Genomic DNA, 71108 nt, shown 5'->3' on the forward strand with positions numbered 1-71108 from the left:
TCTGTTATAGATTTGTAGTCTTTCGACCCAAGCTGAGGTGACATCACTAAGGTTGATTATTCCCCCAAACATTGTAAGTGTTTTTACAGGTTGAGTATTACTTCCATGAGGAGTAAACTGATCTTAATTTGTTCAATTAGTGGAATGTATCTTTCTCCATTATGGTCTAGTTTTTTATTTTTTTTTTACTGTAAGACGTTTCGGGGCCTCTTTGGAAATCAAAATGACTTTTTCTGGTAATTTGTTTTCATCCTGCCTGTCAATAATATGAAATTTCAATAATCAGTGTAAAGGAATTAAGCCTGTTTCTACTTCTCCAGAGGGGTCAGGGACTGGAGCTGATCAACACCGAAAGCTGGTAGACACTTGCTGCGTTGGGCTTCTAAATCACATGCTTTTTATTTGTACTATTGGTCTGTACTGCAGCTGGCTTTACAAAGTATTGTTCTTGCAGGCAGTATTGATCAGAATAACCAGAAAAGTATGCTGACTTGCATCCTGCAAAATGCGACCGGATTCAGTTGGACATCCTGGTATTTCGACTGTATCAGGACATCTTACATTTTTTAAATGTTTCTGGAATACTTCATATCATAGAAATGTAACACTTAAGTGTCATTCAATTTTATGTAAACTTGATTTTGCCTTGGCTCACTACTGCTGTCACTCCCAGCTTTTTTCACACCTTTAATACATAAGACTTGCTACCTTCTGTTCTCTAGCATTCGACAGACATTGGGTCAAATTATCATACGGAGGTTACCTGTTTCAATTAATATGTCTATACTTTCCCCCACCATTTCAATAGACGGTATAACTGTAATGTTATCATGCTTTGATTGGCTGTTCCTATTCCCATCTTTTGGTTTCTTCCCTTTAGGAGTCTTGCCATTTTGTTTTTATCCAGGTTCAGATTTCTACACATATTGGTCTAGGGTTATCTGGCCTTCCTGGAAATGGATTGATTCTGTTAAATGCTTTAATTCTTCATTTAATAACACAACTTTGGTTTAAACTTGTAGATTTGTTAATTTCTTACCCTCAATAAATAGTTTGGTAGTATGGTTATAGAAAAAATTGTCAAAACAATGCATTAGAATCTCAAAATAATCACAAATTTGTCTTTGTCTAAATCAGTTCTTTGAGAAAGGTTTTTCATCAATCTTTTTCTATATTCTTATGCAGTAATTAGCTTCCTTAATACAACTCTCACTATAAATATCTGGAGATAATTTGAATCAAATGAAAAAATGTTTCCTTCTCACACAATATAACATCTACATCAAATCAGTGATGAATTACACAGTGTATATACATCGTTTGATAAACTGTAATTAATGAACTGGTGCCAGACGACGAGACACAAAAGCTCACATCTTATTCGCTGCACTCTATCTCGAACGTGACTCAAGTGTTTCCAGCAGCGCTCGGGTGCACCATTTAAGTGTTCATTATCATCAAGCCCTATGTCAGTGGAATAACAGAGCAGGAGCGTTTATTTTTTCAACTCGCCTCCATTCATCAATCCCCTGTATCCCTGCTACTGCATGTACCCCCACGTCACATGTGTTTAACTGCACGTCCTGTGTGTTTCCTCCGTGTGGAGTAATCAAAGCAGTTGATCCAGACGCTTCAGACAGTGTTTGGGGTCCTAATCAGACTGCAGGAACTCCCGCTTTTCATGTGGGTAGACGCATAATAATCCCATGTCACTCAGATATGTCTGTGCAAACACTCATGTGATTTCATAAGCCCCCCCTCTGCTTTCCACCATACATAAACAATCTTGCTTTGATTTCCTCTCTTCTTTTTTGTCTGCCAACTCTGTCTATGTTGGCGTACAGTGCAAACACTCTCGCACATACGGGAGCAGAGGCGTGAACCTATTTCCACCTTTTCCTCATTACTGTAATTGGCCAGTGAGGCTGAGGAAATGTCTGACAGCTGAATCTGGGCTAGTAAAACTGACCCTGGTGAAAAACGAGTGGAAAAACTAGGAGAGCACCTAAATGAGAGAAGTCACAGTGGCATTAGGAGTCAGGGTTTGCTCCCTTTGTGTGTGTGCAAGACCGGTGAAGTTTCGTCTGTCTTTCTGGTGTGAATCAGTTCATTCTTTTACGCTCTCGGTAGCACACACACCACACACACACACACACACACACACACACACACACACACACACACACACACACACACACACACACACACACACACACACACACACACACACACCCACACACACCACACACACACACTACACACAACACACACACCACACACACACACACACACACACACACACACACACACAACACACACACACACACACACACACACACACACACACACACACACACACACACACACACACACACACACACACACACACACACACACCCACACACACACACACACACACACACACACACACACACACACACACACACACACACACACACCCACACACCCACACACACACACACACACACACACACACACACAGAAAGAAATGTAACAGATCCCCAGAGCCTGACTAACTCACGGTGATGCCAAGTGTGAGGCTGGATAAATGGAGCTCAGAGGTGGTGAGTCAAGAAAATATCTCAAGCCAGACAGAATCAATCACACTCCAAGAGCTGGTACCGTTGAAGCCTTTCCAATGATGCCCTTTCACCACAATAAAAACGGTTTCATTTGGTTGTACCAAACATCAATGGAGCTGGGAAAGAGTGGAAGTAGTTATTCAACCACACATAAGGAGACCTACAAGCTAGGAAATGGAAGTAGCTATGACATCTGTGAGGAAGAGATGAATGGTTGTACCAAATGGTATGGCAATCAGTTCAACCATGGTTTAAACATTAAACTCAAAATTACAAAACCTCATGGTTGCACATGAGGAAAAGTCAGAGGAATACCAAAGTGGTTATTATTATTTGTCTGTTCAATTGTCTGTAGTATTTATGGCAATCAATACAACAGTTTGTGAGATGTTTCAGTTTCGAAGTAGTGGTCCAAGATACCCATTGACATGGCCAACACTAGAGCAAACTAGAGAATGCAATTCCTGAAGAAATTGCTAGTGGGAATGCTTTATGCTGAAAAGCTGACGCTGAATTGCTATGCTGAAATGTAATGTGTAAGAAGAAAGTGAAGAATTTAGATTGAAATGATACATGAACACTGGCGGCTTGAATGTGTGATGAGAGAAGACAAGTAAGTAAAAAGGCTTGGAAAAGCAGCAGAATATTTGAACTGCAAACTTTTGAACTAACTTGATGGCGAATGATCTGTCGCCATGCCAGCGGCATTTGATGACACCCCATAATACGCTTAGATGCATTGATGGCTGCATCGTTACCAAACCTGTGAAGTTTTGGGCCGTTTGGAACATTTTCACTGAAGCCTACTCCACCTACGGTACCAGAACATGCAGTAGGTAGTTATCATCTATTAACATAGTTGATCTCAGATACAAATACAATAATACGCCAACCCAAAGTGACTGTAGGCCTAGTAGTTAAAAAGGAAAGGTTGATGCCAAACCATAAAGAGCAACAAAGACCGCTGAACATTTTAGAAAAACCAAATTGTTGCACATTGACTTGTGACAATGTTATTTTTTTAACGCCAAACCAATATTTTCCTTAACCCCACTAAGCAGAATGGATTCCTAATCCTTAAACAAGCGCTTTTGTTTTAATTCCCAACGTTAACAGTCTTGGTTTTTCACACGTTAAATTTCCCTTTAGCAATATCTGGGTAAGTGCAGTTTGCCCTTTTGAATAATAGTGATAACAACCAATAAAAGCCATCCAACAACTGCTAAAACTTGAAATAGATGTGAACATTTTTTATTTTTACATCTCCTCAGCAATACATTTTGTGAACAGAACTGATACTGAAATGCCCAAGTTTTACAAGACATCCTATATTATTCTAGATCTTGTCGGTACGGTATTATGTCTCATTGGGCTTGTAGCAGCTTATACTTAATACAAACGTATTACTGCTGATAGACTGGTGACTCACAAAGGCAGACTTTGTACAAGCACTCAGACATTAATAGCTCAAACATAATATTTAGTGGTGACGAAGTGTGAATCAGATTCTTCAAGTGTTTTCTCCGCCTGGGAGGATCAAACCACAGAGATGGAAGATAAGGGAGGCTTCCCTCCAGCAGGATGACAGAGTGGACCTGCAGCCTGGCTGTGTTCCCCGGGTGTCTGGGATGGATTCGTCTGTCTGGCCGGCCTGTGCAGGGTCACCTGGGGGTTGTGTAAATACACACTCACTCTGGGTGGGAAGGAAGCTCAAAGGGATTTTCCATGACTCCCCCCGGTGAATGGAGCGTGCCTAGCCAGGCGCATGCATCATCCTCCTTCCCGATCGCAGCCGTTGAGGTAGCATCACCTGAGAGTTGGGAGTATTCCCCTGAGATTTATCTTTGTTGCTTCTGGGAACCCTGGATTTCTGTCAACACACTGACAGCATTGGGTTTCCATATGATGTGGTTGTTTGTTGTGATGGAGATTCTTATACTGATGTCATCTGGAAGAGGGCCAGGTGGAGCGATTTAGTATCTCTGTTTTTGGAATAAATGTCGAAATATAGCATCAAACTTGCCAGAAGCACTTCCTAATCACATTATCATACACGGGATATCTGTGGTTAGAAATGTAAACTACTGACTCTTATGTAATATCATAGCCATTGTTGAGCAGTAATGCCAGGGTATACCCTTAATTAAATAAATAAAGCGCTGTCCTCTGACTTTATGATCAGTGCGTTTAATAAAATAGGTTTTCTGATTCCTCTCAGTTACGCAATGCATCAACTTCTGAAGATTCATCTGCAACACTTGCTGTCAAAGTGAATTGCTTATTTTGACAAAACCCGCACTTCATCTTGCCTTCTGTCACAGTGGGTCCAAAGACAATGTTTCTTTGAATGTCTCTCAGCAGGAGATTAATCTTATAAATAACCCTCTGCTTTACTTTGTTTACCCCATCCGTATCTCCTTAGTGACAGGCCTGTTGCCAAATTGTTCCTCTCATAGCCACACTGATGTGAGTGAATATTAATAGTGTCATTAGAGTTAATGGACCTTATTTATGGGTTAAGATCTCAACCCAACCCTGAGCTCCAGAAACGTCTGCAGAAGTCGAGATGTGGTTCCTGTAAAAGCTTTACTTTGGAAGATGTTACATTTTGTTCTTCTTCATGTCATGTTGCTTTTTATGACTGGATGAGAAAGTGGTGAAAGATAGACGCTCTTAAAATATATAAATCTATTTTGCTCCCTCCCGTCCAGCTTTTTCCTAAGAAATGCTTCCTTCAACTAATCTTCGCCTCTTAATACTTTCCCCCTGCACTAAGCTAAGCTCTCCAGTTAAGGCCACCACATAGGTAGTTACCTTCTGACATGGTAAATACATGACATCATGACCAGCATATGCTCCTGATTGATGTCTGTTTTGGTAGCCTGACACACAAAAAGGCCTTGGTTAGTAAGGGTTATTCTTCGTGACCTTATGTGTGTGGTAGTTTCCCGCATGGACTAATATTTACACCGGAGCCATGGTCAATTAAATAAAACAACACAATTAAACACACGCAATAAAGTTATCAGCGCATTCAAGAAGCAACTGCACCTTTCTTAATTAATCCAACATTATCATCATGTTGTATTTAGTAGTTACGTCAGAGTTATCATGAAAACTCAGACATGTTAAGTGTGCAGGCCAAAAGTATTTCCTGTTTGTGATAGTATCAGTTTATAAGGCTTAAGAACTCACCTAAGCTTTGAAACTGCAGCCATTATGATAGCAAGCCTGCCATCTAGTGTGAGAGTCTGGCACTGCAACTTCTCAGGGTTTGAAAACAAAGCACTAGTAAAATGACAACAGACACTAAAGCAGTAAGCATATGTGTTGAAACTGTAGAGAATTGCTTTATTTTTGCTTTACGGTATCTATGGAGTCTTTATCTTCCTCTTTTTCTGAAATGGTTTAAACCCCTGTGAGGTCTTAGTGTGTAAAGCAACACACTTATATAAGATCCTGTTTTATACGAGCAGCATGTGGGCTCAGTGGGGACTAGCATGGAGAAAAGGCAAAAGTGGTTTTAATAGTCTTTGCTGTATGGTTTGTTTTCATGTCACAGGTCTGTGGTCAATTAACTTTACTGTTCCCATCATTATTAAAGTAGGGATTAGGCAAGGAATTGTTTTGCGGATGATTTTTTCACATGTTGGAATCAATTATTACATTTAAGTAAAGTCAAAAGTCAAGACTTTAAATCTGTTTGTTTGTTTTGAGTGCATGCTTGCTTTTTATGTTACAACTCAACATTTTGCTAATGAATAATAAAAGCTTGAAAAAGCCCCTTGAGGGAAATGTCTTTACCCAACAAACCCTGTAAAACATCTTTCACATAAAACAGATGCATTGCAATTAAAACAGGAGCATGTTTGTTTATTTTTTAAGGGAAAATAAAAAGGTTCAGAGGTCAAAGGTGATTAGAGGAGACCCTAATATCGCTTTACTTCAAAAGTTACAACTTGTCACAGAAACATTTATTAATAATCAGTAAATAAGTTGTCACACAAAATGAAATATCTCGGACGGACCACAGTAGGATGAGATTTTAGGAATAACGTTCATATTTCATGAAATGTCAGCGACGTCCAACCTGATTACTCTCTGGTGATGACTTGCATGTGTGAGTTCCCTCTGCAGGTCAGCCTGCATTCCTCTGGCTCAGAGTTTCGTGACGTGGCAGAGGAGTAAAATAGTCTTTATATCTCTCCTTATGTTTAACACGCTTTTTGTTCTTGGTACCAAACTCAAGTTGCAGTGTTAAATAAGGTCAAAATTAAATGGTCTTGAAAAATAAGTACATTAAGGCTTCAGAATAAATCTTATTCCAGCCTTTATGTCTTCAAACAGCTTAAAATGTTACATTTCTGGTACTGAGGAATAACTTATGTGTTCTGCTGCTAACTGAACATGAATTATCAATAAAAAAAATGATTCAAGTCAACACATGGAAAATGACGTTAGTAGAGAATTCATTCATAAACAGTAGAAGGCACTTGGGCTTAGCCAAAGAGGCCTCTACATATTACAATCCCTTGTCAAGGTATAATTATATTTGCATGAAACATTTTTTTTTGGAAATTGCATCCAGTGCATGTACGTGCTAAAATGACATCATTATCTCTTAATTGTAATCTATTTAGACTCTAATAAAAAAAGCGGTGACACCAAGGAAAAGGCAAGGAATGCTGTAGTCGTTCCTGCTGTTGGAGCTGGATAACAGCGGGGAGGACATGGTGATGGTGATTCCCGGCCTACAGCGATCACAGTTTTCTCCACAGAAGAAGCAGGCTTTCATGTTGTGCAGAGCATCTGAGTTGTATGTTCGTGATGCTGTTCTCGCTGTGATACGGAGGAAATTATAATAATATTCAGATAATCAGTATCTGTGTTCATCATGTGTTTTTTATTTAACTGAAACTGTACTCACTTGGTTCAGAGTAGTCGTAAACCTTCACCATAGCATCCTGCACGCGGGCCACTTTGTATTTTCTGATGAGTGGAAGCATGATGCAAACCTCTGACTTGTTAAGCTGCAAATGGGAAGAGAAACATGACTGATGTATGGTAAAACACTATACAACATTTACTTATTTTATTCTTGTTATATCTTGTGAATATGTACAAGTATCTGACATAGGACATCTTTATACCTTTTTAACTAAAGAAGCTTATGGTGGCAGAAAAGTCAGTTAAAACTGCGTGTAAAAACGCCACCTCACACAAGCAAATATTATTAAGCCCAGCTCGGCATAGCTTAGCTTTACCCACTATAGCCATTTTGCTCCTGTGTTGACGATATCACATAATAGTACTGATATCCTGTAGCTAGACTTCCCTTTTTTGTTGAAATCAGGGTACTACAGTATCCCTCATGCAGTGGCGTTTTTATATGTACAAAAGTGGTGGGGCACAAAAAACTTAGATGTCTATAAGCTTCTGCAGTGAGGTTCATGGCTGGTGAGGCACTGGCACTGACTCTTCAGGTTTACAAATATAATATTTTGACCTAAATCAAAATATAATATTATTTTCAAAAGCTTTTTTTTTCTGATGCTTAAATTAATTTTAAACAGACAGTTCAACAGAAGGATACCCAAAAAATGTAATTTTATCATTTAAATATTGAATTGTTCTCTCTTAGTAAGATCCCATTTTCAATAAAATTGCAGTCTTACCTTGACTTGAAGAATAAGTCCATTTGCCTATCCCTCTGGACAAAAATCTCTATTACTTTTTTGTAAAAGTCCTCCTTATGTTCTTGTAGTTTCAAAAGTCTATCATAAATCTAATCTAATCAATAGATTTATGATTCGAAAATGATAAAAGTAGGGTAGACATGTGGATATTATCCGGCTGAACAAAACGTGCATTTATCTAACAGCTACGTTTCCCACAGATCTTATTTGGAGCTATTTTCTAAAATCCTATGGAGAAATATCATTGCTTTTTTGTCGAGGGAAGCCATGCGCAGCTTACTTCCGGGTTTTAGGACGCGTCACTGCAGCTCTCTCGTCTCCTCTTCACACACCACACTTTTCGCGGCACACGTACTTACAGCCAATCAGCTCTGAATTATGTGAGATGACGTATGGTGGGGATGGCAGCACTATCATTATTTTTTTGCCACACACATTAAATAGGAAAATACTCTGAGCATGCGCAGTGTAGTTTTTACAGTCACCATTGACTTAGACAGGGGGCATGATCGGGAGGGGCATGATCGGGTTTTGTCCCACATGGCTCTAAACAGCTCAATAGGCACACACTGTAGACACTAATTAGAAGAACACAGACTAAAACAGCAATGTACAGACGAATCAGATGATTAAACATGATCTTAAAATATTTTTTTTAATTTATTTTTTGCATTTTTTTGTAATCATTATTTGTAATACTTTCTGCTGACACTAGGTGGGGCTGTGCCCCACCTGCCCCTAATGACCAGTCACCATTGCCCTCATGTGAGTTTTCCTTAAGAAAATGTTCAACATTTCCTAACACCTTCAATTGTACTTAACAAGAAAACAATGGTCCTTTGCTGACCATTGGGGTTCCCTTATCATCTTGTCGCTAAGAGTGCACAAATTACAAGTATTCCGATAAGTATTCCATTAATTAAGAAAATTTAAGAAAAATAAAGCGCTTTAAGACACCATAAAACATCATGTTGGAAGAAAAAGAATAATGAGAAAAAAAGAAAGGGAAGAGGATCAATTTATTGATTTATTATTAATAAAGGTTTATATAAAAAAAAACGATTTGGGTTATTCAAACTAATTTCAATAATACTAAAAAATATTTATCGTTTATTTTGTATTTTTACAAAAATGGTGGAGGTAAAATTGTTGAAGTTCGGGTTTGACAAAATAAAACTACAATGTGGCCCAACTAAACTTTTGGAGTCAGAAATGACAACTTACTGAATCTAGATAGAGGCTGACTTTCTCGGGCAGGATGTCCATCTTTCTGATGAGCTCTGTTGGGGCAGCAGCTCCAGGAGAGGGACTGAAACCACTGAGCATGCCCACGTCCAAAATCACCATGCCAGTATGAGATATCCCCACATTGTTCTTTAATCTGCAGAAGACCAAAGCAAAGGCAGGGCTGATGATTATTTTGCAGAACATTTGACATGGTTTACAACATAACCTAAAACATATTAGAGAAATACAGGCATATTTAGCAACAAAAAAGGAATAATTTTGATATATATGTCTATCTTACCCCGTACATATGGATAACATCACATGATTGTGGTCTTTTTCCTCAGAAACATCAACATCTAATGTGAAAGCCTCCTCCTCTTTGGCAAGCTGGAGGATCTGTGAAAAAGCTTTGCTCTCCAGGTTGTAAAATATGTTCATCTGGAAGGATTCAGGGAGATGTTACAAATATTTAGATTTAGTTGCACAGAGCTGAAGTTTGCAATACTGCCTGATGCTCCAGTGTGATATTATATAAATCTGTAATGTAGATGTTTAAGTTGAAATGCCTCAAGGTCAAAAAACAGTATCTGTTATAGAAATCTGCACATTCCGTGAAGCAGAAATGAAATAAAGATTGAATCTGTTTGTTTTGAAGTACTGAATCAAGGAAGGTTCTAAACAGGATATGTGGACGTATGGAAAAGATGACAACAGGTTGTACTGTTATATAAAACAGAGAAAACATTAACCTTTCACCAACGTCTTCCTGTGTCTGATACTATCTGGAGTCACTAAACGCAGACAGGACTTCCAGCTACAGTATGTGTTCCAGATGTTACATTTGCATGTGGCTGTTTTGGTTTAAGCATTTACAATGCAGCATATTGTGCTGAGTGAAGCTGAATCGTGCACAGCTGCTGTGTTCAATTTATTCTGGTCATGCTTCATTTTCTATGTTGAATAGGTTTGAGGTATGAAAACAAACCTGCAATGTGGGGGGTTGTTTGGTGGTGATAACTGTTACATAAGCATGATGGTAGGAAACATTATTACATAAAAGCTGCAAACTCACAATCTGTAGGATACTATTCATAAGAATGAGTAAGATTTTTAAACTGTACCTGAAATATTGCAAATCCTCTTCCTTCCATGTATATATTTAGGTTTATATCTGTATCAGTATTCATCTAGAGTAAAAGCAAGCAAACAAAGAACGAAGTGGAGTTAATACAACATCATATAAAACATCCAATCAATCATATCATGTATAAATTAGACAGAAAACATGGTATTACACAGAGCTGTTACCTCTCGCCTCTGATAGGCCAGATAGGTGGAGGAGTTGATGCTGAATAGTGACGCAAACTGGGACTCTGGGGCGGTTATGTTGAGCCTGAGGTCGATGGCGTTGGCTCCACTGAAGGCAGCGTAACACGCCAGAGCCTGGAGGGCGACTACTGTGTCCTGAGGAAGAGTAACAGGTTAAAAACGACATGAATATGGATTACGTCAAATTATGTTTTGTTTAGTGCAGAATAAAGGGATATTGTTTGAAAAACTCCACCACTTTGATACATTGCTTCTCGACAGTTAATTCACAAATTCTATCTGTTTGTTAATGTAAGTAAGAATCTCCTCAAGTTTAACTCCAGATACAATTACACTTAAACAAATAGGAATACAACTAGACAGTCCCCAAAAACTCAAGGCAGATCAGACCAAACTATCCGTCTCCAATTGGGGCTGGGCAATATTATTAACAAAATATCCGATTTCAATATTGCGACCATTTTGTCAAGTTGACCATCAGTGCTTTCATAATTATAATTTTGGATAAATAATCATCAGTAGTGGGGAACTACTGACTAAGTGGGTGAAGGCAAATGAAAAAAAAGAAATGAACATCACTTAATTTAATTAACCTTTAATTCAGCTTTTAAAACCAGGAAACTGGACACCAACGTCATTTTACGATATCGAAAATGTTAAACAATAGCTAGTCTGATATCACAATATTGATATGATCTTTATATATTGACCAGCGCTAGATCCAATCAGTCTCCATTCTATCTGCCCAAACTCAACAGCAAGCTAAACATCACTTGTAGCAGCTCAACTAATAATAAGTTTAGTTTGTAACAGGTATATGATGTTGCAACATGTTAACACTTAGACATAAAGTTGTAAAAACTGTCTTTGTACCTGTGTTGTCCTGTAGCCTCCTATGTGGTTTATCTGCTTAGTTAACCATATCAAGAGTTGAATGGCCTCCACGAAGCTGCCGCGCTTATAAAGAGCCAGCAGCACATAAGAAGCCATCTCGATCTGTGCTGAGCTCGGCTCCAAGTCATGTGACTCCAGGCTAGCTGAGGAGGTCCATAGCATGACTCCATCTTTGCAACAAAATGACAATCTTCAGAGTCAGCACAATTTAAGAAATATCCTGGAAATATTTTTGTTGTTGTTGCTCCTGTTCTTCTGCAAGAATAATCTAGATTTGAGGAACTTTAAGAACCACACATATTTGAGTGAAATCTCACCCAATCCAAACTAATTATATCACTTAACAACATCGCATCAGTCAAGAAAGATGCAGTAAATATGTATAACTATCAACTTTTTTCTGTTGACTGTATATGCTATAGATGAATTTCCAAGAAGAAAACACAACGTTTATATTAATGTATTGATGTACTGCTAGGTAAATGTATTAGTTTATGGCCTTTTTGTGGCCGAATTTGTTTCTTACATTTTTTGTGTTGTGATTGTATTAGTCTTGTTTGTCATTGTATTGTGAAGTGATTGTGTTTTGTTTGTTCTGCTTTGTCTTTGTTTTCTTGTAACCAGTGTTGGGCAAGTTACTTTTAAAAAGTAACTAGTAATAGTTATAGTTACTGCTATCAAAAGAGTAACTAGTTACTTTATTAGTTACTAAATTATTAAAGTAACTTGTAACAAGTTACTTTACTTTAAAATAATAACAATAAAATTGAAAATGACATTATATTTTTGCTGACTAGTTCTCTGAAGGCAACAGACTCGACCGTTGCGATGGGCAGCATGTCCTCAACAACATACCTGGCAATCAATCTGTTTAGTTGACTCTGGGTGACATGTGGCGATTTAAAAAAATGTTTTTTTGCTGTTTAGATGGTGTTGCTCCATCTGGGTCACTGCCGGTGGTTGACGAGACGGTGGGGTCTTTGGCGACTAGTTTTATAGCCCCATGTACATTACTTAGGTGCTTCAGGAGATTGGCATTGCTGTTGTTCGATGTGGACAATGCTTTCTGTCCTGCACACAGTTTACATTTTACCATAATATTTTTTGCGTCCTTTATCCCCACAAATTGAAAATAGTGGTTATTTCCAAGTTGCAAATGCGCAGCTGCTCTCGCTGATACTTGCATCTGCCATTGTGTGTGTGTGTGTGTGCTGGTGGTGAGTTGTCGATTCTTGTTCTGTTTTCTGTGACTATCTTCCTCACCCTCTCAGACTTTCAGTTGCGCGCGCTACTAAAGAGACGTGCTACAGTGGAAACCAACCAAACAATGGTGTAGCTGTATTAAAGTCAGAGTGGAAACAGTCCTGAGTAAATTTTGTCAGAAATCGAGAGAAATATGACCCGGGGAGGAAACCGGGAGAGGGCAATGAAATCGGGAGTCTCCCGCGAAAATCGGGAGGGTTGGCAAGTATGGTTAAGTACCTTTATAGTCAGCTCTACTGGTGAGCTCCTCCAGGGCAGGGCCGGCTTCAGGACTATTGGCCAGAGCTAAAGCATAGGCTGTCAGACACAGGCTGTAATTACTGACCCCCCCGCTGGCCACTTTGTTCTCCAGGTAGCTCTGGGCCAAGGACAGATTCCCAGGGTCCTTCAAACACAGGAACCAGACAAAACATCATTGCTGTCAATTGACTTGTTTCCCTTAATATAGATCTTTACATCTCCTATTGTAGCTTCCTCTAATGAAATTCCTCTCACCGCGTAGCTCTCGTCCTCCAGCAGTGCCATCAGGACAAAGGCAGTGAGTCCCACCTGACCACTATCCAGTGCTTCCTGCATCTCAGTGTGGATTAACTTGCCCACCTCTCTGAACTCTCCCTGGGGCCCCTGGTGTTTCAAGAGCCAAGTCACGGCCCTGGTCAGGACACTCTGTTCTATCTGCATGAAGGGCTTAGCCTGGAGGAAGCACTTCAGCACGAAGGCCGTCAACCTGGGACCACAGACAGGAGATTGTGTTGATTGTGTATATATATAGGATATACATATTTTATACATATTTTTATATATATTTGTATTTTTGTATTCGGGATTGTGGGAAACGGTATTTCGATCTCTCTGTCTGTACACACAAACTGAAAGATTGACAATAAAGTTGACTTTGACTTGAGAGGGGACATTAAAGGCTGAGAAATTAAAGCATGTTCCACCTTCTAAACCAACACGAATGATCTTTGACTGAAATAAACTGATTTAAATGTATCCTGTGTACCCGTTTGATCCGCCAATTTTCACAAAAAATATACAATTCATAAATGCTTCATAGTTGCTGAGTGTCATGAAAAGGCAGCATTCGGGCAGTGAAGAACTTTAACATATGCCATCTGCAATTTGGTCCAGGGTAAAATACCTCATGTGGGAAGAAATTAAAAAGACTACCAGTGGTACAGACACTGTGCCTCTGCCAAAAGAACAGCTGACTGAGATTATTCTGAGCAGGATACAAGACAATAAATTATACAATTATAGATGTTTGTGCAATTGCTGCTCTCATCAACAATCAGCAACCTGTATCGCCAGAAAAATTGTAATTGGGTCTCTCTTATTGTTGACCTACCATATGCTACCGGAGGTGTCGCTGGATCCGAAAGGACTGAATGAACCATCTTCTCGTTGGTAGGACAGTTGTTTCTGATATACTACAGCAAGAGAAAAAAATAAGGACGTTTGCAACTTAATCTAATAAAGCATAATTGAAAAATGCCTTCTTGGATTTAAGGAGAAAATGTCATTACTTTACCCATAGATCGTACTGTATACATTACATGAAATCCTTCAGAGACCAGTGTAAAGGTTACCTTCCAACATGTGACCCAGAGCCCTGCCCCTTATCTCTTCCTCGTCCGGGGTTGTTCCTGATTTGTTCAGGTACTGGAGAACATAGATATTTGGAGCAAAGTGGATCAGGTTCTGCTCCCCACTATCAAGAGGCATCTGAAGCAGAGAGTCCAAGTTCCTGATAGAAAAGCCCAAGATATCTCCTGTGTAAAGCAATGCAGGAGGGAAAGAGATGTTAACTGTTTCACATCATGTTGATTAATGGGGAGAAGCCTGAGAGCTACATGTAGTTCAGGCAGTCAACTCGAGCACCAATGATTTAAGACACTAAATCTGCCGGATCTGCCTGCTTCTGCATCGCTAATGCTGCTACTGCTACTTCCACTTTGCTGCTCCTAGCCGGCCCCAGCATCCACCCGTAGGCTTGGGGGATAGTTATTTTGTCATCACCACACCACTCAATGTTCTATATAAATCTGGAGTGATGAGGCCCGAGCATAGACGCCAAACTCAAACTATATGCTGCCTCAATAAACAAAGAAACACGTGAGTTTACAAATTCACTTAACAGAGTTGGGTAGAGAGTTGGGTAGAGAAGCAACAAAGGTCCCTAGTCCGAAAGCACACCTTGGACCAAATTACCCTCATACAATCATTTATGACATATTACCCCCTGCAGTGCAGGATCAGTTAAGGCGACACAACTACTTGGTAAAGTTAAGCAAAATATCTTGATTTAGTTTTAAATAACTATGGAAATAGCTTTACTTCAGGTGTATTTGTTATAAATAAGTAAAAATGTACTTCTAGTTTCACACGGGATACAGACAGTGGTTTCCTGCCTATTAAAATGTTACATGCCCTGGCTCGTGGGTGTGTCGATTATATACAAATTATAGAGCATTACTGTTTGTGTTTAAATATGAACAGTGTATGGAAACAAACTGAACATAATAATAATAACCCTAACCCTACTACTATTAGGAAATATTAAAGTTACACATAATGAAAGAATAGAGACGAAACACCATCACAGGCAGAAAGCTACAGTAAGGACAAAAACTTCGTCCTGCACCATGGCTCGTTGTTTAGTGAAGCTCACTATCACAACAAGAACAGAAATCCACACATTTGGCTCCAACTGAGGAAAATACTGAGGCTCGCCTTTCTACCATGACAAATGCCCAACATCCCTCAACCTGAATGGAGCCAAGCCAAACAGCCTGACAGATGTTCAGGATCTGCCCGCCATAAACATTCTTGTTAGATGTCCATTTTCCGACATTTAGTACCTAAATGTTTTCATGACATAAACCCCAACTCATCATCTAAACGCAAAGGGCACATATTACACATGGCTAATGACTGAAAGTAAATATAAAGAGCTTTCAGATGGAACTGCCACTGGCAGAGCAGGGAGGAAGAAAATCGTAGACGTACCAACCAATGCCACGTGGGCCCTCTGGCTGCCCTGTACCACATCTGGTGGAAAGGAGAAGGAGATGGATGTTGAGCTGTTCAACTTCAACGGTTCCACCTCCAGGAACAGAGTCTCTGAGAGGGACTGTTTAACTCCCTCAGGCTGCGGGAACATGAACAAAATCCACTCTTATCATAGGATTAGCAGTAGGCCAAGTCGCATTTTTGATATTACTGCAAAATCACATTCATATGGCTGTTACCCGATGTTTCCATCATACCGCACCTTCACATTCACTATCCAAACAAGGCTGTCTGAGGCCTCAGCAGATACGGCGTCCACAGATATTTCTATCTCGCCTAGAGCCACGGGCCTTATAGGGAACAGCGCTGAAGCAGACACATGACTCCGTAAGGTGAGTTTCTGGGCATTTACCCCCGACACATCCCCTTTGTATGCCAAAACAAACTTGTAGACTTCACTGGTTAGGAGCAGCAGAATGACCTGTAGAGAAAAATGGGACAAAGCAATCATTTAAAACAAAGAATGTAACATTTACTGTGTGCCTTAAATAAAAGAGACATTATGCTTTAGGGAGTTTGTTGGAATTTTATCTAAAGAGTTAGGTAATACTTTACAGGTGATATGATTGATCCATCTTATTGAAGCCAGAATAATTCTCAAATTCCATACCTCTATGTCATGCTCTAAGTGGTTGATGATGTTCACCTCCAGCACAATTTCCTCTCCCCTGATGAGGTATGACGGGACGTCCAGAGACAAGGAGAAATCCTTGGACACGGTCAACTGTGAATAAAAAAACATCAATCAAATCCAAGGTAAATTCAGCTACAGCTGCAGTGTATACGGTTACAGCCAGGCATGGGACCATATGAACAATTCATTTCACTGGCCAGAATAATTGCAATATTATCTGTATAATCATCAAAATATGCTTAAAACTCTTAAAATGGCATTTAAACATACTGGAATCACTTAACCTTATATCTAGTTAGTTCTTGTATGAAAAACAATGCAACCATTTTGAATAAGCTAAATCAGGCTCTATTTTAAGGGAACAAGTTCCTTTTCTGTACAGACAAAGAGGCTCAACATCCTTTTTAAAGAGGAAATAAACAGATTTGTGGTTAATACAAACCCCAAATTAGAGAAACATCACTGCTACGGCCAGAAGGACCCCACAGTTAGCATGTAGTCACCTTTTGTGGCAGAGGAGTAAAGCCCAAACCCAGGTTGTCTGACATCACCAGAGCAGCAGCTCGCAAAGACGTGACACCATCTGGCACAGTTATTTTCTCACTTTTCATTGGTTGATCACTGAAAAGGTATTACAAAATAAATATTAAAGTGTGCCTCATATATTTGACAATACTGATGACTAATTGTAATCAACAGCAAATGAACCGTTCTGCACTCACCTGATGCTAGTGTCAAACCAAAGCAGGGATTCAGTGGCATCCATCCAGCGGCTCCAAAACCTCTCTACCATTTGGGCATCTCCTGAAAATAAGATGGAGGAGAGATCAGAGAAACTGTACAAAAACATAAAACATGAAGATTAAAAGCAGTGGAAGAAATCAAGGGAGTCATCCAATAATCTAAATGGCCACCAGAGGGAATCTAAAAGAAATGACATGATACATTCAAAGGAATCTCACTGTGTAATTTGATCATACCATAATCCGGTCCATCAGGCTGCTTTTTCTTATAAAGTCTGGCATTGGTTAGCATCTTAATATTACAATCCTGCGGTGAAAAGACAAGATATTTCAAATATTATTTTCATTCTCGCCGAAGAAGACAAAAAACACATTCATGTTCACAGATATTAAACAGGTTAACCGTTATATTAAATATAAAGGACTGTTTTTTCTTTTTTTGTCGTAATGTCAAAACAAAATAAGAGATGTCAAAATCTTCAATTTAAGTAAATAAATAATGTAATTAAACAGAAATCGACAAAGATAAAATAAATATGTATACACCATTAAAAAGGCATTCAACATAAATTTAAGAATGGGAATACAGATATTCCCCATCTTCCGAAACATCACCTGTTTCCCTGTCAAATACACCAAAATATGACATAGGTGAACGTGTTTTTGTAACTAATAGAAAAACAGCTATAATGGATTTTTGGATGTAATCCTGCATGAAAGTCTGCTTTGAGAGGTTTACTAACAGACAATATATCATAAGTTTAACAGCCAGTGAAATATAGGTCAGGTTGTGTAAGCTGTAAACAGCCCTCTCTGATGATGCCCGAGGAGACCTCGCCTAAAACTGGCCTAATCTATCCAGACATGATACACTGTGCTTTGGAAATGTGTAAAGGTCATGTTAAGAGGGCCCACTTTGGAGAAGCTTTGATTTTCTCCATCTTGCAACTATCAATAATGCTCAGGTACTGCAGCCAAAACACTAAAGTTACCTCAGTCACCTCATAACAAAGCACACGGATGGGTGCATCCAGACCAACCGGTTCAGGGTTCTCACACTGAATGATCATACAGTATCTAACTGGGGAAGTTTGTCTGGGGAAGTGACAGGGATGACTGGTGCTTTGTAATAAAAGTGTGAAATGGACACAAGAGAAATAAAGCAAATCTGACAGCATCTAAACAGCTGACTCTCTAAAAGTGGTTCGCAGGAGTTTAAGTTTCAGAGATGATATTCGGCTCCTTAAATACACAAACATGGCAAAATGTACCAAGAGGCAGTAACCCATTGGGCTTATTTGAAGAATTTACCTAGATTGTGTCACAATGTATAGAGAACCTTTCTTTTTTTTAAAACCACAAAAGATTGTCATACCTTCTCCATGTTGAAGTCCAGGTCATCCTGCGGACCGTCGTCATGCTCCCCTATCACAACGATTCCTACCTGGGATCCCGGTTGAAGAGCATTCACCGTGAGCCATACCTGCTCTCCTGGCTGGGCTTTATTGAGGTTCCAGCTAACAGAGACCTGAGGGAAACAGACACAAAAACAATCACAGGCACATCTGGAAATGTTAAACAGCTATTAGAAAAAATGAGATAGAAAACATTAAGTACATAGTTGTTTTTGTTGACGGGTATGTGCGCTGTGTCGCTGGTGACCTCTCCATCAGACAGGACGCAGTAGACAGTGACGCAGGCCTCTGGAGACCAGGACAATGTCGGGGTCAGAGAAAAAGAGGAGGAATTCTTTGTCCCAGCGGCCACCACCTGACCTCTAGAGCTCACCTGGAAGTACAACAATTAAAGCATTACTTCTTTGCATTCAAGTCATTAAAATATATGTACATGTGATTTTTTTGTGGAATATTTAAGCATAGTGATACCAAAGGAAAACATTCTTCTGCCTAATCGGTGATTGATTGAATGAAAAAAACGAATTCAAACACATCTACGAATTCAAGCAGATGAAGTGAATTTGGTTGGAAGAATTGCATACATTTGTATTCACTGTCAAATAAAAAATAATCAGCTCTATACTCAACAGCAGTTTTTGAGGTTGTGTGGATATTGTGTCTTGGGTTGATAAGGGAAAAAGTAGTATTCAGAAGCCACCTGTTTCTCTGTAAAAAATCTACTGGTGTCTAACAATACAGCAATAATAAAAAACGGGTATAATATAATAATAATAATAATAATAATAATAATAATAATAATAATAATAATGGAGCTGTTAAATGGATGTATACAGTTTATAATTGGAGAATGGGATACATGAATCACCTTCACTGCAAACAACACTGACACTAAGGGTATATTACTTCTAAAGCATTGTGTCTGTTATAATATTCTTCACTCAGACATGCAATGTCTTAATGCAGAAAATAAAAAGCCAGGTTATGTTTATTTATTCACAGATGTATTGTATATATTTGTCCAAACAAACCACAAAGTGGAGCGCAGTTGGTTGGAAGGTGCTCTTCACTTCGAGCTGAAGAGGCAATCCAATCTGGAGATTAAACATGTTGTGTGGATTATGTCTTGGTTTCATAATTACAGTAAAACATAATTTAGGCATGTTTTGCGGCATTTTGCTAAATATATGTTAAGAGTTACCTGTGCAGGCGAGGTGTTGACCGGTGAGATCTGAATATATGAGCCACTAGGAGAGGGCTGGTTGTTGTAGACAGTCAGAGTATACTCACTGGATTGGAATGTTGCCTTGATATAAACACGAAATACAGAATATATTAAAGAAAATATAAATGTGGCCTACATTAAAGATATGTTTCTGGGTTTCTGATGGATCTTTAGGTTGAGTAAGTAAATCTGTTTTAGAATCTTCGGATGTTCTAATACTCTTCTTATGGTTACAGGTCATGTGGTCATTTTAGATGGCAAGCATGTGTAATCCTTCTGTACTGAAACTACTCATCTTACATAACAACGAAACTGCAGAACACTGCTTCTCCCGGAGGACAAACATTCCAGGTTCTGTTAAACAAAATACTCACCTGAATAAAAAGCATCTCTACTTGATCATGTAATTCAAACTGAATGTGGATGTTCCCATCCTGAGGGACTGGCAGAGTCAGAGTTGTAGGTACAGAGTTCCTCGTGTTTGTGCTCTGAGTGACTTCAATAATAACGGAGGGCTTTAGATCCTGTGAGCTGAGCGGATTTCTGTCATATCTGGAGATCTGTAGCTGTGGGGTACAAGCATAGGAAATAGTTGGCAACAGTTTAAAAATAGATGTCAAATCAACAGAATAATAATAAGTCACTAACTTTTGTAGAGAAGTGTAGAGATGGCTTTAGTGTAGATGGAAAGTCATGGAATGTTAACTGGAACGTCTTCATCATGATGTCAACTTCAACTGTTTTGTTCACTTTAAATCCTTGGGTTACAAGAAGTGATATAAGAGAAATATTTGTAGATGCTAATGAGATGTTTACATCAATATAGTTTGAAATATATCTCACCTGTAGGGATGTCAGTAACAAAGGCCTCAACTCGGACACGACCTCTAATGCCTTGAAGCTGATCTTTGCTAAAGACAAACCGTGTTGACCCATAAAGCTGAAAAACACATTTGAAAGTGAATCAATGCTGTTTAAGATGCAGGTATGTTCACTGTAAATGCTAGCTAAAAGCACAGAGAGTCTACATCTAGTCTCATTTTATGAATGAGCTAGAGAGCCAGTAAAACCTCACCAATTTAGTCACAGTGACTGTAGATGCTGCATTGTGCACATCAGACGCCACAGTGACTGAGATAGTCAGTGTCCCCCGTACAGGCTGTCCACTGGGGTAACTGGAGGACAACAATGAAAGTACAATATGCTTAACATATGTCTACTGTTATATTACTGCTTTGCCTGAGAAAATAGAACGCACAGTGCTCTCACTGATCCTGAGATGTCATCTCCAATGAGGACCTGTGAAGGTGTCTTGAAGAGCATTTCAAAGTGAGGGCGCTCTGCAACAACAGGAAGGAAAGTCATTGGAGTGGCAATGGGATGATATGTAGAGGATATTTCATTTCATTTTTATTTCTCCCGCTCATGGTACGCAAAACCAAATGTACAATAATTGCCACAAAACATGACTCTACCATTGAGCGAAAAGGAGCAGGGAGAAGAATAACATCTTATGTGACCTGCCCCTTTCTAAAAAAAACAAATAAATACAAATAGATGGTCTGCCCTTCATAATAATAATTTTTTTTTTTCTTTCACAGCCAAACATAACAGTATCTTAGGATACTAAGAGAAACACACACAAAAAAACACTTATTTCCCACTTGACGGTTAACGGAAAGAAACAAAAACAACACCAAAACATCACATGTATAAGTAAAAGAAAAGTGCAACACCCTCATTCACATTCACCCAGTTTGTGAGAGTAGTTGTAGCTTTTTTGAGACGTTTAAACTTGAATTACCGCTGAGTGTGTGTGTGTGCGTGTGCGTGTGCGTGTGTGTGGGGGGGGGGGGGCGGCCCTTCCAACAGGAGTCATTTGGGGGGGCTCTTGGGAAAAAAGGTTGGGAACCACTGGTCTATTTGACTACAAAAGCAACCAACATTTACAAAAAGAACCTCATGTTGTATTGAAGAAGGCTTGAAAAAAGAGATTGGGACCATTACAATACATTACATTACATTGCATTTAGCTGACGCTTTTATCCAAAGCGACTTACAATAAGTACATTCGACCAGGAAGACACAACCTTGAAGAAAACAGAATCATATAAGTACATCAGGTTTCATAGAGCCAAACATTTCAAGTGCTACTCAACTGGCTTTAGATAAGCCAGTCCTTTATTAGTATAAAAGTGCTTCGTTAATAGTTCTATCGCTCGAAGTGGAGTCGAAAGAGATGAGTTTTCAGTTTGTGCCGGAAGATGTGCAAGCTATCTGCCGTCCTGATGTCAATGGGGAGCTCATTCCACCATCCTGGAGCCAGGATAGCAAACCCACGTGTTTTCGCCGATGGGAACTTGGGTCCCCCTCGCAGCGAGGGTGCAGCGAGTCGATTGGCTGATGCAGAGCGTAGTGCACGCGCTGGGGTGTACGGTTTAACCATGTCCTGGATGTACGAAGGGCCAGATCCATTCGCAGCATGGTAAGCAAGTACCAGTGTCTTGAAGTGGATTCTAGCAGTTACCGGAAGCCAGTGAAGGGAGCGGAGGAGCGGAGTGGTGTGGGAGAATTTAGGAAGGTTGAAGACCAGACGAGCCGCTGCATTCTGGATGAGCTGCAGAGGTCGGATGGCACATGCAGGTAGACCAGCCAGGAGGGAGTTGCAGTAGTCTAGGCGTGAGATGACGAGAGCCTGGACCAGAACCTGAGTCGCTTTCTGTGTCAACTGGGGACGTATCTTCCTGATGTTGTAAAGCGTGTATCTGCAGCAACGGGTTGTAGCAGCGATGTTTGCAGTGAAGGACAGGTTGTTATCTAGGGTCACACCCAGATTCCTTGCAGTCTGAGTCGGGGAAACAACTGAGGTGCCGATGTTGATTGTTAGGTCAAGAGTGGGATAATCTTTTCCCGGGAGGAAGAGCAGCTCAGTCTTGTCAAGGTTGAGCTTGAGGTGATGAGCAGACATCCACTGAGAGATGTCAGCTAGACAAGCAGAGATGCGTGCGACGACCTGGGTCTCTGAGCGGGGAAAGGACAGAATTAATTGGGTGTCGTCAGCGTAGCAGTGGTAAGAAAAACCATGCGGGCTAATGACTGATCCGAACGAGTTTGTGTACAGGGAGAAGAGGAGGGGACCAAGAACAGAGCCCTGAGGGACCCCTGTCGTTAATTGACAAGGGTCGGACTCAGACCCTCTCCAAGTCACCCTGTAGGTACGGTCTTTCAGGTATGAGGTGAGGAGGGAAAGTGCAGAGCCTGAAACTCCAAGTTTTTGGAGAGTGCGAAGGAGGATCTGATGATTCACCGTGTCGAATGCAGCAGACAGGTCCAACAGGATGATGACAGAGGAGAGGGATGCAGTTTTGGCAGTGTGCAGTTCCTCCGTGACAGCAATGAGAGCAGTTTCTGTGGAGTGACCTGCCTTGAAACCAGACTGGTGCGGATCCAGAAGGTTGTTCTGATTGAGATAACAGGAGAGTTGTTTAAAGACAGCGCGTTAAAGTGTTTTAGACAGGAACGGGAGTAGAGAGACAGGCCTGTAGTTTATAACATCAGACGGGTTGAGAGTGGGTTTATTTAGGAGAGGGTTTACTCTTGCCTCCTTGAGACTGTTTGGAAAGTGACCAGAAGTTAGAGAAGTGTTGATGAAATGGGTGAGAAACGGTAGAATATCAGGAGCGATAGTCTGAAGGAGGTTTGAAGGGATAGGGTCCAGAGGACAGGTGGTAGGGCGGGCAGAGGTAATGAGGGTGAGAACCTCACTTGGAGAGAGAGGGGAAAAGGAGGTAAGTGTGTGGGTGGAAGGAGGGTCTGGTGACCCAGCGGTGAGTAAAGGTGAGTCACAAAAAGAAGAGCGAATATCATCAACCTTTTTTTCAAAGTGGGTAACAAAGTCGCTTGACAGAAGTGAGGAGGGGGGAGGGGCTTTTGGAGGGTCCAAGAGGGTGGAGAAGATGGAAAATAGTTTTTTAGGATTGGAATAGGAAGATTGGATCTTATCTTGAAAGAAAGTGCTTTTTGCCTGAGAGATCGAAGCAGAGAAAGAGGAGAGGAGAGCTTGATAGGTTAGGAGGTCGTCACGGTGTTTGGATTTCCACCGTTTCCGCTCTGCTGCCCTAAGGACGGTTCTATTAGCACGCAGTGCATCATTTAGCCAGGGAGCAGGAGGGGACTGACGAGCCTGCCGAGATGTGAGAGGACAGAGAGAGTCCAGAGTGGATGAGAGAGTAGAGAGGAGAGTTTCTGCAGCAGAGTTTGGAGGCAGGAGTTGGAACGAGTCAGAGGAAGGGAGGGCTGAGAGCACCGATGAGGCAAAGGTAGAGGGGGAGAGGGAGCGAAGGTTACGGCGGACAAGTGCAGGATGAGAAGAGATTAGTTTGTTATGTTTGGAAAGGGATAGAGAATGAAATGAAGAAGTGATCGGATGTGTGGAGCGGGTTTACAGAGAGGTTAGAAGTAGCGCAGTTCCTTGAGAATATGAGATCAAGGACATTGCCAGCTTTATGAGTCGGTGGGGACGGAGACAGTGAGAAAGCAAAGGCGGTTAACAGAGATGTTAGTTCGTCTATCTTCCCTGTCTGGAGGTTGAAGTCTCCGAGAAGTACAGCGGGAGGGCCAGTTTCAGGGATGTGTGAGAGGAGATTATCTAATTCCTCCAAGAAGTCCCCCACGGCGCCTGGTGGACGGTAGAGAACAACAATGGTTAACTGTATAGGATGGGTTACTGTGACGGCATGGAATTCAAAGGTGGAAGGAGTGAAGTTAGGTAGTTTGAAGAGTGAAAAGCTCCATTTGGGAGAGAGCAGGAGACCAGTGCCACCTCCTCTGCCAGTTGGTCTGGGTGTATGGGAGAAGGAATATGCAGTGGAGAGAGCTGCTGGGGTGGATGTGTTGGATGGAGTAATCCAGGTCTCAGTGAGAGCAAGGAAATCCAGAGACTGCAGGGAGGTGTAGCCAGAGATGAAGTCAGCCTTAGGAACAGCTGACTGGCAATTCCACAGGCCACCTGAAACTAGATGTTGGATCTCAGTGGAGCATGTGGGATAGACGAGAGCAGGCCGGTTATATCGATTACGAGATACACGGGGCCAGTGATAATTGCGAGAAGACACATGAACAGGAATGGAGAAAATACACATGATTATAGCATGAGGGGCTAAACAACCAAATAAAATAAAACACCAGCGATACTTAGCTCAATCAAAGTAGGATTTGCCTCCTCTTTGCCTCCCTCGTGACTCCCGCAGGACTCTAATGTCTTTGCCAGTCTTAGAGACTCCCGCAGGACTCTAATGTCTTTGCCAGTCTTAGAGACTCCCGCAGGACTCTAATGTCTTTGCCAGTCTTAGAGACTCCCGCAGGACTCTAATGTCTTTGCCAGTCTTAGCCTGTCTGACGCTGAAGCTGACGCTCCAGGAAAGTGCTACCTAAAATGGACACCTGATTGCTGAGTTCTCACAGCTGTGGGGCAACGTCCCTTTAATTAGTTAACTCTGCAGCTGGTGGCCCTCAAAAGGAAATCTAGACTGGCTTCCTCCTGATATGTTATTGTCTTTTAAGTCAATTACATTAAACCCTAAGTTATAAAGTTATGAGTTTAACCCTTAATACAGTTACACCTACTCAATAAAGCTCTTAGTATTCTACAAATGTTTAAATCAAAGTTAACCCTAGCAGTCAGTTAGTTCACTTTTAAGGTTTCAGTCAAATGACTTGTCCCAAGTTTCTGCCTGACAGATACTGTAGCGGTTTTGAGATTTTGAAATCACAATTCCAGTCAGATCAACTACAGAGCATTGATACAGAGTACACACACTGAAACAGAGAAGTCTAAAAACACAATGTTACTCACACAATTCTAGAAGTCTCCATTAGCTTTCTTGTCAAAATCGAGTTGCACACACCATAAACTCATTAAAAAAACGTTTACTGAGGTATTAAATAGAATGAGTCGAATCATTTTCTTGTAGACTTCTATACAATATGACTTCATTTTGCAAACAGTGTACTTGCCAAATGCTGGCCATTAAAATGAATGCAGGTTTTAATAACTTGGCATTGGCTTCGTCCTCTCCTTTTATACTTTTTAAGTAAAGTCATGAACAAAAGTATTAGATAAATACAAATTCTTACCTGATAGTAGCATTAGAGGAAAAGTCAGCAGATCAAAGTATTCAGAATGTATTACATATGGTCCTTGAATATCTATGTTAAATGTCATTGAAATCCATCTAGTTATTTCAGTATCAATGTACAATGTTCACCTCCATTGGTCCAAAGGAAAGTCATGGGATAAACTAAATCAGGAGGATTCATCCTCTGGGGACAAAGAAAGTCTCCAGCAACATTTCATGACGACCCATTCATATTTGTTGAGATATGTTAGTCATGACCAAAGTGGTGGAACAACCAACCAACCAACCACAAACATGGCAATCAAATAATAATGAAAAGAAACTGATAGATATATTACCATAATGCTCCACAATGAATGCTTTCTCATCAACCAAGCCCTGTCGGAAAGAGAATGGTAGTTTATTTTTGTGAATCAAATCTGACAGCAGTCTATTAAACTGCATTCTGCACAAAGGTAAAGAGATGTGCTACGTTTCAATCCTACATTCACTGCAGCTGTGATTGTCCAATGTCCATGAGGAGACGTTGGGGATAAACTGAATTCCCGCAACACAATCCCCAGATTCCCTGTGGACTCCGACCAGTAGACAGCATTCTTACTGGGATCCTGCATGTGACAAAAGAAGGTCAGTCAAACTTCCCACCAAAACACAATACCCGGCAAAAAGTCCATTCAACTCCTCTGGCTTTGTTCTTTCACACAGAAGCCTACCTGTATCGAGATTTCCACTCTGCCTTTATACGGACGGTTATTCAACTGTACAGACACAACTCTGACTTTGATGGTGTCGCCTGGTTGGTAGCATGATCTGTCGGTTTGAATAACGGTGGAGACATTCCTCGGGCTGAATGTGAGGGTGGTGGTGTTGGCAAAAATGAGATTGTCCTCTCTGTATCCCCTCACCGTCAAGTTTAAGAGGGAATTTGGGGTATATTCAAGAATCTGGAGAGATTGTACAAGCATTTTTAGACACATACACATGGTTAAAACATTTAATAAAAAATAACTAAGAACAGGAAAGTCATACTCACTGGAGGGAGTGTAAGGACTCTGGTCAAACCTTAAAAACAGAATGATAGTTAAACTTTCTTCAAAAACGTTATTATGCAAATCAACTATAGAAATCTCAGTTTCACCTCCTTGGAAGGCCTTTGTTTGGGTGAATACTGTTTTGCCATGTTTCACCTCAGCCATCACCCTGACAGGGAAGTCAGCAAGGACGGTGACAGCCAGCGGTGTTGGGGTCCCAGCATGCAACACCTCTGGAACCGAGATCAGAAACAATGTCCTAGTAGAAAGAGGAAAAATGGCTGTTATTGATTGGTGAAAACAGTTGGACTATAAAAGTAAGTAAGTAAGTAAATCTTTATTTATATAGCACCCTTCTCAACACGAATGTACAAAGTGCTTTACAGTACAGTACAACTATAACATGTAGAATAAAAGGCATAAAACAACAGCAGGTAATACATAGGATAAAACATAGGATAAAACATAGGATAAAACACCAATGAAAGACAGCTACTAACTCACCTCCTCCGGCGACCCAAAGGCCTGTCGGAAAAGATGGGTCTTTAACTGCCCCTTAAAAATCTCTATTGAGGCAGATTGTGATTTGACCCTAACCATATCTCTCACCTGGGTGATTCCTGAGTTGAACCAGGAACAGGAAAAAACACAACTCCCACACACACAACCAGAGTCCAGATGGCATCCATGCTTCTGGTCCCCGCTTGGCAAGTTTGCTTCAGACACCTTACTGACAGCGACCACTTTGTGAAGACACTGTTTAGAAAACCACACCTCCTGTCCGTCCACCAACGCCCCATGGCATCGCAGTCTCTAGCTCATACACACCGGGTGCATATATTCTTTATTACACACAAAGGAGGAAGGGGATCTCAGATACTCTTTACGCCTCTGCCCAGGGGGATGCGTCTCATCTGCTATTCAGGGTATGATAATTCCCAGTGTTACTGTGAAGAAAATACGTCTCGAATGACACCCCTGCGAGAAATATGTAACACATACCTACCTGAGAGTTTATTACTTGGCATTTTATCTTACATTTTTTGTGTGAACATTTTACTACTTTGCAGCATCCTAAAAAATAAATCCACATTATTGCAGTCCAGCTATGGTCTGATGTTTTAATTAATTTGTGATAGCAGAAAGTGGTTGTTTTTGAGGCTTTGTCTTCGGGAAAAGGTGGTGATTAGTCACACAAATTATAATCTTTTGTTGTTTTAAAGTGTCATATTTTGAACTAAGCAGTAATTATAATTTTCACAGAGGAACATGATGACACAGGCAGAATGAAAAAGCATGCATTTCCTCTTCCTGACCAGCAGGTGGTAGGAGAGTCAAGGCCATCTCTTACTACCCATAAAAGAACAAAGCAATATTGACTATGCCAAAAGCCCAATAATACTCCGCCTCAGTCTTTTTATTGCAAGTGTTCCATGTCAAAGTTTTGTTTTTAAGTCACTTGTTTACACAATACCCACACACTGTTTGTTGCTTCACATTAACATTTTATTTCTTTGGTGTAATTATTCACACTAGTTATAAACATGTTTTACAATGCTCCATTTCCACAACAAAAGGAGTATTCTTTCCAATATTTTAGACACGTACAACTTTGGCAATAATAACTCGGCTTTGAACTTGTCAAAACAGCACCTGCTCTTCAGTTTCTTAGCCCCGGTGTAGTACGAGTGTGCGTTTGTGCATCTGTGAGGCTTCAGGTGTGACACGAGGTGATGTTGCAACCCAATGCGTAAGCCTGTGTAGGCTTGTATTTGTTTATGCTCTATTTAGAACCTGTTATGCAGTTACGTAACATCTGTATTGTACATTATTACATTCAAACACCAACAAGGTGCTGACAAAAGTGCATATTTACAGAGTGCTTAAGAACCAGAATAAAAGAAGAATCTTGGCAGAGCATCACAGACAGAAGGCAAAACAAAACATTGGCAGATAAAAAGTGTGCAGTTTTAAGACTGCTTACAGATTTGATGAAGGTACATGATGCAATACAGTACTTTTGGGAAGTAAAGTACCAGTGTGGAGACATTGACAGCAACTGTACTTGTACAAATACATTCCTCATAATTCTATAAAATGTACTCTTGTTTTGTTCCTGCCAGTTGATTTCTGGGATTTATTTGCTCTTAATGAAAATTAAATGTAATTGGCAGTCAAGATAACTCTTGGCAAGATAAGATACAAATATCTTGTCCTCACAGTTCACAAATTGTTAGGAAACATACGTTTTGACTTTGAAAAACATAAAAAACATGAATATCTAATTATCAAATTAAGATTATTATATTTTTCAGTAATTATAATGATAATATTATTAGTTCTTCAAATTTCACTACTGCTTACATTCTGCTTCCTAAAGGTCTTTTAGTGGCATCTCACCGATTCATTGCACATGGCACAACACCTGCTTTTACAAAGTGTAATGGGGGCAAATGATAAACAATCAGCCACACTGATTATTCATTCATTAATCAGTGTTGAATGTTGTTCAATGAGGCCCAATTAGTAATAAATAAGCGTTTTATTAGTTTTTCCCCTCCTTCTACTTTTACTGTGTCTGAACTCTTGAGACTTCATACTTATGTATGTGAAATTTCAGCTGCTTAAGTATATGAATAATATAAGATTGCTTACAAAAGTGACAAGGTATTACTCTCCACTTCCGTGGAACATTTTCAAAACGTTTGACAGAAAACCAGGCAAAATGAACTGTAAATCACAGCAGCAAATTAAGATTTTCCAAATATTTCTTATTTTGTGACATCAGGTTTTCGTCAGGTATTTTGATGACAAACTGTAGATTTGAATGTCTTTTTTTGCTCAGAACATTATTTCGGAAACACACAACAAAAGTTATATTTTCAGGGGGGGCCATCGTTATAAACAACTTATTTTATATCTTCTTAAGAGTTCTTAAGGATCCGCTGTGTTAGAGTTGTCTGTCAGTACCTCCGAGGGTCACATCTCAAAGTGACGGTAGATGCTCTCCACGTAGCTCAGGACCCTTTGCCAGTCAGGACCGCCTCCTCTCAGCATCTCCTCTACCGTCTGTGGAGCACAGATTTCAAATACGCTCATAAGCTTAACCTTGCATCTATCATAGGAAAAATATGATTCTTTATTGTTTTGGTTTTTATGTGTTCATAAATGCCCCAAGGCTCACCAGGGTTGGTGCAATCCCAACCGTCTCTCCTGTTTTGAATGCCATACTGAGATTCTCCTTCTACAAAGAGAAAAAGGGATTGGTAAGAGGCGCGACATTCAGTAAAGAACCTGTTCCTCTCCATCGCACAGGCACAGTCCCTACCTTGTTCTCTGGAGTGAGGCTGGTGTAGGGGATGTGTGAGGGGAGGTAGGTGTGGTACACGGCACAGAAGGCCAGACCGTCGGCCCAGCTGCTGCTGAAGTTGGTGATGTCGATATTCTGCATGGAAGGAAAACACTGATAGATTAGGCTAACATATCTTCAGCCGCTCAAATATAAAAATGTCCTGCTTTTCTCGGGTTTATATCATATTAAACTGAATATCTTTTAATTCAATATCTTGTTTTTTTTTTACAGACAAATCAAAGTGTCACCTTATAACCTTGTGTCCGACTCTGACACCAGCGGAGCAGAGAGTTTCTCTTCGAGCCTCCATGGCGACGCAGCAGCATGTTGAAACCATCCTGGGATCTGACAACAACAAGAGACACGGCGCAGCAGGGCTTATCAGATGGACATTACAAAAACCAAAAGAGAAACCTAATGAACAAATCCATTCAAGTATAAGAGGTGTTGGGCTACAAAAGAGAGCTTTTCGAGTTGACCAGACAAAGCCACTAATTAGTCTGATTGTGTCCTTGTGGGAATTGTGTGTGTGTGTGTGTGTGTGTGTGTGTGTGTGTGTGTGTGTGTGTGTGTGTGTGTGTGTGTGTGTGTGTGTGTGTGTGTGTGTGTGTGTGTGTGTGTGTGTGTGTGTGTGTGCAGACGCACTTGGTGGGAGGAAGCTCAGTGAGGGCAGAGTTGTATTTGTTCAGAGACTCCTCACGTCTTCCTGTAAAGACAAGCAACCATATTTACTGAACATCACAATCAAGCCATTATAGATGCTAACATGAACTTTCACTTGTCTTTAGTTAAAGTTTCACTTTCACAATGAATAAACAGCACTTATTATAATAATCTTGAAAGTGAAGCTTTAAAAAAGGTGCCCTTGTTCCTGTGTACAAACACAATTAATATAACCTTTCAGTGTTTCCTACTTCCTCTTAAAACTCCCTTGAAGTCTAACAAATATGCTGAATGCATTTCCTTCATTCTATATGCTTTTTTAACCTGAATATAATAAATATTGCACTTTTCACAATTATGTTTGCGTAAGAGTTGTCTTCTTCTTTATTGGGTTTTTTGGAATATTGCTTCACTTGGTGTAACCACCATCCTTTATCCTTCCTGTGCATCCTAATGCACATGTACAATACAAACAACCCACTGCTGCTAGTGTTTAAAGACTCTACGGGTTATTCTTCTTTAACCATTTTTGGAAGTGAAATAACGCTAAAGCTATACCAAATAACACAAGCATCCTGTGACACACTGTATACAGGCCCTTTGTACACACACACATACACACCTGTGTCGGAGCTTGACCTGCTGTCTTGCCAATCCAGACTTCTTCTGCCTTTTGGTTGCACAGAGTTCTTTCAAACAAACAAAGATTTGAATTTAGACAGTCATTAAATGAACAGCGAACCATGGACTACAAGCATTTGCTTTTTTGGCCAACCACCAAACTCTAGTGAAGGATCTTCCTCGGTGTGGGGGACACTTCTGTGTAGCAATGCAGGAGGAGTCACCGACTCAAAAGGAGACAGGGGGAGAGCTGGAGCTTTGATGTCAAACACTGATGATTTATTTAGGAGCTTCGGCCGGAGAATTCACAAAACAAGTCAAAAAGTCAGAGGTTCTGACTTCACGGTAGAGTTGCCACGTCAATTCTGAAGAACTCTACCCCAGACCCATGTATTTAGCTAGTTCAGAGAGAATAATCAACATTGTGCATAACAAGATGGAATCATAACACCTATATCAGCTGACAACAACAGGCAGGAACAGGGAGACAGAACACTGAGAGCACAGCAGCCAAGGTTGCAGGTGCGTGTGCTCAGTCAGGACAGTATGAACTGATAAACTGGGTCAAAGTTATGGGCCTTGGAAAATATTTCCCCAACACTCGGGTCAAAGTATTTCACCTTGTTTGAAGGTCCAAGCGTTGAGGCAGTATTGGGCTGAAGGGTTCCATTCGGCCCGGTGGGGGATACTGAGGGGGCCGGTAATCTGGACAGGCTTCTGCAAACATCAAATCACATTGTAAGGAGAGCAGACCCAATAAACTAAACCAAACGTTTTAAATGACATTTTTGGACAGCTGTTGCACTTGGCTCCAGCTGTAAATGCTGTTTAATCTGTCCTAAAGTGGCCTTATGAAGACTTGGGTTGAGTACAACTCATTCAAAAGAAACCGCAACCACAGTTCTGCCCAAATATGGAGATTGTTATCCATTGGTCACTGCTATGTCATAGACAAAAAATGTAAGAATAAACGTATTGTGGTTGCGTTGTTTAAATATCTGACTGTCGAAACACATTAAAGTGCGATCTACAAAAAAATATGTATTAGTTATATGTTGCAGAAAAACTATTTGTTTCCCTGTATTCCCTGAAAAGCACTAGGTCAACACTATCTCACCTTGACCTTTCTGTAGTGACCGTCCTTCGTGTCTCGCTGGTTCGCACCTCCTCTCCACTCCTGTCCTCATTGGTCACATTTCTCAGGTAACGCTGAGTCACACCTTTAGAGTCTGTCCTGGCCTCCACGCTCACAGTATTCTTCGTCATCTCATTCTGACTCCTACTCTCCAACCCCGACCTGAACGCCCCCTTCTCCCTGCCTCTCTGGGTCCCTTCTTTGCTTCCACAGCTGTCGGTTGGTTGTCCATTGGGCCTCTCTGCTTCCTGACATGGAGCCCGGGCGAGAGTGGCCTGTCTCTGCTGGCTCTCCTTTAACTCCCCTCTCAGGGTGACTAGTTGCACATCAGCCTCCTTTAGTCTCTGCTGGGAAGCGGTCAGCTCCCTCTCCACATCTTTGTGCGCTGTTCGGAACGCGGTGAGCTCTTCTTCTGCCTCGGCTCTTAGACGGTCCGCCACTGACACCGCCACCTGTAGGTCTGCCTGGAACTGCAGCCATTCCCCGCGCTCCGTCTGGAAGGGAAAGAGCAGGGGCGTTAAACTTTATGTTGCGAACACTGGTATTTTGATACGATTGATGGTGCTTTACATAAAGTAGAGATGGGATGATGTAGAATTGTAAGGAATACACCGATTGGCAGGACGTTGGTATCAGTTGATGTCCACTCTATTTACCATCATCAGTTTCCGATAAAAACTTCTTTGCTGAATCTTTATTGTCTGAGTTACTCGTGAATATACTCATAAGTGTCGAAAAAGCTCTCTAGTTCAACATCATGGTAGAGAACAAAAAAAAGAGCCTAATTAAAAAAATACTGAAATTATCTGGTAAGAAAGAATAGACATTTAACTATTCTCACATTTTAATTATACAAGTTATACTAATTGAAGATTGATTGATCGTTGGCCAGGATAATAATAATGAATTCATCTTTTTTTAAGTCGTCTCATGCCTAATATGAACACGGACTGACACTTATAAAAAATAAAATAATAATGGGCTCTGGTTTCAGACAGAGGGTGAAAAGAGCTTTTTGAACATTAAAGCATGTAAACATGTCACAGTAGAGGCACAAAATACAGATTTGAAGCAGAATGTCTTTTTTAACATAAACGGCATGTCTTTTTTATAAGTTTTGTTAAAGATTGCCTGAAAAAGTCCTTCCTAAAAACACTAATACTAAATGTATTACTTGTGCAAATCATTTGCTACACCAACTTTATACACAGCATTCAAAGGAAAAACACTGGATGAGACTGCCAAAAACAAACATAGCTGAACCCTAAGCAGACAGGCTATAATCAAATGAACAATCGATTTCCATTTGGCCCTCATTAGGAGAATACATAGAGCCGAACTGAGCGACAGGCCTCAGCAAGCAGAGAAGAGTATAGCTGGCAAGTCCACTCAAATGAGGCATAGCTGAAGTTCGAGCAAAAAGGTTTTTCTTCCGTCATTTAAAAAAAAATAACTACACAAAATATTTGCTCTTGAAGAAGAACAAAAGTCCCTTCAAATAAATCTTGGTCAGACAGAAAACACGATTCAATTTCAGGAGTGTGGCCAAGGTTGCATTGTGAAGTGCATTCTGTTTCTAACGACTATCAGCACGGCTAGATGGAAACCTTACATGGGACAGATTCGGTTTCACATTTTTGAGCATGAGGGATGTTGAAAACGTTTTTCATATTATAAGAGTATTCTTGCCTCGCACGCCTACAAACACAGCTTGGACATCAAAGGTCGCTCTCTGTGCTAATGAGGGTAAACGCAAGGGCATTAAATCAAATCTAATAACCATCATCATAAAAGAAGAAGAGGATTGAGAAAGACAGAAAAGGAGAGAGGAAGGACAATAAAATCATAATGTTAGGAGAGTGGAGCAATATAGACAGAGAGACAGAGATGTAAGGGACTGCAGAGGAGCGGAGGAGTTGGGAGGGTTAGTAATTAGATGAAGAATGGATGGAGATGTGGCCAAGTCTGAGCCAAGTCGCTCCCTCATCTGACCAGTGACTCAAGACCACAGCTGGACCCGATTACACTGGATACACACACACACATATCATATTCCCCTGTTCTCTCATTCGTTATTCTTTTACCTCACCACCAAACCACATCGTCAAGATTTCTCACACCCACACATTCAGGAGTAAGTTGAAGCCCTAGCAACATGTTTTTGGAAAGGTTTTATGTTTAATAATAGTATAACACATATTTGGAGTTGAATCCTTCAAGTCTAAATATGTGTTATCTGGATGTAGACACTCCAAATAGAGCATGTCTGTTTGAGGAAGCAGGAAAGGGCGCTCCTCATGTTCACACTGAGATAAGGGTGTGGGTTGTAAGTCTTGAGACACACACACACACACACACGCTCCCTCAAGAGCTGACCTAGTGACCCACTGCAAGACCAGATGTGGTACCCAGCACACACACAGATACACTTGCCTGTCTATACTCTTGATGCACATCTGAGTTCCTGACAACGTCCTGGAAAGTGTCCAGCAGACTAGGGCATTGTTTCTATGTGTGTGTGTGTGTGTGCGTGTTCCAACTATCTGTCCCTGTTTTACCTCTACACCCAGTCTGTCTTATACATACTTGGGGAAACATCCCAACTCTGTAATGGTTCCTCTGTCCTGGTGTATATTCCCAAAAAGTGGTTGAATACACCGTTACGCCTATTATGGGACATTTCATTCCCTTTACAACACTCACACATTGACAAAATGGGCAAATCCCCCCGACTGGCACATGAAAATAGCCTGGTAGCGCCTACAAGTCCCATGTATAAATGTCCACACAGACATCAAAGAAAAAGGGGTGCAAAGTCACCGCCATTTGCTCGGCGCTGCAAATTCAACACAGCATGCACACAAGCCTCCTGTTCCTCCCAAACACACTAAATGTTCCTTTCACATCTGAACAGCCTCCAGATACAAGCCTTTTTTGAGTTAGAAGAAGCCTTTTGAGGAGAAAAGAGAGGGAACATGGAGATAATTCTTGGAAATCTCCAGCAGCGTTCACCTGGAACTGATTCCAAAGCAGGACTTTAAGATTGACTAAATCTCCAGGAGGGAGTGACCAGCCACCCACGCACACACCCACTACTCAGACATGAATGGGGTGTTTTCAATGTTGTTGGTTAAGACAATGGAAGACTGGTGGTGCGTATAAGCATGGACAGATGGTACATCGGATAATATCCTTAGTAGGTCGCTGCACATTGGGTAATCATGTGTCTTCAGAATTCAGTTTACAAGACAAGAACTACATTATGGCTGCGGACAGACAGAAAGAAAGACATTAGCATTTGGGAATGCAGGGCTAAAGAACTGCGGAGGAGAGGCCTAGCTCACAGAATGTGACTGGAAGAATAATGGCTACTTAAATTGTACTAAAAAAAGGTCAAAAAACAAGGAGGTCACAGCTAAAGAAAGAAGTCTTAAGCAACGTGGAGTCAGATTAAAGATGGATGGATGTGAAAGAGCAGAGTTGGAGGTGAGGTAGCGATATAGAGAAGGGGTAGGGGAGAAGAAAGGGATGAGATAGAGAGGAGCATTGCAGCAAATAGTTGGAGGGTAATTGTTCGGAGTTCTTGTGCTCACAGAGGAGCGGTCAGCTCTCTGATGGAGAAAGAATGAGGGAATGAAGAAAAGGCAGGGCCGGGGAAGGAGCAGGGGGGGGGGGGGTTCTATACAAAGCTTAAAACCAATTGCGCAAGCCAAGACTTTCAATGCATCTGTACGTGTTTGTGAGACTTCTGTCTCATGTGGAACACACACACAAAACACATGGTCAGTCAGTCACTGCAGGCCTCGCCCCCACCTCGTCACACGGCGCAAAACAAAACAAGTTTTGTCTCCTGAACAGCCGAATGTGAACCCCCTCCTCCGCACTGCACTCCCCCTTCTCTTGCTCACCACAAAAAGCCTCCCAGGACAGCAGAGCAGACAGAGGGTTCATAAAGTCCAGCTTTGGAGGCTTATATTGCCCGACCGAGGGCCCATGTAAACACAGTGTTGGATCGCCCCCCGATTTTTAATACTCAGCTACCTCTCAGTGGTGTACCACAGTCTCTCTGAGGTTTAGCTGGAAAGGCTTATGGTCCCTTGCAGAGATAAGGGATTGTGGAGGGTAGAGTAGAGATGTGACAAGGAAGCACATGATTGCCATGTGTGTCAGATAAGCACTTCATTGTAATATAATGATTAAATAATTCTGAGAGGAGAGGAGTAAAAAGATGGGGATGAGGGAAGCATACCGTCATATCCAAGCTGTAGTAATCTGTGGCAGATCTGGAGGAAGCTGGGAGCCTCTGGCTACAATCCTCATAAGGGAGGGTCAGGAATTGGAACGAACGACTGACAGGAAATTACAGCAGCATATCGCCATCCTCATAAGACTGTGGAACGCCCCGGCAATAGAACTGAAAAATGCTTGCAGAATTGACATTCTTATTGTACATGGTTTACGTAAGGTTTTGGGATTGGAACCTAATCGTGGGTGAATCCAAAATAACTGGTGAGACCCTACTGGACAACAGATTTGAGGAAGTCAAAGGAAGATAAATACATGGACTTACTTTAAGAAAATAAAGAAACAGACTAAAATGTAATACTTGTGTTTCAACTGTACAAGCATGAGATACAAACAACTTTGACAGAAGATGATCTCAACTATGTTCCTCTTTTGGGCCTCTCAGGAGAAGCATAGGACAGGAAGACCTCCATTAGTAAAGCTGCAGCTCCCAGCGGGGCTCTGTCTAAGGCCTATTGTGATAGTGAGGGGGGTGGAGGGCGACATGGTGTGTTATCTCCTGGATGAGTTCACAAGCACTACTCTGATTTATGTGTAATTACAGGATGTGACTTCCTGTTTACACGGCTATACTAGGAATGTTGGCAAACAAAAGAGATAGGAGAAGGTACATCTTACTGGGAAAGCAAAGCAACATTTGGAAATAAACCAGCAAACTACAACCATTAGAACACGGAGGTATTTTTAGTCTCAATGTGGTCCTTAATTGACTTTGTTAGCAAAACCTGCTCCTCCTAACTGTTACCATGATAGGCAGGGTTGCCAACTCTCACGCATCTGGCGTGTGACACACGCTTTCACTCTCAATCTCACGCTGCCCAAACTATTCTCACGCCAAAAACAAGAATACCGAAGACTAGAAACGGTTTTGAAAACTGTTGTCACGTAGTGATCGTCTTCTCAATAGAACATCTTTGATAATGTCTTCTGGCCAATCAGAATCAAGATAACGGCGTGGTGTTGTTGCAGGAAGTCCCGACGGAGAATACTTTTGCTGTAGTACATCTCTATATACATCGATACAACATTACGTGTTGATAGAAATCAACACCTAATGAAATAAGACCCCACGGTTTGATGATTGATAGGTGTGTGGGCTGTCTTTCATTTTGACACACAGAACAATGGGGGCTATCCACCCTTATCCACAATGTAAAGTAATTCACACAGCCTCTTCCCTCTTCTCTCTGTGAGGAGCAGCAGGTTCAGCTTTCAGAACAAAGTAACACAAAACTAAAATGGCATTCATTTTGTTGTCGTGTAGTAATAGATTTATTTATTTTTCTTCTCAAGAGAGTACCAGAATGTGTATTTTATGTTAGTATTTCAAAAGAATCCCCCCAGACCCCCCTGCAGGGGTTGGGTTTTCAGCATCTCAACTCTTTCACCTGTGGGGAAATTGCAGGATTGGCTCCAGGTCGCCCTTTTATTTACTACAAGACAAATGTGCCTTTTTATTTCATACAGTTCAATTTGGATTGAGACGGGGAAATAATCGAAACCTCACGCGTGGCGTTTCACTGTCAAGGGGAGCGTGTATGTAATTACATTGCAAATACTGACTTGAGCCCCACCACTGTATGGGTTAGCCGGGCCCAACCATAGATTACCCAACACAAATACTCTCTCGCAACTGCCGACCCGTATTGCGCATGCGCAGATCTAAGATCCAGTAGAAATGATACAAAAGTAAAAGTCTGCTGCTTATTGTTCTACTAGGCCAAAATAGAGTCAGAGTATATGAGAGTGAGAGTGTGTTAATTAATATGTTTGGCAGTTTGGAGTAAGTCTGTAGATTTCTTTGTGTGTGTTTCATGTATAGGCCTCTCACGATAATTCATTTTGTTGGATACATTTTCCCGGAAATTATTGCGATAAACGATAATATTGTCGGCACCGTTGTATGACCATTTTAGACCACTTACATAATGATAATATATAATAATAATTCAAGTTACATCCTTTCAAACTGCTAGTCACATCCTCATGTAAATGGCAATTTATCGAGTTCATTTTTATTTATCATACGATAAGTCAATTAATTGCTTATCGCGATAGGCCTATGCACACAATAAAACAGTGGAAACAAACATGTGTTTGACTTTGATTAGTGAATTAAACTGTGTGTCCTTTATAGTCTGTGTCCAATTTTGTGTATTTGTATATATATATATATGCTATGGTCCCGCTGCTGACACGATAGCAGTCATTTCGTGCGCATATGTGTAATTAAACCCATGATATCAAAATCTCACTCCAGCCAGGTACCCAAAGTTGGCAACCCTGATGATAGGTTACTTTAATAACTTTAGGAATTCATAGTGCTTTTTAAAAAGACTGTAGCTAGCGTATTAAGCTTAGCTAAATGACTTTGTTGAAAAGTAAAGATTTAGTTCATTTGTTTTAAAATGAGAAACAATAGTAGTAGAGGTAGTGGGAAGCTAGTTAGCAGCTAACAAGCTAACCTATACATTGGAGCAGATTAATCCATGTTTACACTTCTGCACTTGTAGTTCTGCTTTTAAATGGCTAGAAAATGAGATACCATACTCCAAACTGTATATATATAATAAATACGGTTCTTTATACAGCTTCATGTAAACTGCTAAACTGGACAATTCCTGGGCCTACTTCAAATTGTTTAGGCACTAAGTACACTTGCTGTTTGGGGTATGGGCAACGCAAACGGTCATTACCTTTAGTATGACACAGACCACACAGACAAAAACTAGATAAGAGAAAAACAGCCAGTATATATATTTAAAAACAACAATCATCTCACCTGTAAAGTACCCTTCAAACTCTTCACTTCTGTCAGTAGATGATTCAGTATCCCTGGGTGAAGGATACAGAAATGTCAGAAGACTTCACATGCATATCAAATACATATTAAAAATGTAAAAGAAATGGATTTGCCCTTCTCAAAGTAGGGAAATGTTAAGCCACCAATGAAATGGCAAGTTTTATTACTCAAACTGAAATTCTGCAGTCTATACTTTTTAAGGAGTATATAAAATATACTGTATAAATCTTACCTGCTGTGTTCGTGGCCCCCTCCTGACTGGCAGTGATACCCAGTGTCGTCTTACACTCCCTCAACAGCTTCTCTAGCTTCTCTCCCTGGCTGTCCACAGGCTCCTGAGCGGGCAGTAAAGACTGACTCGGACCACTGTCTCTTTCCCTCCAGTTAGAGGAGAGGCCCCCCACAGGTGAGGCACTACACTGAGAGGAGGTGCTCTTTGTGGGGCTGATGGCAACAGTCTTCGAGACCGGAGGGCGAGTCGTTGAGGTAGGAGGACCCCCATTCCTCCCCAAAGCAGCTTGTCCTCTACCCACAGTACTTCCTGACTTGTTGTGCAGCGGGCTAAATCCAGGGCCAATGGTAGAGCTGTTAGAGCCGACTGGTGGATGAGGCTTCCAATCAGGAGGTGGTCCTGATGATGGTGCTTTCTTCCCACTGGGTGTGAGGACTGGGATTGGAGGTGGAGATGAAACTGGGGCTGAAGGGGAAGGTTGAGGTGAAGCAGGGAGGAGTTGGGGGATACCAGGGACGAAATCTGGAGCATCACTCAGTGGAGATGCCGGAGGAGTGTGGAAACTGTCACCAGGGGCCCCTGAAGAAGAAAAACAACTGCATTTGTATATGAAATAACAATGTTACTTGTTCGAGTGCAGTGGGGGGCTTTAAAGTTATGAATAATTGTGAGACACACAATAAAAAAAGAACTGAGTCAACTGAGGAACTGAATCATGAACAGAAGGAATGGGAAAAATCCGTTCAGTGGTAACTAGTCTGGCATGTTGACACTGAAAACACCATTCAGTGAGAGGACCAGACCAGAAAACATCCAGGCCATGCCCCTGAAGATGAATGCTTGAATACAGACATTCCTCTTGGACTGCTCATCCACAATGGTGTAAGACACTCATTCTCCATATTCAGGAACACACATACAAAGGACAAATGTTGCCCATCCATAGAGCAATTTGCAGCAGTCAGGCGCAAATAAGTTTCCAAACTCTTTTACTTTTTGGCTCAGCACTCCTTGTCCGTAACAGCATGCCTCCAATAATAGCTTAAGATGCTATGGGAACCACTACGTGTCTCCTTCATTTATTTTCTCCTTTTCCTTGTTTGGACAAAAGCTTCACTGCAAGCAAAAGTTATGTTTTTTCCTTACATGCTGTACGAGCAGCAGTCAACATACCTATGCACCACCTACTGAAGGGCCAAATCCCTTGCAAAGAATGACAGGATTATCTGATAACTTTCTCATGCCACTCCTGCGTTTTATTTCTTCATTCCACACCTTAATGTGATCGTCCAACCATGCACACGAGTGGCAGGTTGACTGAATGAGCGGTTGTGTGTGTGTGCGTCCATTGAGGTGTGTTTGTGTCACATAGCATTAAGCTTCCTATGATTAATCCGATGCCCTTGTGCTGAGCCGGGGAATTCTGCTGATTCATCACAGCTGGCCCGGCAGGGCCAGAACGAATCACATAGGGACGCGAGGAGAATGACCACTCACTGTGCAACACACAAGAGGGCTGCCAAGAATCCTGCTGCTGACACACACACACACACACACACACACACACACACACACACACACACACACACACACACACACACACACACACACACACACACACACACACACACACACACACACACACACACACACACACACACACACACACACACACACACACACACACACACACACACACACACACACACACACACACACACACACACACACACACACACACACACCACACCACACACCTCCTTTTGTTGCCTTCAATTTCCTGATTGCCCCTTATCCACCCCTCTTTCCTCCAGTCTCTTCCTGTATTTCTCTACGTTTTCGCTGCACCATCTTCATTCTACTACATGTATCAGAGCCTCAAGGTGTGCTGGCTGTATTCTCAAAGAATGTCAAAACATAAGGCCAACACACACACACACACATTGCCAGTCGTCTGTGTCTACTGCCAAACATTAGAAATCCATTTCAGCATGCAGAGACAGATCAAAGGAGAGTCAAAGGAATAGAGCTAGTTTGTGTGCGTGTGTATGTGTATGTGTGTGTGTGTTATCCTACCTGTGGGTCCATGGCCATCCTTGCTGGAAAAGTTACCCATACTAAGTAGTGGGGGCCACTGGTGGGGCCCTGCAGGTGCTTGATGCTCTTTAACTTAGCCCAGACCAAGGTGGCACTGTGGACACACACACACACACACACACACACACACACACACCACACACACACACACACACACACACACACACACACACACACACACACACACACACACACACACACACACACACACACCACACACACACACACACACACACACACACACACACCCACACACACACACACACACACACACACACACACACACACACACACACACACACACACACACACACACACACACACACACACACACACACACACACACACACACACACACACACACACACACACACACACACACACACACACACACACACACACACACACACAATGAAGTCATGTAGTGTTATCCAGCTGATGTATTATCCAGTTTTGAACAGAACCAAACTTAAAGCACTTTATGTTCATGATAGACCATGTGACAAACAAAGCGGTCATATACATCTTCATAATGAACTAAATGCACCAAACCCGACATTCTACAATAAGGGCAGTCCAAACAACACACAATAATTTTAATTTCGCGGAACTTATTTGAGCAAAACCTATATTTATATATAAAATATAATTATATTCTGACTAACGCCATTGATTTGACATATATTTCCGATATTTCCACATAAACCCGATGTGCATCAAATAATTTGAAAACGCGTTTACAAAAGTAACTTTACTTTTCGCCCACTGCGTTAAAACCGACAGTTGTATTCTTAAAAGCAAAACAAAGCGGATACAAACACTGTAGAGTGGATAAATAACTCCCAGATACCTTTTGTTTGGAGTTTGGTAAACTCTTCTTCTCCACGCTCTGCTCCTCTCAGCGCCCTCAGCCAAGCGCTCTGCCCTGCTGTGTCCTCGCGGAGGGGGAACGGTAACGGCAGAAAAACAAATGAAACTGCATTTCCTCCGAGCAAAGGTCAATCCGAGCTACATGTTGCTGCATGAAACATCTTGATAAGAACATGAAGCGTGATTTAAATCCGAACATCCAACCAAAGAGCGGAAAACAAACTCTGGACACATCGATGAGCGTTGGTGCCGATAATTCCCGTATGTGCCCACTAGAGGGCACCGGCAGGCCATGTTAGGAAGAACCTGTTGCCTTTGGGATTTGGGGTGGGCGCCCTTCCTCATTTATGTCTGACCTAATATTAAGCTGACTCTCACAGACTGGTGGTGACCCACTGACCCACAGCTCAACAATAAAGCTTTTATTTGTACTGGATTTAATGTGTTGGCTTCCCCATAACACCAATTGTGTTCATGCAGTTGTGATTGCTTCGAACTCCCTATGCTCGTCATGAATGACAACACTTGCTGATTACCTTTTATTAGTGCATTAATGTTACTATTTTAGTTGCATGGGATAAAACTGGAACATTTTATTGAGTTGATTGCCATTGTGCTATTGGCCTGCTGCCTGAAACTCTGCTCTGCTGCATTCCAGATTGAGTTATGACTTGTAGATTTGATTAGATGTTACTCATTATGAAGTAATAGTAAATGAATCTGCTAGGCCTACATATTTTATGCTTATGGTGTAACCTCAAATCATGATTCCATTGCAGGTTACTTGAATACATCTGGTTGGAGCAGGTATCATGTTTGACACAAACAAAATAGATGAATAAATACAAGCACATATATTTGCACATTGTGTACAGTACACTATGAGGGCTGAACTGCACTTTGGATAAACCACTGATTAAGGTAATGATTTAACCTTTTAAACTCCAGAACATCTTCCATATCAGTTATTCTAAAACAATGTAGCTCACTATAAGATCATTGTGATAACTCCAAGTACAATAATGAGAAATGCCTTACCCATCATGACAAAGATAGCTAGTCATTTAAAACCTGCGATTTCTATTGTAAGTTTGAAACTTCTAGCTAAATTAATCAGTATCCAATGTCATTAAGCCTAATTAGAGCAAACAGTGTGAATCTTACTTTGACTGAAAACACAATTATTTATTTGTGCGAAAATCACAGCCTAACTCACAACACTGTTGAAAGACAATGTGACCCAGAGGTCTGACTAAGTGCAACATGTTTGCCAAATGCTTTTATTTCATCAAACTCTTCCAAAATCTTTTCATTACATATAAATCACACTACTAACGGAACAATTCTCGCCTTTATTGGGCACAGCTGAATTTTAATTTGCAGACCTTTCCAGACTGAAATAAATGAGCACTGATGTGACAGACACCCCACAAGCTAACAGATTAATTGTATTGTATTCCAAAAGCAAACACATTTTCAGATATTCCTTCTTTTTTTTTTGTCAGTGCATTGTATTGGCAGTGCTCCCTCATTCGCTGCACAATGCTTAGTGAAACGGGACATTTGCTGCAGTGAGGCGACATGCACTCCCTCACACTCTGATTGAGATCAATAGGTTTTCACAGTGCTCTGTGCTCACTGTGCACCACTGCAGTATATAAAGAGAATCAACCAGAAGCAGCCAGGTGCATTACAAAGCCTCCAATGCCTGAAAAGAACCATCAAATGCAGTTTGTGCCGGCGTCCCAGATACTTTCAGTTTTGGTTTAAAGAACAGGTCAAGATTAATGGAGTTATACAGCACATCTATCTGAATCTGTCTGTCATAAAAGTCCCAATTTACCCTGCATTTTTACTTCAGGTGTATATGGTATGAGTATCCTGTTGTTTTGAGACCATCACAATCCCATTATGAAATGGTCAGTTTCTGTCCAGAGCAAGGTGACCAATTGTTCATTCGGTGTCTGATGCCAGTTGGAGCCATTAGCCTCCTCTAGTAAGTGGCTTACAACCATTTTGTTAGTGACCTACTGTGCTAAGTTTCTGGAGGGCCACTATTGGGGCTCTAAAAGCTCCCAACCTGCCACAACTAGCCGCTGGTCAATTTGGCAGGCGGGCAAGGATGGCTTTTAAACAATGGAACATTGGATTGCAGGGCCTGGCTGACCTCTAAGGGATGAAACACTTAACTTAAATCACCAAAACAAAACAAATCACCATCCTCCTTATTCGCGATTTCCAGAATCCTTCTTAAAAAATGAAACTCTCCCTTTGAAAACTTCGCACTGACATCCCCAGCATAACAAACACAAAATCTACATGGGGTAGATTTTCAAATATTCAAATTCAAGATAATGACAGTTTGACCCTGTGCTCTCCATAAGGCACAGCACGCATTCTCAACCACACTCAGCGTCACGCCAAATCTCAAGTGCCCTTTGCACTACTTCAATTTTGGTGTTAACACAAATCCTATAATAAATACAGCTACGTATGGCAATGAGAAGAATGGTGGACGCTGCAGGGGGAATGGTACAAAGTTAGGACACACAGGGACTGTCTGCCTCTCACGGGTCATTGTCTCTAATTCCAGATTAGGTGAAGGAGTATGTGTGCCAGGAATGATTTTCCACCTGGGTTAATCCCTGGAGAGAACACAGGCTTATCCAGGAGGAATCCTACTGTAGTGCATTGCCTGCCTGCCATCCGCAAGTAAATAAAGTCTCATAATCCAGTAAGGTGTATTTGTGCTGTTGTGAAAGTAATGTTTACATGACAGACTCAGGTATCTCAAATAACTATTTTCAATCCACAAAACTGTGCATCCACTCTTCTAGTCTCAATCCACCCTGACCAAACCATTGGGGGGGGATTTCATTTTTCGGAACACAGGAAATCGCTCATTCATGTCCAACACAGCGTCTTATGATTGACAGCCCATGGCCAGAACGCGCCAACAAAAGCTGAGGCCTGTTGATGGATGGCACCTGCTTCTCCTCAGAAGAAATAAGTGAAAGACTTAGGCATAGATGGGGTGCCCAAGCACTTACACATGGCTCTCTGCCTGGGGAGTGAAGGGTGGGTGGGTGGGGGTGGGGGGGGACACATAGATAGAGTTGCCAACCATCTGTGTACAGAGGGCACTGCCAAGCAACAGACTATTTTTACACCAAGCCTCAATAAGAAACACAATGTCTTCAAATTAAACATGGTGGCTTCTTCAAGCTACATTCAGTTTTTGGGAAGTTCCAGCATCATTACATACGCGTTCATATTGCTTCATGCCCTCTCAGTGCATTAAAGACTCTAATATTAGTGAGTAATTGATACCATCAAATAGCATGTCAACTATTTCTATATTTTGTGTTACAGAATTCATCATGACTAGAAGAGGTTCAACTTTCCGCAAACATCACGGTTGAGGTCAGGCTAGTATCGAAGTTTGCACTTTGTCAGAGAGCACATGGGCCACACTTGGGGCCAGCATAGCTACAATCTTTCATCGTGCTTAAGTGTAGTTACTGGAGCTCAACCTATGACGTTGGTTATTCTATGAAACCTAGCAAGCAAAGGTTATTATTTCAAGAAGACTTTCTGTCCCACAAAGTTGGGAGGTGGGATCTCCTGGCAGGCACCGCCCCTGCGATTGACGTCCAGGAGGGGGATCCTATTGCCCACCATGCTGGCATCAGTGTGGGTACCAACCCACTGCAGCACTCTGGAGGAGGGCCGGTGGTAGAGGGCCAACTGCCTGGCGCTGTAGCCGCACAAGCCGATCCCCACAGCCCCCAGCAGCATCGCCATGCCCGGCATGGACCTCTCAGCGGGGGGTGCCACAGCGACATTATGATAGGCCTGGGTCTGAAAGAGGAGAAAATAGAGGGTGAAATATGATCAGAAGAATGTTGGATTTCTTTGGTATTTTATAATATGAAAGACGAGATCAAAGCAGTTCAGAAATAACATTACTCCTTTTCTAACAATGGCCAGAGAGTTATGATTCGGCATGGATTCAGATCAATGTAAGGCTTATAAAGCAAGGAGGACAACATGCCCGCCAACATTTCTGGGCATAAAATAACTGGGTTCACCTCAGCTCCCTGTCTCATCCAACCCCTACATTAATCCCACAGAGAATAAAAACTCATCTCTTCCCATTTACCAAATTGCGGTCTGTTTCTTTTGACAAACAAATAGTTTGTCTATTTTGCGACATGGGCAATTTCTTCAGTGGTCCCTTGATAATTATGAAGAGCAAATGATAGAAACCTCATTTAGTTTCAAATGAAGCTGTGTCATAGACAGTTAAAAAGCCAGTCATGGGGCTCGCTCATCCGGTTATACCATTCCCAATTACAATGCAATGGCCTGTCACCAGCTAGGATTTCTCCATTGTTTGTGAAAAAACACCACAAAAAGGTGATTGTGTTTAGTGAGAAAAAACAAACGCATACTGGAACAGAAGCCTGGAAGTAACCCGTATTTGTGGATGATGGTTATATGATATGAAAGTAATGCATTTCATCATCTTGTCACAACAATCTGTTGAGACACTCGACTGAAAGAATTGCTGCATAATGGCAACATAAGGCTTAGCGAAACCTACTTACTGTATGCTCTGTCTCCGTCTATAAACTCCTAAATGTGCCCATAAAACCAGCACCTTGAATTCACTTCATTACATCAATGGCTGCTCTCAGAACTGTCAAAGTTATTTCATCTTCCCCCTCCTTCTACTCCTCAAGGGCCATTAGAGTCAGAAAACGCCAAGCACCGTGTAAAATCAAAACTCTTAAATCAAAACAAGTTGCTTGGTGCAGAAACACTGAAAAAAAGTGCATCCACTTTGCTTCTTAGATCATTGGCAAGCTACTACTGACTCAACACTTTATGTGACTGCTATCAGGCAATAGAGAAACCTTAAGTGTCACTACAGTGCATCTAAGAGTACAAAAATCACAGCACATCAAAACATCCCGTGGGCGGCTATAGTATCTACTTGATCTTATTCCCCTTTATGACAAAGTTGCATTGAGAGATTCAAAGCAGTTTCAATTTATCTTATGAATAACACTGCTCAAACTCACCTGCAGCAGCCGGATGTAGCCCGGAGTCAATCTGGGGACTCTGAAAAACATTTTGGAGCTTTCCACGATTGTTTTCCTGTCAAATCAGAAATGAGTTGAAAGGGCAGAAAACACTTGGCTCTCTCTTTCTCTGTCAAGTTCCTCTTCCTGGACTCCCAGGACAGGAATCCCACGTACAGTGGGTCTGTCCGGGTGTGTGTGGACACTTCAACCTGTGCTCAGTTATCTGATGCAGGACAGGCTGCTCAGCCCTTATAACGTCTCCTTCCTGTTTTTGCATAACAGGCAGTCTCCACGTGGTGTGTCTAAGGGGATTACAGAAGCTGGCATAAAGAGACAAAGACGCTTGTAAACAGAGGGAAGGTTGAAAGGAGTGCTGCCAAATATAAAGTACACCAACCTTTAGTGTAATCATCCTGACATCATGTTATACATTATTCTGTCTAGAACTGATTTACTATTAAGCAATCAGTAATACAAATTGGTGTTAGTATTCAGATGCACTTATACATTTGCTGTATTGATAAATTGATCATTGATGATTATTAATACCTTCAAGATTTTGATTATTTCAGCCCCCACCATTCATATAGGTGTGTATTAAATATGTATGGACAGTCAGAGTAGTGTTAATGTAAGCACTTATAGGGGGATGACACTGTATATTCGGCCAATTTCAATGTTTTTAAATATTTTTCAGCATTTTGATGAATTATTCCCTCCTTATTTCTGTAAGTTTGATTCAGATTCTGATGACTTTATCGGCCATTAGATTTGCATTAACATTAAATGTGTCTTTTGCACTGGCCTATTAGACAACATACACAACATGAATGCATCTTAAAAACATAATGGGACCAAATGGCAGTAATAAAAGTGCTGAGTGTTCATTCACTGGTGTGTGTATGTGCGGGTGGAGGGTGCAGGCGATTTCTAAGGGGCCGCTCTTATTGAAAATGGTCACAGCTGATGGAATAAAGGATTTCTTGTAATTGTTCTTCCTGGCCATTGGGACTTCTAGTCTGCGGCCTGATGGCTGCAACTGAAGTGCTGAGTCCGAGAAATGGCTGGAGCTCTTGTAGATCTCATTGTTGACATGAAAACAAAGTGGGAAATGATGAATGAGGTGTTGACTAATTCAGCTACATTAGCATCAAACATAACTGATTTCTGACTTCAGCACTTCCTTTAAGTGCTTTACACAGGACACCCAAGTCATCTGAAGTGAGAGCCACTCGAACAATTTTGAATCTTCAGAGTGAGTCGATTTTAATGTTTCTTTCTGGCTTTCTAAGGCCATGTCAGCAATTTTTTAGAGCTTTAATATCATCCCTGCCCCAGGGGTCGTGGTCTCAGACTGAGGACTTATAATGAGGTAGCTGTGCTGATAACTTCTCTCTACAGTGAGAGCAGCCAACAATAACCTTCCTCTCATCTCTGGTAATAGGACCCAATTCGGCCTCCCAGCTCATGCACCCATGAATACTCCCAAACTCTGGCATTAATACTGCAAAGTCATGATGTCACTGAAACTTTTGATTCCCTCTGGAGATTTTAAGTAATATAGGAGGGAATTCAAGGCCTTTATAGGAAAAGGCAATGATGGGAGTCGGGAATACATGGACCATTAATTTTCGTCTTTATATTATGATGTTACATAAGCATATCAAGCGATCTGCTTTTTGCCCTTATTGTCTCCTCTGGCTAATGTCTGCTAAACGAGTCCTTAGCGTCCATCAGACAGCACCTGGTGAGTCCATCGCTAATTTTTTTCCTGTACTGTATAACCTGCTGGTGCATCCCAACAAACAACAGAGCTGGTGTGGCAGACAAGTCTCTCAGGTCATCACAATGCCACCCCACAGGTGAGATCATTCTCTGCCCTTTTGTTGAACTTGCCTCCTGACTTTCAGAAATGAGTAAATATTCTAGAAATAGATTACCTGAGCTGTGGACGGGTCTGTTGATGCGGAAGGTTTAGCTACTGACACCACGGGTGGTACTGGTTCCCGAGGTCAATCAATTACAGACCAGACTACCAATCTACCTCTGTGCTCTGGTAAAATTAAACTAAAGTAGGACGCAGGACATTTTAACGCAAGCTGTACCTCTTTTTTACACTATAACTGGACAATGTCTGTTATCTGTGCACCTGCTTAAAGTGTCTATTTTTTATTCATACAAATGTCTCACTGAGTCTACCTGTGTAAATAAAGGATTAGACAAAGACTGTGTTTCTATATTGAGCTTACAGTTAGATAAGGTCAACAAGTAGGTGTTGGGATCAAGTAATGGGACTAATGATCCTTAAGTATCATCAGTTTTGCCTCCCTGAAGACCATTAATTAACCATGTAAGGTAAGTGAAACAGCAGGTTTGAAAAGGCATGAGGAATAACATCTCCAGACATCGATTTGCGGGGAGTGTAGTGCAGATAAATGACAAGCTATTAGGGATAATAGGAGGGGTTTAAATGTCATAAAATCTGTGAGCGTCGGCTGACATTTTCTTCTTCTCTGGCGATTAGAAGGTCGGGTGAGGAAGAAGGATGTTAGGTTACTACGAGTTAAATGTTCGATCACTTTGAACTACATAAGAAAACTACCTTAACAAACAAGCAGTAAGTAACTTACTTAAGGTTGGCCTTAGTTTTGCCCAGCTCAGGAATAATGGCTTTGTTTTGCCCGAAAAAGGCACAGAACTGGATTAGAAAAAGGCATAGAATAAATGGAAAAAAATATTTTATAACAAAATATATTATGCAGCATCACCACATTGGAAATAATCCTTCAGTATAGTCTCTTTTCAGTGTGATTTACATCCTCCTGGGTGCATCAGGAGAGAGCTCTGTCTTCTTGTCTCCTTGCATAGGAAGAATGTCTGTGATCCAGTATTGGAACAGTGCAGCGACTGCAGCGGTTTCCACTAAAACACAAAAGAGACAAAGAGCAACATTTCAGTTACAGTTGACAACACATTACCAGAGGAACACTTAGTGTTTTCTACAGAGAGACTTGCTGTTGTATCTGCAGCATAATAAATCCAATTCCCCAGCCAGTGTTCAAAGGTACTTCCTAAATCTCTAAATGCAGACATTCAACCCAACACGTCCGTCTCCCACCCAAGACAGAATTATTTTTTAAAAGCTAGAATTCTATGTATTCAATCTATTCAGAACATGATATTATACGTTTGAACCACTTATATAATTAGATTACAGTGGTTACGTAGAATTGCTTCTGACTTGTGTGATCAAAACCTTCAAAAATAATTTAGAACTTTTGTATTTAATTCCAAAATTCCAAATGTATTGAACAAAGATCAGTTATATATCGTTTTATTCACAAAACATGTTTTTATCTAATAAAATGTTGTGCTTAAGTTCATATTTGTAGGCGTTCGACTTACAAAAACAACTTTTTCCCTTCTCACAGCACTTCCCATTTTATTTATATAACAACTTTTTTTTGTTTGACGTCATAAAGTATGACTCAGACATTCAAAGCTTCATTTGATTGTTATCAAATGTAAAAAAAGAATGTTGTTCAGCCATACAAACATCAAACAGTCGTCCCATTGCAGTGATCCAGGAATGTTAAGTAAATTACAGCAAGAGTGCCAATGCCTTTGATTTAAATGCTTACAATGTAAAGCCGAGTTAAATTAATAAATTAAAACAAACTACAAAGAGTCATTCACAAGGAATCCTTCTCTGTTCTATTCGAATACATTAGCATTTAGAAAGAAAGCATTACTCAAACTAAATGACAAAATAGGGTGGGTGCAGGGGGGTTAGAGGAGTTCTCAGGCAGATGCATGGAGATGACAGACACAACCAAAACAGGCTATAGAGAACTGCAAACTGCTTTTTACACGTTGTTGTCTTGGCAACACAGACAGGATGAGTCAAGCGGCACTTAGTGGCCGCCAATGCCCTGAATCTCCTGGCTGGCCTCTCTTTCTCTTCCTCACACACATTCACCTGTGCGTGGGACAGCAGCAAAGTCCCTGCTGATCCTATTAAGCAGCAAGCAAGCCAACCATGCAAACACACACAGGCACACGTAGAGGTGAAACATGTCAGGTGACTCATAAGTTGTTTAGGCTATTGACAAAGTAAAAGGCAAGACGGACGAGTTCAGACATGTTGGTTAACTCATAGTGGAGGTGACCTGTTTAATATGGACAAGACCTGATCTATTAGGGCAAATTAAGGACAGGTGCGTACAGGTAAAGGCTGATGAAGGCAAGTAAGGGCAGGTATACTCGGGCAAACAATAATCATCAATGTAAGGGCTCGTACAATAGGAGGCAAGTGCAGTCAGACAGAGGCATGTAGCAGCCTGCAGAGGCAGGGCAAAGAGGTGCCTTGTGCAGATCCCTGCAAGCAGAGGCCAAGAGTGAAGCATGGAGCAGAATTCAATCTCCGAAATAAAAGCGGTTTAATCATGCTTTTTGCTCCTTTACTCATCGTTTATTGTTTTTCTTTAGAATACGTTTATAGGTTATAGAAATCAATTGAAGGTAAGACAGTTATCATGCCATAAATCAAATAACATTGAAAAAGAAAGAAAAGTTGGATTTCTTTGATCATTTTATACAGTACAAAAAAAGGATGTAAAAAATTGAAATTGAAATTGAACTTATATCGACATATGTGACCATTGGTGGCAAAAAAAGGACTCCATATATGTTGAAGTTTTTACATTTTTGAAACTCTCTTTACAACCTCTCTTGTGCGGTCCTCTCTGCTTCGTGTAATTAGTATTTGACATTCATTTTCGTTTCATATCATTCTTTTATTTTTTAAGCTTGAATTTGATTAGTTATTTTTATGTGTTTAGGGGCTGTGGGAAATGTGAAAATCCAATGATGTATATGTGTATACTTTCTGTCTGTGAACAAATAGTGTAACTTTGTCTTTTTTTACGAAAGCATTTGAAACCCACCACTGGGTTATGCGATTAAGTACAAAGTTCCTAACATTTTCATTTAAAGCCTTTAATGACTTTCCAGAACTTACCCCTGATTCAATTACACAGTTAAAGTATTGAATGATCATTGCATCACTGACCTGCAGACAGAGGAGAAGTGTTGTGGAGCTCCTGCAGGGCTTTTTCCAGTTTGTCTGCCTCCTGCTGCTGGACTAAGGCCTTCAGACTGTAGAGCTGCTTCAGGAGGGAGGTGGGCCGACATCCCCTGGCCACGCTGTTCAGAAGCTCCTCCACCGTCCCAGACAGGAGGGGCAGCTGGTCTAAACGAGAGGAGGCTGCAGGAGCACGGAAGAAAGGAGAGGTGGTCCGTTATTTAAAATGCGCTAACATCTTCATATTATATTTTCACATTGGAGCAGATTTATCCAACTGGAGCTGACAACAACAGTCATAAATTGCACTGAATATAAAGCAATTACATCTTTACCCGCAAACCGTTGCCTCAGCACTAAACTGTCTAGACTGTGTTATCAAATTAGAAAAACAAATCACCTAGGATGTGTTTTCTTTTACAGAGGCAGACTGGGTAAATGTAATGTCAGTGCAGTCTCACCATTTATTATTATTCTTCTATATTTTACGCAGCTGTAGCAGCTACTAATGGCCGAGGCTTTTATCGCCTAATGTCCAGGTTTTGTATTCTCAGTCTGCCCCAAATTCACATTTTTTACTTTTATGATATATAGAGCATTGCAACATTTGCTAAAGTCTGTTATTTTTGCTTGGTTTGATTTCAAATAAATGTTAATGAAATCAAAGCTGTTGACAATGATTACACACTGACATTGAGACATAGATACATCTAGCAACACACACTTAAGTTTTCATCTAGTTCCTTCTAATGGTACTACAATTCTAGCTATTACATTTTCATCCAATTACTGATGCTTCATTTTAGAATACTTTTCTGTGTAATTCATCCTGGCACTGTTAAAAAAGTGCAGATGTACGGTGGCATAAGTGCAATGATTACTGTTTTAATGACCACGTTTTTTGTTAGCTTTTGGCTGAAGTTAATTATGTGTTTGTAAACTACATCTTAGAAAACCATCAGTGTTGGGCATAATAGCACCTAAAATGATTGGTGTTGTTGGCAGGGTATTCATTTTCCAAAATATTACCATAAAATGAGCACAAGCCGTAGAAATGGCTGCGAGATTTATTACAGAGAATGTGTGAGACGATCTGATCCAAAAAAATCAAGCACCCCTGGCCTCAATACTTACAATCAGACATATAGATTTCCATTGTTGTCCTGAGAAAGTCTGACACCTCGGCTGCTCTCCTTTCATTATCCTCTTCCTCCTCCTCCACATCTTTTTGGTATGTGAACTCCAGAGCAGCTGCTCGGGGCATCAGACCCATGGAGAGCAGCTTCTCTTTGTGCCGTTTCTTCTTCAGCTTCCTTTTCTTGTTCTTGCTCATTTGCTCTCCTGCCTCATCCACATGTGTCTGACTCTGACCTGTGCCGGGCTCACTCACTGAAGCTGCTCCACCTTCCCCAGAGTCTTGATGAAGGGTTGGTTTCCTTTTCCTTCTTCTCTTTCTTCTTCTTCTCTGTTCTTCCTCTTTATCTTGGTCTAGTTCTTCGCTGCTGTCATGGCTGCTCTCCTCTGCAGGAAACAAGATCAAAAACTCTAGATAAATATGATTAAACTTATAAAATACTTGGCTTTCTCCTTATGGACCTCTCAGAACTATAAAAGTAAGATTTTGGAGTTCATGTCAGCGCAGGGTAAGAGTTAGCATATTTAGTACAGCTAATTCCACGAAATAAACTTCTTGTTTTTGGCTGATTGCATCTAAAAAGAACGATCAGCTTTGTGGCTATTGACTGAAAATAAATATGGCTTCAAATGGAACAAACTTATGACTAAAGGTGGTTTATAAAAGTACAGTAGAGTCAATATTCTGTATGTGTAATGTGATTTAGTACCTCTTGACAGAATAGTACTCAAAAATCATTTTATCATTGATGCATTGATTATATACAATAGTACAGTATCTGTATCTCCAACGCCTTAGGTAACAATTTCCCTTATTTTTAATCTAGCACTCCGATGAACGTGAAATAAAAACAGGGCCAACGTGCATGTTAACTTGCATTGTGCATACACACACACACACACCACATCATTAGAGCTCCTGCAGTTTTATTTTAGTTTATTTTGCTTTTGAGGTTAGTTGCTGCTAAAATAAATGCTGCCGGAGTAAGAAGTCTCTTCTCTTATGTCTTATTATTTGAACCATTAAATGTAATGTCTAGAGATTGACTGTGAGCCCATGCAGTAACAGCTCCCTCTCTCCGCCTCGCCACACCTCCCCTCTCTTTAACAAGTCAAAGAGGCATTGAGGGGTCAAAGAAGTCAGCTCCCATCCAAAAGTTAGTGACCCGTTTACGCTAGTGAGCAGCGAATAGGCTTACAGCCAGAACATGATGCAGCAGAGAGAATGGCTGTGCAATAATGACCAGAACTGAAGAGGAACTACACTGTTCAATTTAGTATATCATTGATTTTTGGACTGATTTGAAAGGCCATCCTGACAGCGCTTCACCATTTGAAACAGCCATGAGAGTATACAGAGATGTATCATTCCCGGAACATGTACACAAGAGAAAATATTTATGGTAAATTGTACTCATTCTGTCCTTTTGCGGTGGCTTAAAATAAACGAAAGTATCTCTAATCAATGTGTTGCTCAGCATATAGAAACAGATAATTGCTTCAAGTCTTGATACATGTGTCTTTAATAGCCACACCTGCCACACATTATATATATCAAAGAATTTAGTAAAAACACAAAAATAGGGATCACTTTAAGACAGAAGTGGACGCTTTGGTAGTTCAATATTTATTTTTTAATTGGAAGCCCTGTTCAGACCGCACTGGTAAAGTGTAAACACAGTAAGAAGATATATCTGTGATGCATCACAATATAATTTCTACTTGCTAACGATGTACTCTGTCTATAATATTATATTGATATGTGACTTCTCTTATGGTGCACAACCCGTGCTGATCTTAAACATAAAAACGTTTGCATTAAGGTGCTGTTAGGAAGACAAGTGCAAATAATCAAACTAAACCTAATATTTTATTCTAGTAATCTAATAATCTCTTCTGTTTCATTGAGGTAATGCAGAAGCCTGTCAGGTGGATGGAGGTTGGCATTAAGTAAGATGATGAGTACAGAGGCAGGTGTAATGAGTCTGGACTCTTATTAAAGTCTGATTATTCCAGTTGGTTCATGAAGAGACTAGAGTCTAGATGGAGCGCAGACAAAATAAACCGTCTTTAAATGATGCATAATCACTGCAGCATGGATACAAGTTTACTCTGACAAACAATCCATTCAATAGACAGATCAAAGTGAAAATCACCGAAGCACAACCACCATCTGTGTTCAAGCTCGCTTTGTTCAGAAACCCAATTGATGTCTGTTTCCCCTTAATTGAGTGGCAGAGACAATCAAGAAGAGTGACTTTATACATGAAAGTCAACCTAGAGAATCCCATGCAGTAAATCTCTCCTAGCTTTATGATGCACAGTACAAGTCCATAAAAGTACGATTATGGCCATCTTACCAGCTGGGTCCTCTGCACTATTTATGCTCTCTAACTGGGAGAGTGTGACGGATTTCTCTGAATCTCGTTTGTAGTCTGCAGGAGGAGGTAAGGCTGTGTACATCCGCCTGCCCGGATTGTCTGCACTCTGTGTCGTCCCTGCATCTGATGAAAAAGACATGAAGAATAAATTAAAGTTAAAAACGCAAATGGTAAGAGCAGCCAAGTGGCAGCAGTTCTCCGCATACCATAATAAAGATTATACATTTTAAGCAGCAATTGAAGCCAGTTAAGTGAATGTGATCTTACCAATGGCAGTGTCCTGTTGAGAGGCTTTGCTCTTCACATGTGTGTTTTTGGATAGTGCATCTACAATGCTTGGTGAGCTGGGTTCCTTCTGCTGCTTGGGAGCTGCAGGGTAAAGCCTCCTGAGCACTTTTGATTGAAATACTAGGTGAAAAAAGTAAACCAACTGTTAATGTCATACATTGTTATTGTCAAGTACTTGTCTTTGTATGCGAAAAACAATAATCCAAACTAAAAACAACAGAGGCCAGGTGCTGGCTAAAAGAAAACTAGAGCTGTGTCCAGTTTTAACACATTAAATATTAATTATCAATGTATATTGGTTTATATGTATAGTGTGATTTTTGTGTTTGTACGTTTATAGAGTATCTTGGTTTTATTACATTGAAATAGTTTACTTTGACTATAGGCTACACTGTAAAGTCTCACTAAGAAAAGAGGAACACATCAATAAATGCAATGTAAATCCGATTGTGGGTTGTATATCAAATGTAAGTTTAATATAAAGCAGGACGAATTTAAAGGAAACACCAGCTCAAAGAGCATATTTGAAATAGGTCTTATTGAAAGGCCATGTGCATGTTGAATAGATATACAAATGTATCAATGCAAGAGCAGTATAGTATTATCAATAATCCTACAACTACGAACTATTAAGACTACTTCTAATAAACCACATGTTTATATATTTCGTAAGGAACCGAGGTTAAAGGACTACATTTTTAATACATATTGTTCAAATGGTGAAATACACGAAATAACTAACATAAATAGCAACATAAACTGTACCGGATTTTAATGGAAAAGTGAAAAGCTTTAATATAAACTCAACGTATGCTACTGTTAACCATAACAATGACTTAGTATTGGACACCAGTATTGACACACGCGCACTCTGAAAACTGTAGTTAAAATCTGACAATCAAACACGTGCATTTGTTTACAACACAGCTAGAACGCACTTAACGCGAGATTTAGGCCGCTAGTTGGCTAGCTGGTTGCATGCAATTCAACAGGTTTAAGGTATTTTTCATGGGACTAATAACTTAATTTGCGACACCTGTGCTGCTCACCTTCTTTCCTACGTGCCATATTGACATAGCGTTATATATCCGAGTGGAGAAGAAGAGTGCCTACACTACAATGTAACAGCAGCTAGCTAGCTAATATGCTACAAGCTAGCTGAGTTAGCAACCCAGCATGCTAGCTTTTAACATTAGCTTGATTCATAATATATGTTTACGTCAGGCAACTGTGGAAATGTTGTGCGCTGTAACGGTCCGTGTTAAAAAAGATAATATAATGGCTAGGGTTAACTATACTTTAAAAATGTACAGTATAAGTGCAATAATGCTCGGTCTACTCCTGCTGCACTGTCCCTCTCCCCAACACCAGCTCACAGACGGGTAAGTTAGAGCTCACTAGGTAAAATGGCGCCGATTCACATTCAAAAACATGTCAATTTAATGTAACCATAGTTGTCAGAAAGGACAAGTACCTGTATATCATACTTCCATATATTGTTTTAATCGGACAAACCCACTCTACAAATCGGCATATAAAGCAGCCTTGTTCAGTTCATGTGTAGAACATAATAGCATTTTTTGGAGCTGCTCGACCAGTGTGATGAGAAATACATAATGAAATAAAACGTTTTTTTAGTGAGGCAAATTGCTTCTACAATATTAAATGGGAGACGAATTAAAATGTGACTCTTTTTACTTCAAAAACTCAAACGAATTTCACAAGCGTGTCTCACTGCCCAAGAAAATAAAGCCACATTTAGTTTTTGAACACTTTACTGTACACTGCCAACTTTCTCTCATTAGGTTTGATGAGTGCCATGCTTCAGACTAGAGCTCCCCATGTGTTTGAATCCTGCAATAACAGCGGTTTGGGGTGTGCGCACACCACGTAGGACGGGGTGGAAGCGAGATGAGAATACTAAGCAGGCACCTCATGGCTCAGCATCAGCACCGGGCTGAGTTAGGATTTGCGCACCCTCCAAACTTGGCTTGGGACCACAGCATGTGAACGGGCTTTGCAGGAAGAGGATCCACCTATGATGTCAGCTCTGAAGAAGGTAAAGCCTCTTCTGTATCTCGTATTGATCTTCTAACACATATTTAACTCCTAAAATCTGACATGTGCAGGGTTCTGACATTGTTATGTGTCATCTTACAGTAATGAGAAGATGCATGCAGTGGTGAAAGATGGGTGTGTTTAAGCATTTTGGTTGCAGGATTTTCTTAATTGGGTATGGCAAGCAGACTTTTGACAATTGACTTTTTCCTTAAAGATAAAACTGCAAACCCTTCCATAATGATTTAAACTGAATGTAATACAAACATGCACATTTATTGAAATATGTGCAGTCATCAAAATAAGAAAAAAATAAACAGCATATGTGTTTTGTATGTACATGCATTTTTTCACAACTCATCTGATTTTCCACATGGATGTAATTCCTGCACTTGAATTTATCCCTGAGGAAGAGGCATGCATGAGGAGCATTTCAGGCAGAAAAAAGCCCACTTAGTACAAGGCTAACTTCTCAAATGGTTGTTATGTCTCCCCACACTCCTCCTGGTGTGCACTGTCATGTAATACTGTATGTAACATGCCGACTGTAGTCTCTGTGGGTGTACGATCTTCACTGACTAAATGTGTCTACCCAATTGTGCTGGCAATTCTGAATGAGAAGCTTGAATCAGCTATAAAAAGAAAGCATGAGCTGTAGGTTTTGTAAGAAACAAGGGACTACCCAGACCTGTGCAAACATGTTATATAATACCTTGCAGTGGATTAGGCATTGAATAGCATATGCACAATTCCCAAAAGGCTTGTGATTGATAAAGTAATGAGACTTGTACTCCTTTGAATGTGTGATAATTGGTGTATAAATCAAGCCTTTTCTGCCGTTGGAGATGTTGCAAGATAAGAAAAAAAGTTAAGAGCCTGTTTGTGTAAAAAACTTGTCATCACTTTCAGTTGTTCTCTGACACATCGTGTTGTTTAGGATTCAGTGCAGACGCAAGTATTGATGTCTCAGCTCCAATAGATTCCCATGATTAAGCGACACAAAAAGTAAGGAAGTTGCATAGTGCCTGTCTCAGCACCGCTGCCGAATCCACAGCAAATCCACAGCATTCAGCACACACAGTGAGTGACAAAGTGCTGGCTGCCAGCACTCACAAAGTCAGACATCATAATCAGAGGTGCTAAAAATAGGAGACCATATTCATTGCAATGCTTTAGAAGCTGAGCAGAGTTTTTGCTGTTCGCCTGCGCAGATGGAAGTTTTACCAAGATGCTCCTGTATGTTGTACTCCTTCCTTCTTAATAATGCAAAACAACTTTATTTTTTAGACAGTATTGGTCCGCCAGCCTTTTTTCAATAACACCCAGATGCTTGGTTGTGCAACTGATGGACTCTTTCACTTACATACGTGCACTGAGGAGCATACACAGAAATTCCATTTTCTGCCATAGGAACAAGCATGTTTAATTCCGGGTCCCATGTTCATTTATTATGCAGGTGGCAAGAAGTGCTAAAGAGCAGTGGTAATGGCATTCAGCAGCAAACATAATTACTTGTAATCAATACAAGTGGGATTAACAGTATCTTTGTGTGTGCAGGTTTTTGTGTGTATACATTGCCTAGGTGTGCGTGTGCTATATGCATATGAACCTGAAAGGGAGGGAACCTGTGGGTGGACAAATGCAAGGCGGCGGCAACGAGAAATACATGCCTCTGTAAGACCTTATGTGACTGAAGAATAAATTACTTTTCACTTACCAGCTTCAGGGGGGAGCCCACCTTTCACCTCATCCACATCACTCGCTCTGCTTTAAAACTGATTTCAATCAAAGATGAATTATACGAGATGAAAAAATCTTTACTCAATGCTACCAGGCAATTTCCTTACTTGAAAAGAAGCCTATCATAAGCTACCACTTGCGTACAAAGAATAAAGGACAAAAAAAGCTAATTGAAAACTGACACCGCATCCCATCAGAAGAACTTTTAAATAGGTAGCTCGTTTCAGGGTATTTTCAACGCTGCTCTAAAAATTGCTTACATGACCATACAGAGTCTCACAATGTTGTGAATGGGAAGCTTGTGTGGACCTTGCCTTCTAGACAGCAACATGATAAGGCTTTCATAATCTCTTTGAAGATGCATAGAACACTTGAAAAGCTACATTTGTGCTTGTGGTGATGTCCTTTGGTGTTGGGGGAGAGAGGCAGCAGTGAATGTAGACAAGTTTGACTAAAATAACATGTTTATATCAGGCTCTCTTTTATTCCTCCACTCATCGTGACCAATGGTCTTCTCCTCTATCCTTCCGTGTACCATTCTTCTTCTGCACGATAGGAGGAAAATATGCGGCAATGTGGTCGCCAAACCAATATTTCTTGCGATAAAATAAATAAACACATTTACTCAGTTCTCCCTTTCTGCTGTCTCGGAGAAACTTATAAAATACAACACATCTGTTAAATTTGAAAAATACGAGAAAATTATTTCCAAATAATTTAATTGAACACATTGTACTTTGAGCAAAAAGTACCAATAACAAAGCAATAAAAACAATACATGTATAGTAATACCATTTCTAACAAATACTCTGTTAACTTCAGAAACCCCTGGGTGCAGTAGCACAGTCGTTCATAATGTGTTTATACTGTGCTACAAGAGGACATCCCAATCCCATCCGATTTAAATATTTTTTTTTGAATATTTTTTGCAGCCCTACTTTTTATTCCTCTTCCCTCTCATTTGAATGCATTCTCTTCCCTGCACATGCACCTTATCCACCTTCTTTCTTTCCCTCTGTCTCTCTTTTTATGTCTCTATTCCTTCCCTCTTGAATGCCCCCCCTGCACTTCTGTAATAGTTTGGCTCTAGCAGAGGGATGCAGAGGGAATGCAGGGGATGGATGGGACATAGTGTTATGAATCTAATAATGTATGAGAGCCAAGTGTGTGAGCTTTAATATAAAGCATGTGAGTCTTTGTGTGTGTAGGTATATCTGTGTATACCTGTGCACCAACACTACTCAGTTGATTGCCTTTGCACTGTGCTGGGCACGTATCTTCCAGGCAGGTGGGTGTCATTGCACATTCTCCAAGTATTACTGTCACTGAAATAACTGCCACATAGCCCCAAGTCAGATGCGACTCATTACAAGGGCCATTAGCAAGCTGGTATACAATCTGTAACCTTTCCTCTTTATTGTAATTGCACAGTCATTAATACAGACAGTTTGATCCCAGTTGGAATTATCGTCATTTATGAGGATTTTACTGGGCTGTCATTGTCAGCCAGACAATTACATTTCCATCCTAACAGCAGCTGTCTTCGGAAGTTGGCACAGCAAAGAGTGGGCTACCCATGCCTCTTGACAGCTGTATGCCTTTGAAAGTCTTTGACCTGAAACAAAAGAACATCATCTCCTGGTCTTAAAGGAATTAGAAATGTGTCCCTTACAGGCTTCTGTGTTAACACTGTTAAAATGTTAAATATGATTCCTGTCAAGTGAAAGATCGTACAACTCCAAGTACTTGATGTCCACCTTGAGTTAAAGTTGTAATACTATTACTGTTGGCGGAAGGCCCAGCTCTTTTAAAACAAAGTCTTTAGAAAATCCTTTAAACAAGCAAAGAACTTGAATAAAGTAGTCCCCTCTAGAGGAGGACATTGAAGTAGCTCATCTTTTGAACAGTACAGGTCTAAGAGATTTGATTAAGCTCCTGGGAATTGCTTACATTTCCCCGATCAAGCTGTTTAACAAAAAATACATTTTCCCTACTAGTAATACCCTGTTGATGTAAATCAATGACCCTATACTAAGCATCATATGTATTTTCGGTAAAAGTCATAAATCAGTGGTCATAGATATATTAGAGACCAACAATGGGTCATTTGCATTATTCCACTTAAACTTCTGGCATATTTGCATATTGCTGAATGATACGCCATTCATTGGTCCACCGTAGGATTTTAGGTAAAAGCTTTGAATTACGTCCAAACCTGCGAAACACGCCCCTGCACCTTCCAGATGCACCACTTGCCTCCATGCATGAGCACATGGAAGGGATCTCCACTTCTTTTTCCCCTTCATCTACATGCCTACCCATGTCTCACGTGGTGCATGTTGAGTGAAGTTAAGGTCAACGCAAACTATGAGTTAGTCATGTGGATTGTGTTTTAATGCTGTAGATTACAAACAAATACCAAATGCCATGCTGTCATTTCCATCCAGTCAAATATGGCATCTCGATATACTGCGTCAGTTTCATCTTATCCGTGTTAGTTTCCACTCAGCATGTGCATATGTTGTCTTTTCAAAATAAACTTCAGAGGAAAAAAACTGGTTCGGTTGACCAAAGTTCTTGGTTCTGGTTAAAATAAGCACATTTGTAAGATAGTTAAGTAGCTTAAACAACTTGTATACATAACTTAGAATAACCCAATGTTGACCTTTCGATACACACATGGTACTTACATAGGCGTCCTAAGTGAAAGTCCATGTGTTTTTGGACCCTCCATCCACCATGATCCTCTCCCTATGCAACTTTCACACTTTTTATACACCTTACTTTCTCCTTCATTCCCGCCATGGCCACCGTCACGTAGATTGTCATATTATTGAACATCATTGAATATGTTGTACAGTTCTGTTTGTCCTTTCTCTTTAGCCATTACTGATGGGAGTCATTACAGTGCAACTCTTATCTGGTGCTTTATCGGCACACCACTACATTTAATAGCTTGCCTGGGCAAGAAGGGAGCAGACAGCGCTTAAGGCCAACAGGATAAGCTTTGAGATGCATTGGAGTGACTCCACTTCCCATCCGTCCTCTCAGATCATTAGATCACCAAGAGTTGCTCTCTAGCTCTCAGCAGCAGATGCCCAGATATCCTTTTACACTGCTACTTGTGATAATTGCCTGTACCCAGCAGTTATAGTGTGGTTAGATGGGTAGTGAGTCTGAGTGTCTGCGTGTGGCCGGTATGTGATAATCCTGAAACACCACTGGGACAAGAGTGGTTCCTGTTGACCGGTCACATTATGCTGTGTTGCCCCGAGTCTCAGATCATGTGCAGAGCCATTACAAATCTGGTGCATTGGAGCCTGACTTGTTTGGAGGCATTAACACAAAAGTCTAGTACAACTCAGTTGACACACCCAGCTCACCACTGGGAGAAAAGGAACAAGCAACAACAAAAAAGATTCAGATTCTTAATGAGCTTCAGTTTGGGCACACATCAAATCAGACTATTTCCGATACTCCCTGATGAGTAGATAAAAACAATCTCCCAGACAAATGGACTCTCGGGGAAGAGAGCAATCAGTACTTTTGTGTCTGGAGTTATTTTCAGAGAGCTGATATCAGACAGAAAAGTTTCCTCATGGACTTAAATGCTGTGCGACTCACCTGAGTCGGCCCATTTGATTGTTCGTCTCAGTTAATGAGCATGCATTCAGCTCTCTCTCTCCTCGTCCTTTGCTACAGTCTTTGCCTGTATGTCCCTCTTGAGTGCTTTTAGTACATCTCTGTGAAAGTAGCCCAAAAACTCCATTATCCAAAACATGTAACTATATTTCATCGAAAAGTAAAAAAAAAAAGGTTTTCTGTTTGTTCTCAGAAAATCGTCCTAAATAACCTAAATGGATTCTGTTGTATTTTTTATCTGCTGGTGGACTACCGGAGAGATTTACAGCAGGAGCACACGCGGAGAATAAACAGAAGGGCAACCATGGCAACCATGCTCCGGGGTCTTCTTCGCAGCTTTTGGTGTATTTTGTGGCGCCACGTACAGGCCTGGCATATGTAGGCCTACTACAGCGTTTCCAGCGGTCTCGTGTGAACGGACCTATGGAACGGACACGTTAATTGAGCCGAATGCGTGTGTGAACGGAAGACTTTTTTGAAAACGCATGCGGTGTGTAAACGCAAACGTTCCCGTGTAAATGGGGTCTCCGGGTCTCAGGCTACAAGAGAATGGGGACTGATTGTTAACTGCGACAACATTGCCAAATGGAGTCTTTTTTTAACTTGCTGACTCTTTAGATCTGGCCTCTACTTTCTAAGCAATGCATTTCCAGTAAGTAGGCTAATACAAAAACTGCACAACTGTCAGATCAAAAAGCTGATTTAATGGGTGATCAAAATGGATTGGGTTTTGATATAATAAAGGTTATTTATTTCATGCAGCTGCTCTTTGTATAAAATCAGTCGAGCTATTACCTGGCTTTGATTTGAATGAAACCAGCTATTGACGGTATTTTTTCAAACCCTTTTTTCCGGGTTCGGTTCTGGGTAAAACAAAGATGATGCGGGTCGGGTCGCGGGTGTTGCATAATAAATATATTAAAATTATAATAATTTAGTTTAGTGTTTAACCCTCCGGTATCACTGGACGTTTTTGTCCATATGGGTCATTTTTCACTTTTCATTTTGCAATAACTTTGGTTGTGTTGTTGCAAATGGCCTGATTTTTTTGTAACAAGGCTATTTTCTCGATCTATTTTGGAATTCCAATTTCAATTTTTGAAATCGGTCTTTAATTCACTGTGTAACAAATCGACTACGCAAATTAGTCATTCGAGACAAAAATGTCCACTGCAAAATGCTTTGATAAAAATATTATATTAAAAGGTTTTTTTCACAACTTTTTTGGGTTCAATCTTTAAAACAACTTCCGCCCTAATAGAAAATACCAAAAATGTAATCATTTTCAGGATTTTAACCCTTTAAATGCCATTTTGAATACATGAAACCGCTGTTTTTTTTCATGATGAAAACAGAGAAAATGTGTTATTTTCCAAAAAATTCATATCTGGGGAATGGCTCTTTTTTTTATCACAGTCTTGGATATGTTAAAGATTAGCAACAACATTGATTTTGGTTGATTATTAGTTTTTGCACAGAATCAGATTAAACAAAAAACTCACACATTAGCCACTTGTGTCCCATCCACTCCCATTATAACCACATCTTTTGATCTCTCCGTCATACCGGTATAAAATCATGCATTTTGTAATGTCAGGGTTTTATATTGGAGGAAAATAGTTCAATTTGTCCTTTTTTACTGTAAAAACCAGATGTGACATTTTACCATTGAATTACATGCTTGTCATTTCTTGGTTTCTTTGCCTGTTGTATAATAGGGCCCTGACAGCCATTGGAATACATGTATGCAACTCATATGATGTAGGTGTGTTGGTATGGATGTGGAAGAGTGGTATCAGTTGAGAAATGTGTGTGTGTGTGTGTGTGTGTGTGTGTGTGTGTGTGTGTGTGTGTGTGTGTGTGTGTGTGTGTGTGTGTGTGTGTGTGTGTGTGTGTGTCTGGATGTACAGTGTGTGTGTCTACAGAGACAACAATATACAGTAGATTTGGTTTACAGCAAGTCGCAGTTTTCGCCTCATATCTTTCTCTCTCTCTTTTTCTCTCACTCCCTCATTCCCAAACTCATACACACTCTTACATATTAAACCTCCTTATACCTTGTATGTGTGTGAGTGATTGTGTGTGAGAATGAGACAGGAGTAAGTGTGCTCTCATGGCGTTTTGTTTTTCATTTGTGCAGTTTCATGTGTCTTTGAGGTAAACAGATGTATGATCTTGACCCAGCTTGACCTCGATGTTTTGAATTGTTTGGAACTTCAAAGTCCTTTGATAATGTCTCTCTGTCTCTAGCAAACAGACATACACAGCCATACATATACTCCTTGAAGTAAATAAAAACACCTGGCTGCAAAGCCAAAGCTTCAAATATGTGTCGTTTGGCTGGATGGTCATTTCATTCCTGTGATACGCAACAAGCAGTAAGATGAAGAGGAGCTTCTCTGTGGAACAAGAGGTCTCATGCAGCCCGTAACTTCAGCTGCAGGACTCATCCTCTGAAACAGAAACACCCTGAGAAGGAGAATCTGGTGTGGATCTGAACTGTGCTTGAAAGGAGTCAGCACAAAGATAAAACACTTTTTTGCCAAACATGAGAAGGAGAATCTGATGTGGAGTCTGATCCTTCTTCGTCCGACCCTTCCCCTGAAAGTGGAGAGGACACAGAGGATCCCATCCCCGTAGCTGCGCTACATTCCTCTGCAATATCGTATCCGGAGGATCGTGTCCATCGTGGCAGTGGGTGGACATCAAAACATTTTCAAATCTGGTTTCCCTCTCACGAGGAAACGCCGCGCTACATTCCTGCTGCCAGAGGTTTGGTTTCAGGGCCCACGCGTTATGCCATTACGAGTGGCATACATCATAATTCATGACGTGGAATCCTTCTTTGATTTATTCTTTACCCCTGAGATCATCAGCAGTATTGTCGACATGACACACCTGCATGGGGGAAGTTCGGTGGCAAAGTGGAGGGATGTTGATGCCACAGATGTTTGAGCAAACATTGGATAGGATAGTGCAGAGGAATGTAGCGCAGCTACGGGATGGGATCCTCTGTGTCCTCTCCACTTTCAGGGGAAGGGTCAGACGAAGAACGATCAGACTCCACCACACGCATCTGATCATTTCTCTAAGCATGGCTTCACGTGGCGGCGCAATGAATATTCTTGTTACTCCTGTGGCAATCTCTGGTGCTATCGTCCCCTTTGTGGTGTGATTGAGGAGGAGATCACTAAGCACTTTTGTGAACATCAGGCTTTTTCCATCCAAAAGGTTTTGTAGTCCTTCATACATCTCAACCTCATCACCATCTTGTTGTTCCTCAGAAGCTCCTCAGCAGCTCCTCTGCAGCTCCTCAGCAGCTCCTCAACCTCCTCAGCAAAGGACCTCATTGATTCCTCTGTATCAACGTGGGATTTGGGGCAGAATTGTTCCTTCTTCTCTGCCCCCATCCGATAAATGAACTGTTTGGCAAACTGTTTGGCAAAAAAGTGTTTTATCCTTGTGCTGACTCCTTTCAAGCACAGTTCAGGCAGATCCACACCAGATTCTCCTTCTCAGGGTGTTTCTGTTTCAGAGGATGAGTCCTGCAGCTGAAGTTACGGGCTGCATGAGACCTCTTGTTCCACAGAGAAGCTCCTCTTCATCTTACTGCTTGTTGCGTATCACAGGAATGAAATGACCATCCAGCCAAACGACACATATTTGAAGCTTTGGCTTTGCAGCCAGGTGTTTTTATTTACTTCAAGGAGTATATGTATGGCTGTGTATGTCTGTTTGCTAGAGACAGAGAGACATTATCAAAGGACTTTGAAGTTCCAAACAATTCAAAACATCGAGGTCAAGCTGGGTCAAGATCATACATCTGTTTACCTCAAAGACACATGAAACTGCACAAATGAAAAACAAAACGCCATGAGAGCACACTTACTCCTGTCTCATTCTCACACACAATCACTCACACACATACAAGGTATAAGGAGGTTTAATATGTAAGAGTGTGTATGAGTTTGGGAATGAGGGAGTGAGAGAAAAAGAGAGAGAGAAAGATATGAGGCGAAAACTGCGACTTGCTGTAAACCAAATCTACTGTATATTGTTGTCTCTGTGCACACACACACACACACACACACACACACACACACACACACACACACACACACACACACACACACACACACACACACACACACACACACACACACACACACACACACACACACATACATTTCTCAGCTGATACCACTCTTCCACATCCATACCAACACACCTACATCATATTAGTTGCATACATGTATTACAATGGCTGTCAGGGCCCTATTATACAACAGGCAAAGAAACCAATAAATGACAAGCATGTAATTCAATGGTAAAATGTCACATCTGGTTTTTACAGTAAAAAGGACAAATTGAACTATTTTCCTCCAATATAAAACCCTGACATTACAAAATGCATGATTATATACCGGTATGGCGGAGAGATCAAAAGATGTGGTTATAATGGGAGTGGATGGGACATTTTTGTCCGCGAGTGGCTAATGTGTGACTTTTTTGTTTAATCTGATTCTGTGCAAAAAATAATTATACACCAAAATCAATGTTGTTGCTAATCTTTGACATATCCAAGACTGTGATTAAAAAAAAAGCCGACCCCCCTCAACATTTATTATATGGAAAATAACTGCCTTTTTGTGCATGTTTTTCATAGAAAACGCAAATTCATGTTTTTAAACTGGCAGTTCAAGGGTTAAAATCCTGACCATAATTTAACATTTGGTATTTTTGATCAGGACTGAAGTTGATTGAAAGATTTAACACCAAAATTAAAAAAAATATATTAATCTGTTGTCATTTTAGAGCAGTTTTTGGAAGTGGACATTTTTGTCCCGAATGACTAATTTGTAAGTTTTTTGTTCAATCTGATTTTGTGCAAAAACTAATAATGCAAAAAAATCCATTTTGTTGCTAATCTTTGACATATCCAAGACTGTTATAAAAAAAGAGCCAGTCCCCAGATATGTATTTTTTGGAAAATAACTAATTTTCTCTGTTTTCATCATGAAAAAAAACAGCGGTTTCATGTATTCAAAATGGCATTTAAAGGGTTAAAATCCTGAAAATGATTACATTTTTGGTATTTTCCATTAGGGAAAGTTAGGGAAAGTTGTTTTAAAGATTGAACCCAAAAAAGTTGTGAAAAAAACCTTTTAATATAATGTTTTTATCAAAGCATTTTACAGTGGACATTTTTGTCTCGAATGACTAATTTGCGTAGTCCAATCGAATGATACCGGAGGGTTAAATCCTCAGACCTCTCCCCCGCGGGACCGCGCATAATCATAACCTCTGCAGCACATCAATCTGCTGCTGAGCGCGCCACATTCAAAATGGCTGAGGTGAAGCTCTCTAGTGGAGAATACAGCATTTTCAATAACACTTCCTCAAGAGCAAAATCCAACGTCGAGAAGGCTTTTGGTGTCATCCTAGATGGAGAAAATAACTAACATCCCACGCTTTTTGAGACAAATATGCAACTGCGTGTGTTAATAATTGCACGTTTTCACTGCTCATATAGCCTATATGCGGGTTCGGGTCGGGTTGTGGATCTTGTGCCGACGGGTCGGGTCGGGTTGTGGAACTAATTGGCAATATGTGTGGGTAGCGGGGCGGGTTCGGTATTGCACGTCGCGGGAGCGGGGCGGGAGCGGGTCTTGAAAATCAGACCCGTGCAGGACTCTGCTCCATGGCGCGGGAAGGGGGGTGCTGAGGGCGCTGCAGCACCCCCTAGCGGCAGGCAGGGGGTGCGGAGCTCCCCTGTCTGAATTATTATTTGACGGTTATTGCTGCTCCCGCTGTGCATAATCTGTGTAATATGTAGCCAATAAATTCCACATTGTTGGCTACAATTCTGTAGTCCCGGACAATTCTACCTCAATAATATAATACATTAACCGTGCTTTACGTGAACCTCATCATGACACTAGAGAGGACGGCAGGACTGTAATTTCCAGTGTTCAGTGAATGCAACAGCGGCAAGACACCAGACCAATCAGAGTTGCATGGAAATAAAAGTGTGTGTGTGTGTGTGTGTGTGTGTGTGTGTGTGTGTGTGTGTGTGTGTGTGTGTGTGTGTGTGTGTGTGTGTTCCACAACAAGCTGGAGGAGGGTCCTCTCCTCTCAGACTGAGCTAAAGGACTCTCTGAGTGTTTAGATAGTTAACTTTAGTCTAAGTTATCTCAGTGGGTCTCAAACGGTTTGGTCACAAATTATTCAAAAGATTATTTCCGCGGCACACCTTCATATGATCATTATAGTTATAAAACAAATAAGAGAATAAAGGGAAAACAGTTATGAAAGACTATATGGCAGTAAAACAAGAAT

At 40.8% G+C, this 71108-nt stretch overlaps 5 protein-coding genes across 10 annotated transcripts in view; 1 reads left to right on the plus strand and 4 right to left on the minus strand.

The window, feature by feature from the left end:
- Nucleotides 1-6471: 6471 nt before the first annotated feature.
- Nucleotides 6472-27465, minus strand: LOC117549883 (CD109 antigen-like). Of its 3 annotated transcripts, XM_034221988.1 has the most exons (31): nt 27383-27465; nt 27278-27306; nt 26958-27188; nt 26730-26852; nt 26583-26622; nt 21366-21447; nt 21183-21282; nt 20951-21047; nt 20756-20865; nt 20482-20673; nt 20084-20188; nt 19914-19976; nt 19085-19255; nt 18843-18995; nt 17705-17774; nt 17447-17528; nt 17228-17345; nt 16701-16814; nt 16293-16511; nt 16028-16169; nt 14608-14790; nt 14367-14448; nt 13511-13742; nt 13235-13400; nt 11732-11922; nt 10838-10993; nt 10651-10716; nt 9828-9967; nt 9524-9680; nt 7531-7633; nt 6472-7442 (listed from the first exon to the last, which is right to left on the minus strand). In XM_034221988.1, the coding sequence occupies exons 1-31, from the start codon at nt 27438-27440 to the stop codon at nt 7240-7242; spliced, it is 3978 nt and encodes a 1325-aa protein (XP_034077879.1). In that variant the 5' UTR covers nt 27441-27465; the 3' UTR covers nt 6472-7239. The 3 variants fall into 3 exon arrangements, with proteins under 3 accessions (XP_034077879.1, XP_034077881.1, XP_034077880.1); XM_034221989.1 differs by lacking the exons at nt 6472-7442; nt 7531-7633 and having other exon boundaries at nt 9627-9680; nt 9835-9967; XM_034221990.1 differs by lacking the exons at nt 21366-21447; nt 26958-27188; nt 27278-27306; nt 27383-27465 and having other exon boundaries at nt 26730-26760.
- A 1294-nt stretch (nt 27466-28759) lies between these two features.
- On the minus strand, nt 28760-43609 carry si:ch211-195o20.7 (cytospin-A). Of its 2 annotated transcripts, XR_004569537.1 has the most exons (13): nt 43334-43609; nt 42463-42577; nt 40387-40965; nt 40134-40186; nt 33029-33540; nt 32532-32628; nt 31913-31979; nt 31273-31333; nt 30876-30972; nt 30604-30720; nt 30460-30519; nt 30141-30344; nt 28760-30017 (listed from the first exon to the last, which is right to left on the minus strand). XR_004569537.1 is itself a non-coding variant. In XM_034221926.1 (12 exons), the coding sequence occupies exons 2-12, from the start codon at nt 42500-42502 to the stop codon at nt 30255-30257; spliced, it is 1773 nt and encodes a 590-aa protein (XP_034077817.1). In that variant the 5' UTR covers nt 42503-42577; nt 43334-43609; the 3' UTR covers nt 28760-30254. The 2 variants fall into 2 exon arrangements, 1 of the variants encoding a protein (XP_034077817.1); XM_034221926.1 differs by having other exon boundaries at nt 28760-30344.
- A 1010-nt stretch (nt 43610-44619) lies between these two features.
- Nucleotides 44620-48663, minus strand: zgc:193593 (uncharacterized protein LOC564090 homolog). The gene is made up of 2 exons (XM_034222458.1): nt 48441-48663; nt 44620-47214 (listed from the first exon to the last, which is right to left on the minus strand). Exons 1-2 carry the CDS (start codon nt 48489-48491, stop codon nt 46930-46932), a joined length of 336 nt encoding a protein of 111 aa, XP_034078349.1. The 5' UTR covers nt 48492-48663; the 3' UTR covers nt 44620-46929.
- Nucleotides 48664-51164: 2501 nt separating this feature from the next.
- On the minus strand, nt 51165-58663 carry LOC117550177 (glutamate-rich protein 1). Its single transcript, XM_034222531.1, has 6 exons — nt 58379-58663; nt 57309-57449; nt 57021-57164; nt 54661-55047; nt 53515-53709; nt 51165-51365 (listed from the first exon to the last, which is right to left on the minus strand). Exons 1-6 carry the CDS (start codon nt 58395-58397, stop codon nt 51256-51258), a joined length of 996 nt encoding a protein of 331 aa, XP_034078422.1. The 5' UTR covers nt 58398-58663; the 3' UTR covers nt 51165-51255.
- The window catches only part of dlgap2a (discs, large (Drosophila) homolog-associated protein 2a), a 198073-nt gene continuing 185543 nt past the window's right edge, over nt 58579-71108 (plus strand). For all 3 annotated transcript variants that reach the window (XM_034222526.1, XM_034222527.1, XM_034222528.1), the window contains exons 1-2: nt 58579-58711; nt 59135-59388. In XM_034222526.1, coding sequence (XP_034078417.1) covers nt 59368-59388 — 21 coding nt within the window. In that variant the 5' untranslated portion in view covers nt 58579-58711; nt 59135-59367. The remainder of the gene's footprint in view (nt 58712-59134; nt 59389-71108) is intronic.

The sequence above is a fragment of the Gymnodraco acuticeps genome, unplaced genomic scaffold (assembly GCF_902827175.1).
Source record: "Gymnodraco acuticeps unplaced genomic scaffold, fGymAcu1.1, whole genome shotgun sequence".
Taxonomy (NCBI): domain Eukaryota; kingdom Metazoa; phylum Chordata; class Actinopteri; order Perciformes; family Bathydraconidae; genus Gymnodraco; species Gymnodraco acuticeps.

What these genes read in the sequence shown, in the direction of transcription:
- LOC117549883 (XM_034221988.1), bottom strand. Translation starts at nt 27,440, where the DNA reads ATGGCTGAGGTGAAACATGGCAAAACAGTATTCACCCAAACAAAGGCC. An exon ending in TGGACTTCAACATGGAGAAG is followed by an intron (nt 17,775 to 18,842) that starts GTATGACAATCT and finishes TTTTCACCGCAG; the next exon opens with GATTGTAATATTAAGATGCT. An exon ending in TGGTTTGACACTAGCATCAG is followed by an intron (nt 17,346 to 17,446) that starts GTGAGTGCAGAA and finishes ATACCTTTTCAG; the next exon opens with TGATCAACCAATGAAAAGTG.
- si:ch211-195o20.7 (XM_034221926.1), bottom strand. Translation starts at nt 42,502, where the DNA reads ATGGGTAACTTTTCCAGCAAGGATGGCCATGGACCCACAG. An exon ending in ACTGAGCTTCCTCCCACCAA is followed by an intron (nt 30,973 to 31,272) that starts GTGCGTCTGCAC and finishes TGTTGTTGTCAG; the next exon opens with ATCCCAGGATGGTTTCAACA. An exon ending in GCCTCACTCCAGAGAACAAG is followed by an intron (nt 30,520 to 30,603) that starts GTAGGGACTGTG and finishes TTCTCTTTGTAG; the next exon opens with AAGGAGAATCTCAGTATGGC.
- zgc:193593 (XM_034222458.1), bottom strand. Translation starts at nt 48,491, where the DNA reads ATGTTTTTCAGAGTCCCCAGATTGACTCCGGGCTACATCCGGCTGCTG. An exon ending in GCTACATCCGGCTGCTGCAG is followed by an intron (nt 47,215 to 48,440) that starts GTGAGTTTGAGC and finishes CTCCTCTTTCAG; the next exon opens with ACCCAGGCCTATCATAATGT.
- LOC117550177 (XM_034222531.1), bottom strand. An exon ending in TCAACAGGACACTGCCATTG is followed by an intron (nt 57,165 to 57,308) that starts GTAAGATCACAT and finishes CTTTTTCATCAG; the next exon opens with ATGCAGGGACGACACAGAGT. An exon ending in TAGTGCAGAGGACCCAGCTG is followed by an intron (nt 55,048 to 57,020) that starts GTAAGATGGCCA and finishes TGTTTCCTGCAG; the next exon opens with AGGAGAGCAGCCATGACAGC.